At 41.5% G+C, this 72089-nt stretch overlaps 2 protein-coding genes across 3 annotated transcripts; one reads left to right on the plus strand and one right to left on the minus strand.

The window, feature by feature from the left end:
- Positions 1 to 875: 875 nt before the first annotated feature.
- On the plus strand, positions 876 to 16318 carry mmd (monocyte to macrophage differentiation-associated). Of its 2 annotated transcripts, none has more exons than XM_026164015.1 (7): positions 876 to 1384; positions 11777 to 11858; positions 11961 to 12121; positions 13197 to 13271; positions 13367 to 13468; positions 13802 to 13871; positions 14611 to 16318. In XM_026164015.1, the coding sequence occupies exons 1-7, from the start codon at positions 1347 to 1349 to the stop codon at positions 14812 to 14814; spliced, it is 732 nt and encodes a 243-aa protein (XP_026019800.1). In that variant the 5' UTR covers positions 876 to 1346; the 3' UTR covers positions 14815 to 16318. The 2 variants fall into 2 exon arrangements, with proteins under 2 accessions (XP_026019800.1, XP_026019799.1); XM_026164014.1 differs by lacking the exon at positions 876 to 1384 and adding an exon at positions 10220 to 10774.
- A 1402-nt stretch (positions 16319 to 17720) lies between these two features.
- Positions 17721 to 29979, minus strand: hlfa (HLF transcription factor, PAR bZIP family member a). Its single transcript, XM_026164016.1, has 4 exons — positions 29668 to 29979; positions 28356 to 28715; positions 22070 to 22272; positions 17721 to 21239 (listed from the first exon to the last, which is right to left on the minus strand). Exons 1-4 carry the CDS (start codon positions 29780 to 29782, stop codon positions 21024 to 21026), a joined length of 894 nt encoding a protein of 297 aa, XP_026019801.1. The 5' UTR covers positions 29783 to 29979; the 3' UTR covers positions 17721 to 21023.
- Between the last annotated feature and the right edge of the window lie 42110 nt (positions 29980 to 72089).

Raw genomic sequence — 72089 nt, forward strand, 5'->3', positions numbered from 1 at the left:
GAAGGTTTTGCACTAAAAATTGTAGCTTTCTTTATTTTTCATGTCATTATCTCAACACGAGTTGCTGTTTGATTTCTGCTCTCTTTGTAGAAAGGTTGTCTGGGTCAAAGTTGACCTGCAGCTTTACTTCTTCTAATGCTGATAACTGCTGCCCCCTGCTGTCCATCACACTCAAAATTTCCTGCACTGCAGCAACAGGTGCAAACACGACCTGAGACGTTCCACATTATTTATTGCTGTTTTTATTTCCTGTTTTTCCCACCTCCGTGTGCCGTGCACAAGCAGAGATGATTCCCTTCGTGGTAATCTCTGATTCTGTGACACCCGGAGGTCAACGGGTGCCGTAATCCGTCTGGATTTGAACGTTCTGCAAAATCAAAATCATTGAAAAGATATTTTAGGAAGAAAGTGTGTCGCACCCTCTGTGAGACTGAGTCTTCTGCTTGGTGTGTGAGCTCTATCTGAGTGACTTTTTAGTGGCTTCTATTCAGCCAGATGGCTTCCTCCGTCAATCCCCAGTTACAATCAAGATTAAGATTACACCACACACACACGCTAAAATACGTCACACACACAGTAATTAAATATTCCCATGATGATGTAACACAGAATCTGTTGCTGTGTTACAACTGAAGCTATTAAAGAGAGCTAGGGATGGCAGAAATTCCAGGTTGGAGGAGAGATGAGGATTAAAGTATTTTTACCTCAAAGCCACACATCCACAGCGCTTGTCTGACACAGAGAGGAGGAAGAAGACAGGAGCGAGGCAGAGAGGATGGACGGAGGGCAAGGAGGGAGGGCGGATTGAAGAGGATAGAGAGAGAGAGAGCCCTGCTGTCACCAGGCTTGCTTAGTGTTCTTGGTGTGTAGCGGCTGTTGACGCCTTCTGCCTCTCCGTCCACTGAGGTGCTGGTTTCAGGGCCTTCTGGGCCACCCAGCATGAGGCAGGCATCATGGGCTTTCTGGAAAACTACCAGGAGATTGACCCCGTCACTTTGAACCTTTGCATCCTTATCGCCAGCTACGTTATCTTGCTCCTCGTCTTCCTGATATCCTGTATAATGTATGACTGTCGGGGCAAAGATCCTACCAAGGAGTACGCCCCGGACCCACAACCCACTCAGTCTCCCATCAGACTGGTGGTGATGCAGAACTCCTCAGCACCTGTGGGACGGTGGGACACAGCCAACATGATCACCACCTACCACGAGCCATCGAACTCAGACTTCAGGGAGAAGAAGAGCACGATGGTCTGAGTGCAACTTACCTCTGTTTATACCCAACTCATTTTTGCACTTTTTCTGGGGTTATTTTTGTTCTTTTGTTTTGACTTTTTTCCTGGGACAATGCTACGATTTGACCTACATAGGACCAAACTCGGACGGTAAGGGAGAGTGACATGTGTTGATGTATTTAAGTACTGTGTGCATGCACGTGAAATCCCTCTTTATCTCAAGGATCTAAAGGCAAAGCCTGCAGTCACCTCTGGAAAGCAAATGTCACAACCAATAAAAGATGAAGAATAAGAGGGGCATGTCTGTTGCGCTGACTGAGAAGAGTGGGATGAAAGGTTCTGGATTAAGGTTAGAAAAATATAAAACGTGCTGTTATGCAGAATAAATATTCTTCAGTGTCTTTGGACTTTGCACCTCTTTGCCATATAAAACAGTCATCTTGGCTTTATTGAAACCAAGTGCTCAGATCTGGCTGCAGTTCAGGGGTCAGTGCTGAACAATTGTTTAAGGCAGGACTAACTGTCACCTCTTACATAACTCGAGGAAATGTGACGTGCATCGATGTAGTTGTTGAAAGTTTCTTATCAGGTTCCTGAGCGAGCATTATTAGATCCCCACGTTAAAAGTTAATTTGCCTAATATCTTAAACATTTCGATAAGAATAAGCAGCATAAAGCCGGGGTTAAGCTCGAAGGGTTTCCTTTTGTCTGCCACATCACCGAAGTGCAGATAAAGCATATCAAGGTGTGAGAAACAAGCGAGCACTCACATTAGCTGTGTTTGTCGAGCAAACAGTGCACAGTTAACATAAAGCTGCAGAGTGAGAGTGCACGAGAGGGTGTTATTAACGTCTCCATCTCTAAAGCTTTTCCAGGACTTGGCTATGATCTGCTTTTATGCTCCTTCCGGTTGTGATCAAACTGTTTACATTTTCACTTCAGGTCGTCTGTATTGTTAATCTCGTGTGCCTTTTATTATTCTAACTGCTTGTTGTTGTTTTAATTATAATATAAGTGATAACTGACAGGAATTCAGACCAGGTGTTACAATACAAACACCCACGCACAGTCAGGTCTGCGTTTCAGAAATCAGACCGACTCCTGATGGTTGTGTTGACCAATTTGATCACAGACACTGAGACTAAAACTAAAGATGTTTCCGGTAAATTATGTTTTACTTTAGTTTAATGAGATTCTATTGTATCAGTTGTAGCGTTTCCTAAAAAGAAATCAGCTAACAATAATGACCCCGGTGCTCCTGGCTCTGTAATCTGAGCATCTGAGACACTAGAACCTGTCAACCTGTAATGGTTTCTGTCTCGTACTCAGTGTCACAGGGCGGATATAAGTTTAAAATACCAAATATAATTAAATACCGCAAATGCCAACCCTGAGAGAGAAGGTATTTTAACAGCAGGTCACTGATTTGATCATTTTTAACAGTACAGTAATGTTTTTCCTTCAAAGGGTCAAAAAGGAATGTAAATATTAACATTCAAATGTGTTGCTTTAGTTATGTTGTGTGTGTGTGATGTTGTTTCATCTCTGCCCAGTGCTCCCATGCTGCCTGTTTTCTTTTAGTACTTTTAGTAGGGTTTTTTTCACACATCAGTAAATCAAAAGATATTCACTTTACTTTTATGTCCCTGCAGCTTTCACCTCCTGTTCTTTGTATTTAAAGCTCCGCATGTAAGAACAAAAGATCCAACAAAAAGAAAACAATCAAATTAACAATTGATAATATAATATACATTTAATAGATTTAAAAAGCAGAAAAGTCAGTTTTCAGTTTTATTTGTCATATGCAAGTTAGCACAGGGTCAACATTGCAATGAAATGTGTTTGACGAGCAGCAGTCACTCAGCAGCATGGTACAGTAGAAGAAAATATAATAAAATATAATAAAATAATAAAAAAAATAGAAAAATAGTAAGGAGCAAAATATTAGAGAGACGTGGTAAAAGAGAAAAGATGACTAAATATATATGTATCTATAAATATAAACATATGTACACTAGTGATTAAATAAGAAAATCTTGAAAAGAAATATGACAGGAGGGCAGATGAGATATTGCACAGGATTACAGTATTACGAACTAATTATCTAAGAATCTCCTAACAGATGTAAAAGAATTGCATTCATTTTTTAAATTAATTTTAAAGACCTATCATCATTCCCTTTATCATTATTTAAATGTGTGGAAATAAATAGTAGCAGTACAAAAAGCTGAATCGTAGCTTTAACTCATCTGCATGTATTCTTTGTGTGATTGTTCGTAACCCCGTCGGTTTATTTCTCCATTTCTAATTTTCCTTCAATGTTTCTTCACATTTCAGAGCAGAAAGATATTTTTTCTGTTTCATGTTTGAGTCCGCTGGTGAATTCCCAGGAACGTCTGTATATTATATTTCTCTTTGTCTTTCTCTTCATTTGGTAAACTATGTTGATTATTTTGTCTTTGTTTCAAACAGATTTTCAGAGACAACAGAAGAATTGTGATTATGTGTCTTTGCTTCGAGCACCCAGAGGCGACTCTTGTTGCTTTACATATAAAAACACATGTTGCTGAACTGAACTCAATTTGCTTCACAACATTTTCTCCAGCAGTTTGCAACTTTCCTGTTGCACATTTGGAGATATAAAATATTTTGTATTTAGTTTACATGATTGTTGTTAACTTTTCAGAAACAGTTTGGATTATACACAGTAATTGTAGCTATAAAACACTGAAATCATGGTACAGCAATGTGTTTTGCAGTTTATTCATCAATGATAGCTTCAGTTTCATTTTACAGAAACAAATATAAAAAGACATCTGGGATTTAACAAAAAGGAAACAACATTAAACTTGGAAAAAAACGAAGCTAGCCGTCCTGTTTGCTGATTATTCTGGACATTGTGATTACGGCTGTGCTGTGCTGCCAGCCCTCAACAGAAATAGCTGTGTCTGAATCTGGATCTAAAGTCTGGATGGCTCTCAGTGTAATCCTGGATCTTCTAAGAAATGCACCATAAACAGATCACATTCATAAAAGAGGTCAGGATGATTCTTTGTAAAGGGAAAGGCTCGCCAAACAGAAGACAAATATACAACGGCTCCAGAAATAGCCTCAGTTAGATTCTCTCTGGTTTGTGCAAAAATTAAATCAATAAATAATTTTGATTGTGCAAATTAAAATAGTGCAACTAGCATAAAAGATAAGGCACATAAACCTGATATAGCATGATAGAGTAACTGAGTTTTAATTAACACCAATTTAAACACACTAATTTTTTTTTTTACCTAATTAAAAAGGAAACCAATTCATAACCAAAGGTCAAAGGTCAATGGGCAAAAGAGGGCGTTAAGAGATCTTTGCTACTGTTAAAACTGCACTTTTAGTTTATAATTTACAGCCTTTTAATTATTATAAAATTACAACCTTTTAATATTTGTTTCACATAGTACGAATGCGTAGAATAGAATAGAATAGAATAGAATAGAATAGAATAGACCTTTATTATCCTGCGGATGAGAAAATTATATAAAATGTAAAAGGAAGACACAAAGTGGTCCTACATACATGAGCAACTGAAGTTTGTATATACAGGCAACAATGTACTGAAATATGTATAGAAAAATTGTACAGAGATATGTATAACATGTATGAGGATAATCTCATGTACTGTACATGTGCTACAGTACATGAGAGTAAAGGTGTTACTGTGGTCATGGGGTCCATGGATGGCTTAATCTCACAACATCGACAAGTCAAAGCCGAAAAACATCAAAACCGAACACCAATCACAGCACTCCTAAATAAATCTATAACATCTATAATAAACTATCCATCCATCCATCTTCATCCGCTTTGTCCGGGGCCGGGTCGCGGGGGCAGCAGCCTAAGCAAAGAGGCCCAGACCCCCCTCTCCCCAGCCACCTCCTCCAGCTTATCCGGGGGAATACCAAGGCGTTCCCAGGCCAGCCGAGAGATATAATCTCTCCAGCGTCTATAATAAACTACAGATTATTAAATAAAATATGGACAAAATGTGAATATGTGCACTAAGCACTAATTTCATTTAAGATAGGTCACTGCATTTAGTTTGGTGGTTAAATGTACTAACAGCAGACTTTAATTATATCATGCACACATCAAAATCACACTGTAATATTTGAGTTAATGTTTCAATCACTCTAATTCTTGTATTTTTGCAGATTTCAGCTACTCTCACAATAGTTTCTCCTCCAAAATGAAAAATGTGACATCGTGATCAATACTTTCCAGAATCTAATAGACATGAGACTTTAATAAAACTGTACATATAGTATTAAAACTTCTTGTGTATCGATGGAGTTTTTTTTACATTTTTTAAATGAGGCCAAATTATTTCTGTCTAATGAGGATGTGTTTCCCAGCTGACACAGTTAAAGTACAGTCAGTTCTCGTTCTAAGTATTGGTTGTGATATAATAGATGTTGGCCTTTGACACTGAGGTGTGTAAAAAGAGGACAGAACGGCAGCAATAGTAATCCTGCCTTTGTGCTTTCCATTACACAGAGCGGCAGGCTCAGCTCGATAGATGCGAGATTAATTAAGATGGGTACGGAAAACGCTGCAGCGGGAGAGCTCCTGACCTAAATACTCTGTTTAGTTTTGCATTTTCGTGCTGCGGTGACTGTGGCTCTGCCCGTCAGACCAGTTGTCCATCATTAACAGGCTCAGAGGTTCAGGCTGTGCCCTCTCTGCATGGCAATGGCATGCCAGCGTGCAGCGCAGGTGATTGGATGAATGAGAAGCTTTGTAAAATCACTGGGATTTAAAGGTGCTGATCCATTGTACTTTTATATTGTGCATCATGCTAAAGCCAAATTAAACATTTTTAAGTTTAAATAGTTATTTAGACTTAAAAACGTTTCATTCATTTGACATTTTCTTTCTTTCGATGGCAGTTAAACAGATTGTTCATGATTAATTAACACTTATTCATTTTATTATATTCGATTCAGTTTTTTCACTGTGGAAGACGAGAAAAGGAAAATAAGCTGTTCCTGTGTTTGTAGTTAATATTAAATTGCATCTATTAAATAGATGAGGAAAACTGTGACACCATGAGTGGAGTGAGTGAGTGATGACAAACAGGAGAGTGTAAAATAATCCTCTGCTCAATGTCAAAGTAAAGCCCTGTGATGGCAAGCTTTAATGTTTCTATTAAAGGTTTGCAACATAATGAGGCAAAGCAAAAACATACTGTCAGTAGTGCGACACTGATTGTCCTTTTTTTGAGAAAGCAAAAGGAAACAATTTGCAATCAAAAAGTGCATGAAATTTTAAATAAAATAAAGCAACTATTTGCCTTCATTTTTAGTAAAGTTATGTTTGGGGTTTGTGATGACACTTTAAATACATTCAGTACATTTATTTCATTACGGCGACATACGTGTACATGAAAGGGATATTCTAGTCTATTCTATTCTCAAACACAGTCGGTTCATTTAGCTAATATGCAACAACCAAATGATGTCTTAAATACTCATTTTCTTAATACCTCCCCTCCCCCTCATCACCCACTGGATATTACCCATGGACTTTGCATTCTACCCTGAAACAGTAAACCAATTACAAAGCTGTTTAACCCCCTGTCACATGTACACATAAAGCCTCTTTTATTCCAAGGGCACTTGTCTATACGTTTCCCCTACAAGACAAATCTACTAAGAGCCGAGAGCCGTGCTTTCTCTTTGCTTTTCTGCTAATCCTGCATCAGTATTTACATGTGGAGGACTGAGTCGTGTTTTCCACCTTGTGTTGTCTGCAGTAAATGTTTTTAAGGAAACTGAAAGTTCTCCAGGTGCACCATAAGCATACCTGAACCCTGACCCCGGGCTATCAGGAAGATTAGATAGCGTGCATTTCTAACTGTAGCTATTCATACAGTTGCAGAGAGATTACAAAGATTTGATTTGTTTTAGCTGTGGTTACACACAAGCCTGAAGTAAAACAGGAAGCTGGCCTCTGTATCAGATGAAAATACTCAGATTCTAGCATCACAGGGTCGGGATGTGCCATGGCTTGGTGAGAAAACAAGGAACAGGTGTGTGGGGACTAGAAATGATCGGCAAAGCAGGAAATGCTGAAGACCGCGTCACATTTTACTGTAAAAATCCCCATGTTTACACTTTGGAAGCATTTACGTCATCTGCAAAGACAGGTTGGACTTGTATTTCCAAAACCTAATCAGTGAGAACTTTAACAATGTTCTGTCAGTCTATATACTTATATAGTAGTACTATAAAGTAGTAAACGTTTTAGATACGAAGCCCCCAGTTTGTGGCTATCATAGAGCGTCCTACATTCAATCAGAAATATGGACTGAGATTAAAAAAATGATAAAAACTTTGTGATTTTAAACAATTATTCCAGATTAAAGATGACCAAAGACACTCAAACGTAAGTTAAATAACACAGAATCGGCTCAGCTTACTCTAAATTGCTGTTGCAATTCCTTTTCAAAATAAAGTAGTACATTTAGGAATTTCCATAGTTATATAAACATTTCTCAGTCTCCTTTTGATATTTCTGGATTAACGCAATTAGTTCATAAAATAATCAAACAATAAATGATTGCAGGAATGAAATATTACACTCAGCAGACTGAAACCTTAGATTTCTGACGCGCGTGTGTTTTTGGTTAAATTTTTACTGTAGCAAAATAAAATGCAAAGAGTCTGTTAGAGCAGCGCTGCAGCTGTAGTTTGTTAGTGTAATAATGTAATCGCTCTTTATCACAATCATTCTGACGGCTGGGTAAATCCTGCTCTAACAGGTGTGTCAGTGCTAACAGGACAGAAGTAACGCATCACAATCTAATTGCAGGTCCTTTGGAATAATTTCACATATATGGAGAAGTTTGTATAAAGGCTTTTAGGTCTCCAGCGTGAGCTTCATGACTCAGTGAAACATAAGCTGCTTCATTCTCTGACTGGGCTGTTGTTGGTCGAGCTGCACCGGAGGCGAAGTATTTCCACGAGACAATAAAATGACCATTTGGTTCCTTTGCTTTGATCCCTATAAAACTTTTCATCTTAATTCTGATTAAATCATTGAATAACTCTCAAATTCAGTTTGAGAAGAAGTCGATCAAACCAATTAAAAAAGATACAGTCTGATATATGATAAAAGATAACAAATAACTAGTGCTGGACTCTGCAGTTCTTCTGGGCTTTTGTGAGTGAGTTTCAGGCCATTGTTTAGCTTTCTAGTCCATACTTTTACTCTTCAAGTTAATAGTCTTTTTTTTTTTCAAATGCAACAGTCACTTATTTACAGAGCACCTGATGATTGTACTTGATCGTGTAGCAGCTGAGGAAGAATGTGACCAAAACAGAGCTAAAGGAGAGTAAACAGAAGGCTGGAAATGTGACTCAAGAGACTGATAATGATAGTTTCGAACTGTAAATGAACACAACACCTCAAATTAATTCGTTAATTATTGGTTTATTTTAGTCGAGATAGGAGGAAAATACAAATCTGCTTGATTTTCCTGAACTGTAGGGCTTTGGTGAAGCACTGGGTGTTGTTTTCCGTGACAATAGTATTGGAAGCAGTAAGATGAGGTTGCAGCTTTAAATCCAGTCACTGCCCTCATGGTGACAGGAGTAGGTGCAAATTGATACAGCTGCTCCTGCGATTCAAGAGTGCAGGTTACACAGCAGGGAAACTCCATCCAGCTGAGAAGGTGATCAGTGCAAGTGAGACACAGACAGACCTGGACTGTTTAGGGACAGGAAGCTACTCTAGGCTGCTGTGACAGGCTGCCACCTGCAGCTCTCAGGCCAGTGTCAACTAAGAGAGAAACCGAACAGAAGAAGACATTGTCCTTTGACACATGGCCTCTGGCACTCTCCCATTGTCTGTGCCAACGTCCTTTTTAAAACTCAACCAAGCACAATGAGCCGTTTGTCTTTGTCTGGATCAATCCTATTCTCTGCCCTCGCTGGTGTAGTAACTGCTGTGTGCTGATTTTTATTTACAGTGACAGGCTACACCCAAGAGGGGTGTACAATTTCCAATGTGCAATATAACCAGATTTTTGTGGTGTTTGCTAAAAATATTCAAATTCTTTGAGCTATAAAACATTCGTAGACAGAGAAGATGGTACGAATGCTCTGAGGCTAAAACTGCACGGCGTGAACTTCATTAATCCGAAGGATTTCACTTCAGTCTTACATAAACACTCTCACAGCTCTCTTATAGCTAAGGGGCACTGGTCAAGTTGTGGTGCTATTATGTAACAAGGCTGTCACAGTGTGATACTGTGTGTAGTTCACTCTCTGCTTGTGTGAGTCAGTCTGCTGCTGCATAAACTCGTGCTGCACCATAAGAAACTTTTAAGATAAAGCGGCCCATTTTTCATGTTTTAAGCCTACTGTAAAATCCGTCATATGATTAATATCTGCAAAAAGAAGCTGAAACTGAGTTAAAGCATTACATGCTAAGATTTCATGGTGACTGTATACTGTAGGGACAACAACAGTGATATGTACCACATCCCCATCTTAGAAGATCTTCCCACAGAGCTTGTTTTGCTTACTAGAACAGCAGCAGACTACTGAGTGTGCACAGCCTGGCATATTTTAGGAAACTTAGAAATCACTCTTGTTTTAATTTGCAGGAAGTCAGTTAAAAATTAAACAAATCAAATAATGGTTAGGAAACCATTGTTTCCATATTTACAAAGTTTAACGTCAAAGGTCAAACAGTTCCTAATAAACTGAAGTTTAATGATGATGGACAGCAGCCGGAAATCTTTGCAAACTATTAAAAAACTATTAAAAGTGCTGGTAAATTATTAATTAACTTTCAATTGAGCTTTATGCATCTTAGAAGGTGAAAAGACTAATTGTGTTTTATTACTATCCTTTCAACCGTCATTGCCATAAACTGTGCCATTGTCACTATTTTAACTGTCAACCAAAAATGACACATCCCTCTACAGGATCCCGCCCACCTGAGATCTGATTGGTCGTTTTCCGACGTCGTTGCTCTTCATTGGCTCATGCCGTGCCACTCAGCATCTCACCACTGCTGTGACTCTGTGCAGCTCAAAAAGAAATCATATTTTTTGTAGAGCGGATCAGCGGGTAGCAGCTCGTCTTTGGCCGGCGGGGTTGCTTATTTGCGGGGGTGTTTTTAGTTTGTCTTGGCTGCCACGGGGTGCTTATGGATCTTTATTGCGCAAAGAAGAGGCAGTGAGTCAGTATTTGCTGCAGAATGGTATTACGAAAAAGACTAAAATGGTGCCTTTGCAGCAGGGGTATTAATTTTGCCGGTGCCTTGTAGCCGTAGTGCAAGTTAGCTTATGAACAGCAGAACGTTAGCCGACTAGCTAATGCTAGGCCTTTCGTTTCCTTTGGCTTGTCAGGACAGTTTATTGTTTTATCCCTCCCTCTTTAAAGCTGGGCTTTTGCTCTTTACTTTGCTGGCTGTGGTCCATTTTTCGTTGCTTCCCGCAGTTAAAAAAGACACCGGAATGAAGCGTGTGAACAGCTTTCAGAGGTAAGCGGAAATCTGAAAAACGAAAAATGCTGTTTTGGTTGTGCCTGGATGAGATTGGAGAAAAAACAGGGAGGTTTCAACGCTACATACTTTTATAAAGCACTCAGTGTTTAGGTTCCTCTTTCTACTGGCCGTTAGCAAAGCGCTGTTTTAGACAAACGAAAGGAACTTTCACTTTAAATATCGAAACGTTTAAATTTTAACAAACTGGCGCTAAACTGTGATTTAAAATTAATAATTCAGTCTACGAGTGATAATAAATTATTTTTCGAACATTGATTTTAAAAAAGTGCTTCATTTTCTGGCCTCGACTTACATCTTACACTTAATCTTAATTAAATATCTTAATCTTTTGGTTCGGAGACAGTAAAATAAGCTAATGGCAGATGTTGTTGTTAATTCTAGACTATTTAATATGATCACACTGAGCCACTGTTTATAATGATTTGGTTTATTTTTTAAATAAAGTTTAAAACAAAATCATAATTTACTTGAAACTGTGTACAGACTTTTTTCAGTGCAGGAGAGTGTGATTTGAGCAGTATTTGCATTTTTCAGTGTTAAGAAAAATATATTTCAAAGCATTAAATGTGAGAATATTGTTGTTCATCTGTCTGCTGGTATTTCTTTTTTTGTACTTGGAAGGTAGGATAGCTCTAATGATAAGAATAAAGGCCAGGCACATATATAAGCACATATACAACATGTAACCTATGTTAATTGTTTTGCACGGGTTGTGTAATATGTGATGTTAGAATGAATAAATAAATGTACATAAATATTCAAAAAATCAGTGTACGCATATTGTCTAGATAAAGTTCTTCTTTTGGATGCTTTTGTTTTTAGGGACATCCACAGCTCAAACTTTGTCTCCACCTGAGCTGTCCCTCTGATGTAATTAAATTCCTCTCTTAAAGCGCAGATACTGAAGGGTGGGTTTGTTGGTGAGGTGCCGTGGGGTCTTTTAATGTTTTGTTCTGTTTGTTTTTGTGTGTGTTTCAGGTTCATGAACAGACGGGCCTCTGCAAACTGCCGCTACCAGCCTACCTGCTATGAGCATGCTGCAAACTTTTACACCCATGCAGTGAGTGGCTCCAAACTGTTTAGGCCTCCGTGTAATTTCACAGTTGCTCTTTAACTGTCTTAATAATTTATTTATTCTGTGATTTCTCCCTCATCCTTGCAGCTCCTCATCGTGCCAGCCTTCGTGGGGATGACGCTGCTGCACTGTCTGTCGGACAACCGCTGGGAGAGGATCACGGCCTGGGTGTACGGCATGGGCCTGTGTGCCCTCTTCCTCGTCTCCACCGTGTTTCATATCATCACCTGGAAGAAGAGTCACATGAGGTGAGGACTGAAGCATTAATAAGCACTCAGGCAGAAGATTCATGCCAGAAATACTGGTGGGTGTGTGTGTTTTTGTGTTAGTTTTGTTCCAGTGTTTCCAAAGTGGAGCGTTTAGTCTGCACAGGCTCTTTTATTTTTGGAAATTGCCCACATTCTCTGTGCCATTTCTCTGACTTCCTGTCCTCATCATCTGCTTCGTGCATCCATTAAAAAAAAAATAAATCTGGTGCTATTTTAAGTGATGCAAAGCAGACGGACCCTTATGGCCCACTTCTAATCTGTGCTTGAGGTCATCTCATGGAATTTCAAGTATTACCTTGAGTGACTGTTCTAATAAAAGCTTTCATACATACGATCAGTCTCCGGATATCGTGAGTTTTTTGGAAAAGACACATTTGGACAGTCCTTTGTTTTCTTGTTATTAAATAATTAAAATATGATGATGATATTTGGTGTGAGCTAAATGAATAAAATCAACATTCTTTGTTGCTTTGCTTTCACAAATACTTTGTTGCTTTTAGGTAGATATACGCTGCCATCTTTCTTCTCATCCATCGGCCATTTTTCTGCCATTCTATCATTTTTGATCACTGCGCAGGACATAATGCTACATATTCAGACGCCGCTGCGAATTACAACATTACTGTGTATCGAGTAATGCTTTCGTTAGCGTGTTCTTTCCATTTCATTATTTCTTTTGCTTTTTTTAAAATCATGTGAGTGGGTGTGGCGCTTCTCATACTTTGATACTGTGAAATGTTGAGCTGTTATGGTGACTCGTATGTCCCATCTTCTTTTGTTTACCTTTAGCGTGTTAGCAAATTCACTTTGTTTGCATTTGCGTCACGCTGCAGACAAATGACCTGCGACCTCATTGTTTTATTTTTTTTATTTTTTTTTGTGGTTCTTTGTCTGTCCTGCTCAGACAATAATTTCCATACACTTGCAAATTACTCACTGCTGGTATGGAAACACAATCTCACGTCCTGTTAGGCAGAAATGTTTCTGCCTAAGTGGGCATGAAAATGATGGTTGTTGAGGAAAACGGCATAAACCTGAGTGTCGTCTGTTTCAGGTCAGTGGAGCATTGCTTTCACATGTGTGACAGAGTGGTCATCTATTTCTTCATTGCTGCCTCCTACACACCTTGGTGAGTGTCAGACAGACAGCATGATATACTCCCCTGGACCTGAGTCATACACGGAGATCTAACTTGATCTAATTTGGATTTTCATCTTTATTCAGGTTGAACCTGCGTGAACTGGGCCCCCTCGCAGCACACATGCGCTGGTTTGTGTGGCTCATGGCTGCTGCTGGAACCATTTATGTCTTCAACTACCATGAAAAGTGAGCTCGCAAAGTGTTTTTCACTCTTCATTCGTTTTTTTACATTTTATTGAGAAAGCCAGGAAAGAAAAATCACAATAGCTAGAAATGTCTTTCTGTGTTAGTCTGAAGTAACCACAGTGCTTCGAAACTCTTCCCTGGATACAAAACACGTCTCAAAACTCTACACTCATGCCCGAAAATCCGTTTTCCTCATGATTTCACTTTGTCACATCCTCCAAACGCCGCCTGTGTCAGATCTGATCATCTCCCTGCCTTGCTTGTGTTTCACTTTTCCTTTGCATGGCACAGACCTCGTAAACACACACTTTCCCCCCTTTTTTGCCTCCACAGGTATAAACTCGTTGAGCTGGCCTTCTATTTGTCGATGGGATTTTTTCCCGCATCTGTGGTGACATCAATGGTAATATATATTTTTATTAATACAAGCACAATCACATTCAGCTTAATTCTTAAACCCTCACATCACTTCTTCATCTCAGCCGATAAACCGAACATCTGCAGGGTGGAGCTGTTAGCAGTGTGTCTTACTTCCTCTTTAGGGTGTTTGACAAGAGTTCACAGAAAACAAACGATGCATTTAAAGTTTTCTTTGTGATTTAATGATTCATATAAAACGATTCAGAGCTGAAAAATAATTTTTGAATCCTGCTGTGGCGCCTCGTCTTTGTTTTAATCTCTGCTTCTACTGGTCTCAGTGGAAATAGCAGCCACACATCTCAGTAATCCTTTTCTGTGCATGCTGCATGTTTTATTGTTAATATTTTGCAGGATTTTGTGGTGCTTTGGTGGTTTGTGTGCACTTTCTGATATTTCATTATGTCCATTGGCTCCTGTTATGTCCTGCACACTTTACTTGGGTTAGCTGCTCAGGTGTAGCAAATCATTCTTGCAAAGTTATTTTCGACTTTGTCTTCCGTCTGTGAAAACGGCGCCGTCCACGATGCGCTTACAAAAAACGGTTTACTCAATCTCATTTTGAGGGTTCAGCTGCTACAAACCAGCTGCCCGATTCTTCCTACCGACCTGCTCACTGGTCAGGTTGTAACGATTCAACCAATCAGTGCACAGTCAGCAATGTGTTTTAAACAGTAATGTTTAATGAATATGTTACATGTATCCATTTTTGTGTGTTTTTGCAGAGCAACACAGACGGTCTTCAGGAGCTGGCCTGTGGAGGACTCATCTACTGCCTCGGTGTCTTCTTCTTCAAGAGCGATGGCGTCATCCCATTCGCCCACGCCATCTGGCACATGTTCGTGGCGCTGGCGGCGGCAGTGCACTACTACGCCATCTGGAAGTACCTCTACAACGCTCCCAGCTCAGACACCCTCCTCGACTCGTGACCGCGACCCCAGACAAGGGCGCTTCCCGTCCCGTCACCCTCGTGCTCTCGCGCCGAGCGCGGGGCGACTCCCTCGACTGCCCGCTGAAGCTGCAACGACAGCCGTAAGGTTTACGAAAACAATGACCGTGAATTGTTTACTGTTTTCTAACAAGGAAAACAGATTTTTAAGCCAATGAAGAAAAGCTACTTTATAGCCGTTTTGTAAAAATAAAAACAAATCCTTTGACAGTCAGGAAGGGAATTTTGAACTTTTACACTTGCTGTTGACCTTGGCACATTCATAAATATTTGAAAGAGTATTTGAGAAATTTGATAGCCGTCTTTTGTATCACTTGAAGTCAGTCACATTCCACTTTGGGGGTTATTTGAGTGTCAAAACTCGGAGATTGATCAGTTTCAGTGTTTTGAACATGAGGGAGGATATCGAATGAGGTGCTAAATATCCACTCTGATCAGTAGCTCTTATATGATGTTATATCAGACGTTAGTGTTAATGTAGGAGCTGAATTTAACTTTTATTTAACAGAAGCCAAAGGTCTGTAATGTTGTCTAAACTGAAGCATTTCTTCAAATGGAAAACTGATTTAAACTTGATCAAACAAGAAGCAAAGTAGTGATCTAACCACACGTTCAATGCCAAACAAGCCGACATTGAAAACTCTTCTCAGTAGTTACACATGTACAGTGTGTAGAGCCGCTCAGTGCTTCAGTGTATTCTGCTGGTAATGTTTTGTGAACACATGGAGTTGTTTTTGTTTTTTTGCTTTCTGTAAAGTTACAGTGATGTTTTAAATCCATCTGATTCACATTTGCACTTTTTTGGTCTAATGCACAGCGCTTTGTTTCTGTGACCAGATGCAGTTTTCAGAGAACCACTGTTTCTTTTCTAAGTAGTTGGCGCCCCCTGCTGGTGGGCAGGCGTAATGAAAGCGACTCATGCTATTTCAGTTTGACTCGGGCAAGGTGGGATTTTTGGTAATGAGCCAAACCATGAGAGAGAAATCAGGTGAGGTGGATAAAGGAGACAGAATGATTTTTTTTTTCTCCACTTTTTCTGTAATGTGAACAGTGTTTGTATGCACGACCTTTGTACTGTGGTCCAGTATTACATTTGTTTCCACTGACTGCTCAGGTTTGAGCAGCGTTCCCCGTCTGCAGTCTTTGGAAGGGTCTGATCAGTGGGGAAATCCTCGTGTTCCTGTCTTTGTCTCATGCTGCTGGTTTTGTAAATTAGCTTCACGGCTCCTGATTTGTACAGTTATAATCCTGTTGCTTTCCTCTTAGTGATGTCTGGAGCTGAATGATTTCCTTAACCACTGTTTTGTAATGTTTGTACATTCTCTTCTTTGCTCTGTTAATGACATGCTCCTGGCCTTTGCAGGGGAAACAAAATTCTTCTCATATCTTCTGTTGGCTGTTAACGGTGCTGCATAACCACAAAAGCTTCTCCACCTTTCTGATGTGAGAATAAAAAAACGAGGAAACCCTACGTCTGCATCTCTTTCAGGTTTTCTCCTAAATTCACTTTGCACTGACTGTGTCTGTGTCTAATCCAGCTCTCATTAGACGCTCCATACAAAAGAAACTAGAATCTGCCTTTATTGAGTTTCTAAGAGGATTTAGACGAGCACATCTCAGGCTCTTCATTTAGGCTGCTGCTGGGTTTTTTTTAATATCCCTCTACAACAGATAAATATGTAATTCTGCTTTAACAAGAAAGCCCCAGAGTCTGCTTAATTATTCGTTATATTATATTCAGCGCTAATGTCACAACTTTTACTTCTTTGTGGTACAAATATATTTTTGGTAGTGAGTGTCAAGCCTGATTTATACACTTTTAAACGTATTAATTTAAACTTTTATGATCATAATTTAAAAAAGTGATTCAAGGCCCTGAAGCACGAATCCAAACAGGATTCAGTATTCGGTGTGATATTTACATTACTTTGCGTTTCTTTCAATAACGATAGGATAATTGTGTTTTTTAGACACAAAGCATCATTTCTCTTCACACAAAGCAGGAAATATCTCTGAGGTTACCATCCTGTGATCCCACTGGTCCATCTACTGGGTGATTTACATTCCCACCCTCACCTACAGCCACGAGCTGCAGCTGTTGACCCAAGGAATCAGATCGTGGCTCGAAGAGGATGAGTTGAGCCTCCGCCGACGAGTGTCTGCGATTATGGGAAGTGCTCAGACTGGAGTCTCTTTTTGGCCTTTTTCAGTTTTATTAGATAAGTGAAGAAACGACAGGAAAACGAGGACAGACAGGTAGCAAAGGGCTGCGGGTCGGACTCGGAACGGCCGTTCTCAGCACTATGACATGTGGGCGTCCTCTCAACGCACCCAGTTAAACCGGCACCCCATAGTGGAAACTTCTGAACACATTAAGGAAAAACTGATTCTTCAGATTAAGTAAATGAAGGTTGTATAAGCTCACACAGCATGTATTGAGTGCTTTTGAAGAGAAGATTGATGTGCAGTTCAGTTTACTTTAAAAACTACTCATCCATCCTTTTCTAGTTTTATTTTAATAAATATTTAACCGATTGAGTTAATTAGTTTCTCAGTTTTACTGGATTTTCAGGGTAGTTACTGGATCATCATGGCTTCCTGTTTTGTGTGCCAGTTTTTTTTTTTTTTAAAAAATAAGGATGCTGACACAAAAAAAAAAAAGCAAATTGACTGTCACACTGTTCGCAGCCAGCTCAAATGTGATTGGTCAACAATCACGTCCCTGTCTGATGCTTTTCATGTCAGGCACAAAAAAAGCTATAAAAGTCACAAATTAACATCAGAAAACACATTTTTAATAACGAGTCTGACCCAGAGTTCAGTGCCACACGGACTCTTACCAAACGTCTGCGATCTTTTGTAATCGGGCAGAAAAATACGACAAAGCAGAAAAGCACTGGGATTTTATTAGACACTACAATGTACAGAGGCTGAGGGCTGAACAGCACAAGTAAATGTTATGCATCCATTCCATGACAAGCAAGACCGAGTACTCTAAGCCGCACACTCTGAAACAGTCTTTTGGTGTTGCCATGAATACAATGGTTACAGTTCTGGTGTAATGTCCAAAATAAGACATGAGAGAGTTATTAGTATATATAATGTGTAGATATTTTGATGCACTAAGAAGCCATTCAGTGCAGATCTGAACTTATCCGAGTGGCGCTGCGATGAAAACTACATTGCTGAGAGACTGGGAAACAGTCGGTGTATTCAAGGCACTGGAATAGACTCAGGATTATGGATAACATTTCCGGGTGAGGTAGTGAAATCACTTGGCAGTGAGGTCATTTTGGGATACACGTGGGTTCATTATTGGCTTTCTCCTGTATTTATATATACACGCACGGCATACGATTTCATAGAAAGGTGCTCCGGAGATTCTGGAGGCATCGTTCCAGTCTTTACCGCAAACTCTGTTTACGCTCTCCCGTGTGCCTGTGCAGCTAGGATGGAGAAGGAAACGTCTAAAGCGCTGAAGCACTGAGATGATAGTTTACAGTTACAAAATAATCATTTTACATCGCGCACGCCTTTGGATCAGATAGATTACGTTCAACAGACTCTGGTGCTGAGGCTGGAATGTGTGAGTTTTGTTTTACTGGGCGGATATCAGCCTTTTTTGGGGTCGTTCCTTTTTTCTTCCAACTTCGTAAAGAACAAAATGGAAATTCACGACTAAAATTTCAACACGTCACCACAAACATAACAAGTCCAGGGATGCCAGTAAGAAAATAAAATCATTTACTCAAATCAAAGTTCTGTTTACCAATTATAGAGATTTACTTACTTTCAAAATGCAAATAGATAAATTAGACTTTAACCTACTAAAATGTGAGTTGTGCAGGAATGTAACATTATTCATGTGGAAAATGCCATACGTGCTGGATTACATGAATAATTCCGTATTTGGGAATATCATCTCCAATACTCCAGCACATAAAACCACAAACTGAGTTTATTACGTGTAGAAAAACAAGGATAAGGACCAAAAAAAGTGGTGGGTGGTAATTTTGTTACCAGATGATCCACTGCAGAAAAATTCCATTAATTTCATTTTAATGCTGGCACATCTGAACTTCCATACAATAAGCTGAAGCTTCAGCATTGGACTGAATGCTCGGAAATTTCTACACTACAACAACGTTGTAGATCTTCACTGTCAGCCTTTGTTTAAAGAAGAAGAAGAAAAAAAAAAAAGCTTCTCGGTGTCTATCACTCAGGTTCGGGACACGTTACAAGTGCATTGGCCAAAAGGAACCAATCGCACGGAGCAGCAAGAGTAACCAGCGACAGATTTCCCTTCCTTCATAGTAACTTCATCCCATCGAAGAAGAAAACCAACGAGCTGTGTGAAGCGTTTCATTATGTAGCAGGAAATTCAATTAAAAGCTTGCTCACGGGCAGCTTCGGATCCCCGGGGAGGCTGTGACGCTAACCGCGGTGAACGTGCGCGGGCCCAAATCTCTCTTCTGAACCGCATTTGCTTCTTTTGAGTTACATGAGATTTATATGGGAGCCTAAACGTGGCACCTGCACAAACCAGAGTGTCATAATAATAACGATGCCCGGGAGCTTTTTGGGTGCCGCTGGATGTCCACAAATCTCTGTAAATCTACCACATCCTACCTGTTACAGAATATCAAAATACCAGTATATGCATTTGTCTTTGAGTTATACATTTGTATTCTTTAATTATTTTCTGGATCTGTTGTGCCTTTAAAATACACAGTTCAGTAATGTATAGGAAAAATACTGTACAAAAAGAACAACTTATAGAATAGGTCTATATAAACATATCTCTTGTAACCAATATATCATCTCTGTTGTGAATCGTTTGGTCTGCAGTAAACAAATCGATTGGGTTAACCACAGTATTGGACAACACCATCCAACTCTTTTTGTCAACACCTTTTACATTCATACAGCCATCTTTAAAAGAAGGCAAACATAGAGCTATGAGGAGAGACTACAGACATCTGGATTGATTTCTAAAGTAAAAACACTCATATTAATCATGCTAAGTTGAACAGAAGCAAAAAAAAATCGACAACTTTGCAAAAACAAAACAAAAAAAAGGAAAAAAAAGGGAGAAAATAACCGCAAAGAGCTTTTCATTCTGTCAAAGAAATCATGCTTAAATCTGAAAAACAAGGAGGCTAAATAACATCAATGTCAAGAGTAGTATTAATACTAACAATTATATCAACAGAAATATATATGTATATATATATATTTTTTTTCTCAAAACAACAATCTTCCATCTGAGAAATAAAAGGTAGATAAATATGAGTTAGAGGAAATTGAGCGAGTGGAAACATTGCACTGGATCAGATTGTGAGACACGCATTAGTGCAGATGTCAACTAACGTTAGCTTAGTTAACGAGCTAGGATGCAATGTGGAGAGAAGGTGGAGCTAAGAGATGCTTGTGTCGGGTTAGCGGTGGACAGGAATTATTGCTCAGTGTCCGAGAGAGATGAAGGAAAGAAAAATGGGCATGACTGCAGAGGAAGAGACATGTTTTCTTTACGTAGGGGGGGGGGCGGAGTTACCCAACTAAAATACAACATGAACAAAAAAAAGAGATGATGTTGTTAACAGAAGAAGACAACTTTAACAGGGCTTAAAAAACAAAAACAAAACGCAAGTTTGAAGCAGGAAGCGGGCGCTTAAGCTCGTTACGGGGACACGAAGAAGAAAGGAAATGACAGTTTTCAGTCCTGATGTCACGTATAAAATCGGTATGAAAGTGAACAACAAACATGGCATCACTTCTCAAAAGGTGGAAGGTAGCGGGCGGGGGGATTCAGCTGGTGGGTTGGCTCATGACTCCTCACAGTACATTAAAGTGGGAAGTATGCAGGTGTAAATATATATATATCATTATCCATGTATATGTATATATATTTAGTCAAACAATGTGTACAGAAATTAAAAGAAGGTACAGACAAATTGAAGCTTATGATAGAAGTCAAAAATACCAGAATCATACAGGTGTGTGTTGGTGTGGGAGGAGAAGGGGCTCAAGGGCCAGGGGGTACTGGGGGGGGGGGATTCAGTGCCACCAAAAGAGACACATTGTCCTTCAAATTCGAGGGGAAGGGAGGTCTGGGGAGTAGAGTGGGTGTCAGGTGGAAGGAGGGGGCATGGTGGTGGTGCTGGATGGGCAGGGTGGGGATTTGAGGGCTCACAGGGGCCCGTGCCGGGTCTCGTATTTAGCCAGAACGTTCTTGCAGCGGCCCAGCTCCTTCCTCAAGTCCGCTACCTCCAGGCGGAGAGCGGCGTTCTCCTTCTCCAGGAAGGAGGCGCGGATGGCAATCTGGTTCTCCTTCAGCCGCCGGGCGTCCCTTGACCGCTTGGCTGCCACGTTGTTCTTTCTGCGCCGGGCCCAGTACTTATCATCCTGCGGAGAACAGTGGGGACAGGATGGGGAGGTCAAGAGTCTGAGCTAAAAAAAACAGTAAACACAGCTCTGAATGTGATGCCTGTTCCCGATCCATCCACTAGGGGGAGACAGTGATTTATTCTAACTGCTGAAAGCTTATGCTTTTCCTTATTTTCTGTCATTTGTACACAGTTAAAAGGGTGAATGCTCATATTTAACGTGCTCACAAATAATGATGCTCTAAACACTAAAGTTTTAGTACCTTTTCCTACTTTTGGCTCTGTATGATGTCATAAATAGGGGACATTCCTAATATAGTTGTCTCGAGCATACCTCTCTGTGAGCGAGAACAGAAACACGTTACTGTTCGAATTATAGTTGTTTTGTTTTGCTGCACATGCACGACTCATACATGCATCACTTACACCGTTAGTGCAGACTTACAGATTTCATGTGTATTCCTTTTCAGTGAAATAATTATTCATAAGTATGGTTGGGGAAACAAATGGGGGCTCATCCGGGATTTAGGTGTAAACCCTGCAAAATCGCTACGCTCAATAAATTTTAAATGATCCCCAGTCCCACATTTCAAATGCAAAACCCTTTTTTTAATTGATATATAAATATTATCTCCAACTTGAATGTAGCCATTATCTTTGTTTTTTTTTGCATGACTTGAATTTAAGAACACAGATTGTTTTGCTTATAGTTCAAAAGTCTTCCTCCCCCTCATTGTTTAACTTGCTTCAGACTCTCACATTCTTACATAACGGCATTTCAGCCAGAACATGAAATCTGATCTCACACGGCTATAAACACAAACACAAAGAGACGGAGCAGCGGGTCACCTTCAGGTCCTCGGGGATGAAGACCTTGCGGGCTTTTTTGATCATCGGCTGTGGCTTCAGCTCTTCGGCAGAGAACTTGCGTTTCCTCGGATCAAACATCTCCTGGCCCGGCACGCTGGACAGAGCCAGGTCTGCTGGGTCGGGGTCATAGGTCACGGGCACCTGAATGGACTCTGGGTCGATGGGGCTGGGGGTGTCCCGGGCTGAGGACAAAAGACACATTAGCTGTCAGTAAGTGCGCAGAAGCATGCAATTCTCTCAGCAAGAGCTACATGTTGAAAGCCTTTCGTGATTTGAAATCAGCAGGACCTAAACAATAAGCACCTCTAATTTTGGCAGAAGCAGCGCCCTTAAGGTTCTGAGTTGTACTTCTATTTAAAGAAAGCAGCGAGGCAACACGGGTGAGGCCCAAACAGCAGCTCTAAAGCTGGACCAAGGACAAAGGAGGACGCTCTTTCTCTCCTCTGAATGCACACATCTTAGAGCAGCAGGAGGAGACGTCAGGCTTTGACTTGAGGACAGGTGGCTACTTTTATAGAAGACAATCTTTGTGCCTCATCTGCCCAGCAGGTGGTGCAAGCACACAAGCTTTAAAAGGACAAAGACACACACACACACACACACACACACACACACACACACACACACACACACACACACACACACACACACACACACACACACACAGGCCTCACTTCTTACAAGACACGAAGACAAACAAGATCTACGCGCTTATTATAATGAACTGTTAATACTGCTGATTTCACTGATTGTCTAGAGATCTCAAGGAAGTCAACTCTCAAACCATCTTGAAAGCTATCAGCAGCCCCCTCCCCCCATCTCTACCTGCCTGTCGTGTGAGACTTCTCCAACCAATCTCAAGCTGAGGGCCAACGAGTCCAGTTCGCTGAACATTTACTGAGTGATTCATCACATTAGCACTAATTAGTTTTGTGATTAAAAACCCCATTTGTATTCCCCACTTAGAAAAAAAAAAAAAAACAGCGAATAAAGCGAGTCACAGCGGCCTACATTCCCACGAGCTGCCGATCCACTGGCAGCTCATACATCACGACCCAAATTGTTGGACTTGTGAGCGGCCATGGCCAATGAATGCTGCAGACCTTCATCCAGCGTGCACACAGTCGCACCGCTTTCTGCTTTTGGATGCCGTGGAGGTTTGAGAACACTTGCATTTAAAACAGAAACAGACTGAATCCTTGAGCTCACTCTGCATCTGTCTGCCCCTCAAGAGGCACCGTCCCAACCACAGGAAGTGACGGTTCCTTCATCACATGACAAGAAAACCTCGAGAGAGTGGCCACCCTGCTTCGGATTTCTCATAGAAAGTAAAAGGAAAACAACATTGAAGCAGGTTTGTTCGGAAAAAACGATGCAGGAGTATTAAAATGACCGATTATCAGCTCATAAATCTGAGGAAAAGGGAATTTCCTCTGGCATTTTTTCTGGGAATGGTTACAGTTGGATATCTTCAACCTCTTTATTAACTTTCTTGAAAATTCAGCATTAAACTTATTTGAAAAAACTGGAATTATATAATAAAAAAAGAACAGATTTAATACCAGCTTTTGATACGTCAACATATTTTTTGCTGTGGTCCCAAAATGTGGGCTGTAGCCCCCTGTTGGTCTATCATGGTATTGTGGGCTTTTTTTTATTTATTCTCAATGTTATAATTATGAGTATAGATGCTTAAAAAAAAAAACCTCAATCTGAGATAAAGGCTGCGGGTTAGACAACGAGCAATACTGATGACTTGTTTGGTGAATAAGGTGTTTTTAATAATATCTTTTAGCAAGTCAACTAAGGTCGGGTCGGTAAGTAGAGTCACCGTTTCCAGAGTAGAGATAAATCTGTCTGTAAGCTAAGATACAAATAGCTGAACTCTCTTCCACCACCATTCATAAACCGAGCCCTGCTGGAGAGCAAAGCCTCTTACCAACTAAAACTGGAGTTTGTCTGCCAACCTGCAAATACCCAACCTCACCCTAATCACCTTTACGAGCCACTGGGATCTCCTAATTACCAGAGTTACAACACAAGCCCGTTCATTGACCTGCAGTATCCTAAACTAATGGACCGCACATTCCAGGGGAGAGGAAGTAGTTGAATGTGGATGCACAAAATAGTTCCCTCCCTGACCAGGAAATCTAAAATTAACAAGGCATGAAAGGTAGTCTGTCTTATAAAAAGCTGTGGGAAAGCAGGATTGAGCTGAGAAATACCCGTGGAACTTGTTTTCCTTTGTGGACTTTATCTCTTTCGGTGCGCCGCTGGTTACAGGCTGTTGTCACGCTAAATGATCGTATCGAGCTTACTGTGAGTGTAATCATGTGGCTGCGTGGGTGATAACACGACGGTCGGCGATAAGCGGAGCTGGTGGTCATATCTGTGCGCGGGGATGGAAGTGCAGCAGAACTCTGACCTCGGAGTGACACGAGCCCAACAGCAGTCACTCGATACTGTGCAAAAGCGTTAAAGGCCACAAGTGCTGTTCCTCTATGTTGCCTTTAAATGATGCTTCTTTAAGCTGGCAGTCAAAACGTATTTGCATGACGTAAAAATCCTAGTGGCAAGGTAAAAAAAAATGCACCAACTCAAAACAAATTTGATTAAAGCGTCCTAAATCAGATATTAATTATACCTCTGGGCCATGGGGCTCCATTGGTGTCTAAAACTATTAAAATTACAGTGAAGCACCAAATTCCCTTAAGACCGTGCACCCACCCCACCCCGTTCATTATAATAAGTGCGTAGATTTTGTTTGTCTCCGTGTCTTGTAAGTCAACAGGACTTCATTCCTCGAGGGCACTCATGCAGGACGGGCTGGTCCTGCAGAGGAAAGCTACCATTTCCACAAGACCAGCGGAAACTGGCCACAACAACAAAGCGGAGAGATATTTTTCGCCACGGCTCATTTTCCCCCTCATCAAGCCACCTTTCATAACTTAGTGGAATGCGCCACAACACATCCTTTGACCCCTCCTAGATCTGACTTCCCCTTTGCCTCCTGCCAACGGTGTAGCAGAGTCCATCTTCTGAACCAACCGCTAGTTTGAGGAAAACCATCCCCCTCTCTTTTATTTGTTTGTTGCTTGTGATAACTTATCAGCTGCCTGTATCGCTAGACGACGGTGGCAGTGTGGCTGGTTAGACGAGACTAGACTCGCTGAGCTGGAACAATATTGCGCTCACGTGACCGAAGCACACCCGAGTCCATGTGATCTCTGCAGGGTACAGTCTGTGCCTTGGCTCTGAGTCCGAGGCTGTTTTAGAGCTGAGCCCGGCGAGGGAGGGGGAGGAAGACTGGACAGGAAGTGGACAGCATTGTAGGGAGGGAAGGAGAGGTGGGGAGCGTGAAAGTGAGAGTGAGTGAGAGACGGAGGGAGGAGGAGACAAGAGAAGCGGGCAGGTTTCATGCCGTGACAAGCTCCTGTTTGCAGCTCAGCGCTGCACACGGCGCCTGCATGTGTCCGTCACATGGCCCGGCATGCTGCAGGAAACCCCAGCCGCGTTCACGTGAGAGACAAATGTGAAGAGGCAGACAGAGACAGACCCAAGCAGAACACACACACCTACACACACACACATACGCATGTGTCTTTATGCACATGTGCACCCAGCCTCTAAGAAAAAACCCCATAAGGTACAGATGCACCTCCACTGAGTAAGGTTAGCTCCTCAAACTCTAGTCTGCACAACTTTCTATACAACCTAATGGATGATTTGTTAATTACCAGTTCAACTATAATCAATCAAAAATAAGCATTTAGCGTTTTCTGGTAATCAAATGTCAAAATGTGCTTGCACTGATACGTCACCCAATGTGAACCCTGTGTATGCCAGCATTTCCGCAAATAAAGCCGTCATGTTGCATGAACTTTAAGTTGGCTGACATTCAAAAACGCATTCAACTGCTCAAAGACTGTAAAATGGGTCAGCTATTGGTCACAGCAGAAATATGGACTGGAACCAGCCACTGGTCAAGCTGTTATTGGATAACTTGATATTGGGCCACAATTTCACAGCTGATGCATTCAAAGCGAAAACTTTACATCAAAGCACTCACAGCAACTTGCTTCTTTAAAAGTCATCATTAAACTGCTGCATAAACATTTTTCAAGAGGAAAAAACTTGACCCTCAAAAAAAATTATACAGTATATATATATATATATATATATATATAAAATGATGTTATTAAGTCTATTCATTTGATTTTATTATAAATGGGAACAGGAAATGGTCTATATATAAATATAAAAAATAAAAATCACACTTTTCTAAATGTTTGCCTCGCTATTGTTGTCGTGCAAACACTGTGAAACTCACAGCCGACACCACAGAAACTTTGGCCAATTACAGCGTCAGAGAGCGCGCCACTATTAGTCACTTGCGTCATGAAGAGATAGCAGTGTAAGCTATGTCAGCGCAAACGCTGAGAGGTGAAGGTCATAATATTTGGTTTTTATTACTGTTTTATGGATAGAAAGGCTTAAAAGGCAACAGGTGTTACAAATGTAACAGCTGGATATTTTATCGGGTTACCCAAAGATGCAGTTTTTTTGTTACTGATTCGACTTTTTGTGCCGCGAATGCGATCAAGTCTTTATTATGTCTTCTAGCTCTTCATCACACCATCTTTGAGCACTTAATCAGCATAAAGAACGACACAGATATCAATCAATGCCGATACTAATCATCGGCTTTCATATACATAACGAGGACGCAGTGGAACGTTTCAGTGTCTTTGTAAAAGCCACTTGGTCAATAAAATGTAGCTAATTAAACTTTCATTTGAACCTTCTTTCTTATCAACGCCTGGTAATATTTTGGTAGCTTTCCATGACCCAACTTGGTTCAAGAGCTAAGATTTGGTGCTGTGTAATGTATTTAGCATATTAGAGTAAAGCCAACACAATGCTGACAATACCTCATCAAGGTTTGTTCCTTCCTAATCTCCAAACTCAGAGGCACGACGCGCTGAGGGGGAGTTTTCTTTTCAGGTGCCAGTACAACAGCTGCGTAGCATTTATGTCGGGACTCTGTTTGCGGCTTTTAAGAAAAGAGTGATTTTATAGACGAGGAGTCGACCTTGACCCATCTGATGTCAGGCCAAATCACCAGTCATCCTCTATTATCATCCAAAGTCTTTGGTCAGATCAGTCTACGTTCATCCTGATTATCAGTTGTGTCATTGAAATATCACTCAAACTATTAGGCACTCACTTAATCAGGACGCCCCCACTTGAGCATCGAGTAACAAACATAAAGAACTTCTTGCTTCCCTTTAAATGCAGAGACCTCGCTCCGTTTACATTCGTACCGAAGGCCGGTCCTTTAAACTGACTTCAATCCTTCTGGTGTCTGGCGTAAAACCCAAACAGAATCTGGCAGCGCCTTAACAAACTCAGTCACACAGTTTAGCGCCTCCGCCTGAATGCAAACTGCCCACTTAATGTTAGCTCATTACAATAAAAGAAATCTTCCTGGATGAGGAGCTTTAGCTTATCAACACGTCACTGAAACGCTGGAGCTCTGCACCGAAACAAAACATGGTTCTAACACCTAAAATGCTTTGAGGATTTCATGCAACCAATAAAGAAATAATTAGACGGCACCTTAAAATTCATTCAAAAGTCACATCACCGAGCTGAAAAGAAGTATGTGTGCAAACTAAATGAAGCTCAGCAGTATGTAGTAGTCTCTGAGTCACATTTCTGAGTAATGTAAACAGCCGATGTCAGTGTTTGCCAAACCCAGCAGGGATTTATTCTGAATGAAGACGATGGAAACTAACTTTAAAAGGGTGAATCTGAAGGCAACAATACAACTTTAGAAACACAACACAGAAAACAACCATGACTAATGCCTGACACGGTTGGTGCGGGAAGATTTGTTCTGCTAATCGGAGCTTTGTGAATGAGATTGTACACCACCCTTGAACTTGAGCTTGCTTACAGGCGCTCCAAAGTTCAGTGCAGGGCTGTATAACAGGACTAAAGTGTGTCAGGGTGAATTTAAGGTGCGATGCAACGCTCCAATCAGGAGCTAAATGAGAAAACGCACAAGATATTGTTCTGTCTCAGCGTCCTGGCTGATAGTGAGTAAATGTGGCGAGAGTGTGCTTGCACCAGGTGAGCAAACAGGAGGACGGACCTCTCGAGGCCTCCGCCCCCCCACCCCGACACTGAAAGGGTACAACTAACTCACGTGGCCTCGAGTATTTCGAGGTGCATGATAGGCTCCACTGCATAGGCTGCCTACCTGCTGTGCTGGGGCTGTGGAGGCAGGTCTGAGGCGCCATGCCCGTGTGAACCGATGTGGTGGCACGGCTGCTGAGGTCAACCACGGAGGGCGTGGGCGGGGCAGGTGGCGGGGCCTGCTGCAGAGGGGCCTGCGGCGGCTGCGCCGTCTGCGGGGCCTGGTCGCTCTGGGCCGAGTTGGCGGGGATGCCGTTTTCCGACAGGAACTCCTCCAGGTCCATGTACTCCAGCTGAAAGTTGTCCCCATCGTAGGGCAGGGTCTTGTCCCAGAGGGTCGGGCCAAGGAAAGCCGACTGTGGATGGCTGGCTGCGCTGCTCTCATCGTCCAGCTTCTTCTCCTTCTCCTTGTCCTTCCCGAATCCTGCAAATGTTTGCACACAGTCATTTTATTGTCTTGCTTTATTGAGGGAAATCACGGGTCAGATCTTGGTTATAAATAGATAGGGTCTCATGTTAAAAAAAAAGGGTCAGTTTAACCAATTTTCCAAAAAGGGACCAAATTAAACGATTAACCGAATTTAAAATACTTTATTTATCTGTGCAAGCACCAGATGTTAAAAATAACAAAAAAATAATATGTTAACTTATTAAAACACGCCAATAAATTATTTCTGATGGGATTTCAGTGTGTCATCTTCCAATAATGTAAGCAACATTAAAAGTATTGGCTCCAAGTGTGCTGAAGCGGTGACAAAAGTCCAACATTTTACACCACAGACAAATAAAACCATAGAATGCACATAGAAAACCTGTAACTTGGATGGAATCACCTTTTAAAAATTAATAACCTGCTCTCCACTCATATTTAAATACATTTTCACTCAATGCATCCAAGAATCCAAACAGAGCGCAAACAGCAGCAGCTTCATAACGGAAACGACGCCCTCTATCGGCAGCCAGAGGTGGCGCTACTGTAAATCCCACAGAAGACGAGCGGGTTTAAAGGTTGCAGAAGGAGCCCGCAAGCTCAAAACGGCGCAGTCGGGAGCACATAGCGTGCAAATTAACACGCACTGCGCTAATTTACATGACAAGTACATGCTAAACAGCTCGAGCCAAAGTTCACGTCAACCTGTCAGTCAACTCACATTTAACAGATACGGACAGCGATCTGTGATAAATAACGTTACATCGACAAACGTCGTAAAAACGTTAACAGGAAAGTCACAGCTGATGGATTTAGCGAACCAGTGTCCTTCATCGCCTCCGATCTGTCAAATCTACGCACTGAATGACCACAACAGCCCGCACGTAAACACCACGGCCGAGAGTGCGCGCTCGCGGCTTCAAGTTTTGGCCCGGTTTAAACGTACCTTCATCGTGGTGGAAAGGCAGCTTCAGCGGATTCTCCAGCAGGGATTTCAGCACGCCGTGAGTCGGCGGCAGAAAAGTTGGGTTTATAGGAAGAGGTCTGGCCATTTTCTCCATATGTCTTGAAGGGCAATTTGAGAACAAAGCTCACAAAGACTTAAATTCCCCCCCCGAAAACAAAAGAAAAAGAGGCAACCGAACTCGCTGGCCGGTCCGTGAAGGTCCCGCGCAGGTGGAATAAACGACGCCGGTGCTCGGAGGGAGACGATAGGGTTCCGCGCAGCAGCAGGTCGGCGAGCGGCTGGCTGTCTGTCGTCGAGGGCGGCTGGCAAATAGCTGGAGGAGGAGGGCAGAGGGAGGAGTGTCGCTGTCAGAGCTCCTACACTCCTCCATCCATGTGCGGAGACGGATGCCGGTGACGTCAAAGCACCGGGAGGGCGGGGAGCGCGGCGGGAGTTGCTTCAGAGGTGCGTTCAGTGACAGTCGGAAACATTGGCTTTAATCAAAGTACGTGTCTAGCAAGTACACATACATTTAGATTTACTTTTAATTATTTTTCAGTTTTTTAGGGGAAATATTAATATATAGATTATTATAGTTTAAACTGGCATGTAAAAGTGTTATTTAACACTGCCTTTCAAAATATGATGAAATACATGTATAACGTATAACAGGATAGATCGTGTCCAGAAGAAGTCTGGCCCTGAGAGACCAAATGCACTGCAAAATAAGAAAATATCATAAAAAAATAAAAATGCTGCCAAGGCTCACAAAATACAGCAGAAGTAAAACCCAAAACTAACAGCTGTAGTAGAAAAATGCACCAAAAGCATCTTTTTCTTCCTCACAATCTTTTCAGCGCATTTCACTTCTGTCCATTGGATCTTTTGGTTTCTGTCACTTCCACAGCCGGTTTGTCACTTTATTGTCTCACCTAAATCATTGTGGTTTGTGCGCTTTTGCAGCATTTCTTTATTTGCTGGTGTTTTCTTAGGTTGGAGTCAATTTGAACTCTCAAAGCCACCAGAAGTTTATTACGTACATATTTATTTTACTAGGCCAAGCATCTTTGTCATAAAAGATTTTATGGAGATGAATAAAACCTTTTTATTATCTTATTTCACCCTGCCCTCTCACCGTAGTTGCAAAGAAATATACATACTACACTACAAAACCCCCAGATAGCCAAAGCACTATCCATAAAACTATGTAGAGGTCATTAAATATCTGTCTCCTTTGCCCCCCCCCCCCTCCCTGCCCCCCCTTAAAAAAAGAGAAGTTATTTCAGCACAACAAGGGCATTTTCCATGAATTGTTCCACAAGAGCTAGATCAGACTATCTGCAAAGCAAACAACTGCCCCAGGACTCCAGATTCTTGGAGATACCAGAAGTCACAATTTTAGCTGCTGGTTTTATTAAATGCCATTTTTGGAATGTGCATCACCAAAGAACAAACAAAATAAAATGAAAAATGCCTTAAAAATTGAGAAAATGTGACATCTCCCAGTATTATCTAACCTCGAGGAGGGTTCAGAGCCAGTTTTAAAGTCAGATCGAGAAATCTAGTCAATTATTAATGATTACATTTTAGAAATTGTTTGGGTTTTATTAGTTTTATTGTTTTAATCGATGTTAATTAATTGAATAAATTGATACATCTGTAACAGTAACTGTAACAGTTGGGAGAGGAAACGACTGGGAAATCTCTTTAATCCTAAATCAAAATTTAAAAAAGCTCCTAGTAAAACATCTGAAAACAAGTTTGTAACTTTGTAGGTAAAAACTTCAACAATTTCAAGTTTCTCCCACAAAAAATGCAAAGAATTTGGGACTTTCTTTTATGCACAGTGCATACAATTATTAAAAGATTCAGAGAATATGGAGAGACCTCTTCAAGGAATGAACTAGGCTGTAAGGACCAGGCTGCAGGTCACTGCATAGAAACACAAACTTAGGAACACTTGAAAGTTAAAACTGTACCATGCAGAGAAAAATAGAAATATTAGACAGATTCAGAAAGACTCTCCGGACGCTGTGTCCTCTAAAGAGAAGGACAATTGTCTGGCTTGTTATCGGCATGCAGTTCAAAAACGTTCAATGAGGTTTAAGCTAAGGCAGATAGAATAACTGTTCTACATATAAGTGAGGGTCCCATCAATGCTAAACGATCAGTTTCAAAGCAACATCCAGGATGTGCACAGTTAGCACGCTATGAACAACAAGGGTCAATTTTCATTTCTTGTCTTTGAACTTTTAAATGAATGTCACGCGGTTTTGCTAAAAAGTGGGTTGTACAACAGGTTGTGTAATGCTCGCCCACACATGCCCACCACGAAACTTCAAGCGTATGTCAGTTATAATCTGTAGCCTATTAGTGAAATGTTTAACGGTTCAGATGAAACCATATAATTTTCCAATATTTGCTACAACCTCAAGGAAATTGGAGGATTTATGCCAAAATGTAAAATCTGTTACATGTTGCAGCCCATCAGTTACGCTGGATTTGTACCTCAGCTATACAAAAAAACAACAAATGTTCTTTTTCAGGCCAACCAAAAGCATTTAAAACATTACGAGTGTGGGCGCTTTCCTCCTAAAAACACATTTAAATCATTTTTACTACATTACACAGAAAAATGTACACGAACAGCATTTGGGGGGGTTTTGTTTTGTTTGTTGGGTGGTTTATTTCACCGAGGTTTAAACTTCCTAAGCAACGTATGAGCAAAAAACTTTTATTTAAGAATATTTTGTGTCAGAGTTATTTAAACTCATTTGGATGCGAATATGTTCCCACCTCGGACCAGTAAATGAACCAGCTTGGTTTTGTGATAACGGCACAGATTCCTGATTGCTACAGTTGCTCCTCAGGGTTAGTGCATGCTCATATTCGAACATGAGCTCCTGCTTTTGTGTACTTTACACAGTCTTTCTCTCAGGCACGACAAAACGAGCTTCTTAGAGCAGCTGCGTTCAACTGTAAATCTGAGCAACAGGGAAACGGTCCACTGTAATTCCACAGCGGAGAATGACGTGAATGTAAACTTGACCTACTTTTATCCAATGGGTGTTGCCCGGCTGAAACTCTGTCTGTGCAGGTCGTGGCACATGGAAACTCATGCTTTCTAGTTTTGTAGTGGCTGAGTCATAGTATCAACTGCTGGCTCTGCCTATCTGTTTGTTTTTAATGATTGGACCCTGTCGTCGCCACAAAAATGCTCTAGAAAAACAGAAATAACAAGAATGACGAGCTGAGGAAAACTTATTTTATTAGCAGATAATAAAAATTTAAAGCAAGGAACTGAAATGCAGACAGAGACTGAAGCTAGAAGGGGTTAAATCCTGTCACAGAGCATCACACCATGCCTTTAAAGTCTTATTTAGTTTAGATTCAAAGCCCCGCTGATTGGAAATGTCCTCTTGTCCCTGAAATTCAAGCTGTTACAGTATTTTGAATTTGCCTTTCAAATTGTGTGATGCTCTCCAGGGGGTGTGTGAGGAAGTGTTAAACTGTTGGATCATTCAGAAACTGTGTTGTTGGCCAAGGACATTTGCCATTTATCATCTCATCTCTCTTTATTTGTTTTTCATGCCAAACATTTAATCACTCTCTTCATGTAAAATACAACAGAACAGCTAGCTGCAACGATGACTCAGTGCATTTAATTTACCCTCAGACTTCAGCCGACTGCAACCTTGAACCACGAGGAAAATGAACGGATGAGGAGAAGATGTGATCATTTTATCAGACACTGTTTGAAATGTCACGTAATGTTGGCAGTATGAGTAGATGGAGACACGTTAGTGCAAACAGAACACAAAATGAACCTTCGGATCCTCTGGAGGTCTCGTAATTCAGTAAATATGATCTCAGATGAACAACAACACACATTATATCATGTCGTTATTTATTTAACAAAAAATTAAGCCAAAATGCAGACGCTGTGTGTGAAACACCAAACACACCCATAAAGCTTCCATAGAAGGATAAGTAGATAAATTAGTTTATAATGAATTGATTAAAGTGTAAGCACCTCTGTCACACCTGTTGCTGCTTTCTCACCTGTGAAATAATGCCATTTATGCTGAGGACACGGGCATAAGTACAGTATATGCCATACCTATATATTTACACTGTATTTATTTATCTTTATTTATTTATTTTTACAACTGTTATCTTTTATTCATAGAATAAAACTTTACTTTTATTTATTTTTAGCATTTTTTAGTGGTTGAATGTTATGTTTGATTAATTTCTGACATCAAACAGCTCAAATTTGGGTATAAAACATGAATTCAGTTTTTCTTTTGCCTAATAAATAATGTATTGAACACAATGAGGGAGAGAGCTGGGCTAAAGCTTCGTAGAAGTAAACTGCTTCTGGACTTCCTCCCAAACAGCCCTCATTAAGGTGGAAGTCCAGTGAGTAGGAGTTTGTGTATTTAGATGTAAAGTAACAAAGTAACAAAACAGTAGTACTTTGTATGCAGACATATGGTGGATATGAGAAGAGTATGAACATACGTTTAAAAAAGTATTCTTCACTGTCATTGGTGTGGATGTGGAGTGCCGTGTATTGTCAGGTTGGGTTTTAAAGATGTGCAGGACTGGGTCTGTGTGACCGCCTCCTCTGTGTGACACACTTTTCAGTACTAGAAAGCATTATTAATGGTATTTCCTGTGGGATTTGTATGCATTTAGAATATAGATAGTCATGGAAATGTGCCTACCTTTTTTCACCGAGCACACTTAAGACGTGGCACAAATTCATCACGGTGAATGCCCCCGTGATATCCCATAATATTCCCCAGGACAACACTCAGAGGAAGTTTTTCCTTTGCGAGGCGAGACAGCAGAGTCTGACCGAACGGCTGAAGGTAAGCACAGACCACTTTGGCAACTTTTATCTTATGTCAACTGAATATAGCTAAGTCACGTACACAGATTTTTTTTTCTAGACAGCAAACATCATGGTAAATGGCCTGTATTTGTATAGCGCTTTTCATGATAAATATCTTGAAATCTGAATGTCCTATGTCGACTTTATCCTTCGTTAAACTGTGCAATCCTCTCTGCCTGTACACACAAGTCTTTGTAGTCCAGAGTCACAGTTGGAAATCACATTTTCAAAGGGCCGGAGTTCTTAGAATTTGTTTTTTATGCGTCCTTGACTAACTCTGCCGCAGTGATTCGGGGGCATGATGCTGCCTTCAGCTGACCGCTTTCATACAACACACGTTTTGTTCTTCTCATACGTCACAAATTTCCCTCCACAGAGTTTTCTCACAGTTTAAGAGGACTCATTTTTGCACGTACACCACAGACAAAGACAGAAACGCTCTAAAATGTACATAGTTTCTTGTATCTGATAAGGCCTGCGTGACCCAGTGATACGTGGAACCGGAACGTCCTCCTTTGGCCATAAGAGAATCAGGTCATTTTCTCCTGTTGAAGTGTAAAAAATTCAATTTTGTTTCAAGAGAACTGGGCAAAACGTAAATCCTGCTTAATGTGATCAGCGTACAACGAGTAAATATGCTCACCATCTCCCAAAAACTTTAAAATGTTTGGTAACATTTCTCAGAAGTACAAAAAACTGTATTGCTTGTCAGCTGAAGTGATATTGATTCTGATATGAGAAAGGTAGAAAACTGTTTAAATCAGTAAGTCCAAGACAGAAGAATGAGATAATGAGAAAATATGCACAAAGGTCGAGGCCACAAGTTTCCGAGGACCCTTAGAGACGTGGAAATGCTGCCACTGCAGGTGAACAGGTACGTCTTGGAGCGACTCCTCCGTAAAAACAAAGGGATAAAAGTTTGTCCCTGTCAGCTGAAAACTTGCCTGCAAATTATCTCATTTTTATTTTTAGTTATATTCAGCTTGAAAGTAATCCAATGACAGCTGGCCATTCATGTGTGACTGTTTTGCAAACAGGAACTGCTAATAAATGATTCAGCGTACTTTTAATGGTGCCTATCTGCTACAGAGGGGGGGTTAATATTGTAAAACACAGCATATCTGCCTGGATCCACATTATGATGTTACGACTGCTGTGGCAGGCAGCACACTGCAAGCTGATTGGCTAATGACTTGTGATTGTTAGCTTATAGGCATACCCCGGATATCCTCCTGTCTGACTCTAATAGTCACATTAATTTACTAAATGCAGCTTTAAGGCGCCTCCGTGTAGCGGCACAGGCAGCTGCAGCGGGTCGTTGTCTGCCTCTCCAGCTATCGGAGCCCTTTGGAGCATTTTAATAAAATAATCTGACAAGTATGACACGTGAAACTACAGATATACAGACAACCAAGCATCTAGCATTACCTCAGGACTTGGCATTCCACTTGCTCATCCAAATATGGCCACTGCTGGTTGAGGCTTCCAAATTTGAAGTCTAAGACTACTGCTCACTTTAAACAGTCTATGATGCCCACCCATGTAGCACCTGTGGATTTACCACCTCTACTTCTGCTGTCCTTCTTTGGGTCCTTATTTGTGACAATTTGCATTGCAATGAACCCCAAAAATCTTCACTTTTTGAACTGTTCCCATTAGGGGGTCTTACATCTGCCTTCATCTCATCCATAGATCCTCTCTGTGATCTTCCTCTTGTCCTATTTTTTATCTTTGTCTAGTGTGTACACTTAGGTGTGCCTGTAACATGGGTGGAGAACGGGCACCAAGGAGGACCACTCTCAAAAAAAGGTAAGCATAATGCCTCCATCCACACAATGAGAATAGGCAAACAGAAACCAGCAGGGTTGGAGAGCTGTGACACCAGACAGCTCGACCTGAGCTGTCCCTCTCATATACGCATTTCTAATCCTGTCCATCTGGGTCACTCCCAACGAAGCTCTGAGCCTCTTCAACTCCAATCTATGCCTCCACCTCCGAGCCATACATCATAGCAGGTCTCACTACTGTCCTGTAAACCTTCCCTTTCACTCTTGCTGCTATCCTTGTGTCACAAATCACCTCTGACACTCGTCTCCACCCACTCCACCTTGCTTGCACTCTCTCCTTTACCTCACTCAATTGTGTTGAATGACTGAGCCCAAGTATTTAAGCTCTCGACCTCTACACCTTGCACTTTCACCTTTCCATCTGCCTCCGTCTCATTCACGCACAGATTCTTTCTTGCTTCTACAGACTTGCAGTGCATACTTTGACTTCTCCAGGCTCTCATCCACCTGCCGGCTCCTCGTTACAGATCGCAATGTTGTCTGCAAACATCATAATTCATAGAGACTCCTGCCTGACCTTATCTGTCAGCCTGTCCATCACCATTGCACCCCAAAGCAAAACCCACATCGTTCCGATATTCTGGAACTCCTTAGGATCAGATACAGGATCAAACTGGACTCTATCCTGTTATTTTTGTCCAGTATAAATGATACAAAAAAGCATTTCCTGTTATTCTTTGCTAACCACCATGTAATGTGTTTATGTGTAATAAAACATAATAGCACATTAAACAGTTCATTTCATTATTAATGAAATCTGTTATCATAAGAAGAGTCATTACATACATGGCAAATTACTGGTTGGTATTTCACCCGTGGCTACGTGCACATAGCCAGGGGTGTTATCATGTTGAAACAGGAATGGGTCTTCCCCATACTGTTCTGTGGAACAAAGCTGAAAACTATCTGCATAACCTTTGTAGGCCTGAGCATCATGTTTCCTTCCACATAAAAATATGTGGCCAGGTATATCACAGACAATGAAACTGAAGGGCCTTTGTTTTTGATATGGAGTAAGTTCATTATTCCACGAGATTGACTTTAGTCCATCCTGACAATATGAATTGGAAAAAGTAACAAGTGAGTGTAAGAAATGTAATATTAAATGCTACTGGGCACGCCTTTTTTCTCTTTCTGAGAAACAGGACAACTCGAGGAGAAGCGTAAGCGAATACACTGGATGAAATATACTGAATAATCCAGCAGCGAGGAGGCTTTGTGCCTGCTGTTGCTGCTGCTGCTGAAATTATCCCGAATCTGCAACAAAACTACTCCTGTTACATAACGCTCAGCAAAGCAATTACACGGACTCAGGCGGTTATCCCTCGCTCATGGCAACAGCGTGCCGAGTTCAAATCTACACGGCTCGCCCTGCACACGCTGTTCAGACAGGACAGGAGGGAAGCTTCTAAGAGTTTGCAGAAAATCTGCCTTGAAAATACTTTTGGAAATTCCATATAATCACCTGATATGTTTGGAAAGCTGATAAAACCTTACAAGTTGTATATTGTGCAAGTTTCCGTCCTAATTTGAATCCAAAGAGGGAGCAGTGCAGCCTACCTGCATTAAATCCACAAGTGTTGCAGAAATGATCAAATATATATATTGGACTTGAATTCTGATAACATCACTGTTCTCCTATGAATTTGCTTTTGTTTCTTAAAAAATGATAACGTCAGACATCTTGCAAGCCCAATCACCCAGCAGTGTTTTCAAGACCTATCTAACGCTCTTATGCACAAATGGGATCAAATCTGGTTCAAAGCTCAGATCGAAAGCCAAAAACAACAACTGGAGCAGATTTGAGTGCTGTTAAAATGACATGCTCAATAACCACGTGGTGTCCACTTACTGTATGCTGAATAATCACGTAACTGTAGGAGTTATGAACAGCTTTAAAAACACAACAGCAGCATTCAGAACTTAACTCATCATCAAAGCTAATATGTTCTCTCACAACAAAATAGAGTTTACAATAAAGAGCAGATTTAGCAGCCTGCCTTTGCAAACATCTCTGAGAGAATGGGGAAAAATAGAGAGCTCACTGAACTCGAGTGCACGGTAACACGATGCTGACGCTGCAACAAGTCCATTCCTAACGTTTCTTCCTTAACAGATATTCCATAAAATGCATAAAATGCAAGCATTAATATTGCAAAGTTGATGCATTTAGGAATCATAGCACCTCAGCTAAGTGACAGAACACGTAAGCTCCAGAGCGGGATGGCCGAGTGCTGAGACATACAGTGAATATAAGTGACGGATGCTCTGCTGACTCAGTGACTGCAAACCTCCTCTAAGGTTGAAGCTCATCCATGAAGAGCAGGTGATTCCAGTATGTAGCAGCTGATGTGATTAAATCAAATGAATTTGATTTAATCACATCAAAATAAAATCAAAATAAAATCTTGCTCCATGTGGTGCGTTATAACATGACTGTAGGTAAGTTCATTTTGTTCTGTTTAATGTCTACTTGTATTAAAAGTATTCTGCAACCAAACAAATTATAAAATGCAAGAAAACCCCCAAAACTACCAACCTCCCCCCAACCAGATATCACAGAGTAGTGTACAAAGAGCTGTTACAGCTCGGTGCTGTATAAAAATGACATGCCAGGCTCACTGAAACAATGCCAGTGGAAAGTCAATTAGTGCTGGTGGATACACAAATGGAGCGAAGCCCGCGAGCTAGTTCAGGCAGGCAATCTGAACATCATACACCAAACACACCCTCCAAAACTGGTTATCTATTTAGGATAAAATTTCCCATCTTTCCTTCTGGCATGTTTCAACCCCTCCACCACTCATCCATCAGCAGGGTCTGGAGGATAGTCATTCATCCAGCACAAAAATATATTTATTTGCACCGAGTAGGAAACTAAACCAATTCATTTTATATTCTTCTGCTGAAACAAATGATTAATTTCCACCTGTGAGTGGTCTGACTCAGCCTAGCTTGTTAAGAGAAAGATAACAAAATTCGATATAAGACGTTGGATATTTTTGTGAAGGCAGACTCGTTGTCCACTCTCACTGTTATTTGGCTTGTTTTGACCAATAAACCTCTCACGTGTAGGATTCGTGCAGGGACAGTAAACCACCTCTTACAGCCCTGTAAGTGTAATCTTTCCTGCACATAATCTGTCATCAACAAGGCAGCGGAGAAGCTGTTTGCAGTGGTTCGTTTTACCCACCGTGGTGTTATATTAAGTTCATAAGAGCGATAAGGTTACAAAATAGCTACATTTTCACCTCAGCCTGAGGTGCTGAATATGCTGTTAAGGGGTCAGAATTGAATCAAAGGATTCAGTGCATGGATGGCTCTGCAGGAAGGCTTCTGCAGAGTGTTATTATTTTAGAAAAGTTATCAATCACACATATTTTTATTCCTTACTAAAAATGTGCTGAGGCTGGCATTAGTACACAGGAGTATAAATGCCAAGAAATGTGTTTAGATCTCACAAAAACTACATTCACTAATCCCGTGACATTAGACTCAGCACATGTGGGCCAACTCCTCAGGCTGCTTTTATACAGTGATGTACAAAAGTCTTAACTCCTCCTTACCTCCAGCTTATGTTTTTGTAGCGTTCACATGTCATTCTTTATGCCTGTAAACACAATAGCTCAGAAGAAATATTATGCAGTATAATATTATATACTCATCCATCTTTTACCTACTACTACATAATATTTGTCTAATCTGTAATTCTAACCTTGTCTTATGTGCATGTGTAAATGCAATGAAGAAAACAAAACGAATATACAGAAAAGACAAAACGGTTTCCTTAAACGTAACACTGCACAGAGAGTGAGCTCTCTTGCACTGTCACAGTGCTTCTTGTTTCTGCATTTTTTGTTTCCAAGGAGCCAGACTTTGTTTTCATTTTTAAAATATTCTTAAGCAACAGTTTTCCAGGCATAAAAAACATCTCAAGGGATGAACCAGTGTTGTGTCTACACATAACAATCAAGTTTTGCAAAGAACCCATTTTAAATTGCACTGTTACCACCAGCCTGTCACAAAAACACATAATTTGTTGTCTTTTCTTTAGCTGAATCTACCAGAAAAGCCAAAGCTAATGACTCTCAAAGAGCTTTTGACTAAAAACTTGAGATATATCAGTACAGTGTGTGCTGTAGCCTTAAAAAACAACTGGAAAAATGGAGGATAAAAGAAAGCGTCAAGCCTAAAAAGCTTTTTGCAGGAAGTTATATCCTTACAAAATATGTAAGTCCAACAATTTCTGACACAGGACCTCAAAGATGCATTTGACCCTTCAGTTGATTCATCTGCTCTTCACTGAAGCTTCATCAGAAATGGTCTCAGTGTAAGAGTGGCAATCAAGAAACTATGGAAGGGGATTAGGGCCACTAAAACAAAATCTGGCGATGAATGGAAGGCAGACCCGTCCTTAAATGCTAAAGCTGGATGAGATGATGAAGAACGGGTATTGGAGTCCATGAACACACCTGTAAGAAACCCCCAACACCACAGGTATGAGAGAACAGGAGTAAAAGCACACGGCATCAGGACACTATGACAGACAGAATTGAGGTGATCATTTGTACAAGCTCTGTTTCTGCCTTGTATACTATACACATGTCCTTTTATCCTTGCACGTAGCAAATAATCACTGCACTTGTATGTCATTTTCTAACCAAATAAAAATAAACGAGGGGTATCTCAAGACTTTTGCACAGTAGACTTATCCTTAAATGAGAAACATAATCTAACAAGAAATAATACCACCATATTTTTTATGGGGAGTGCAGTAAGAGTCTTTCACTTTGGCTCAGGTGAGCACTTGTACACTAACTGGAACATTTTTTCTGTAATGGTTCAGAATCAAACTGACTCTGTGTTGCACATAACCTGAAGTGAATGTGACACTCTTGGCCCAGTTGTTATTACTCCTTAGGTTCTTCCTTGGGGCAACGAATGTCCACGAACATGGAAACATAATGATCCGTAGATGCTTCACCAGCTGGAGCACTAAGAAATGTTTTTGCTTAAGGAAAGGCTGACTAACTTTTTACAAAGCTGCTCTTTAGCAGCTTGCCCACAATGATTAAAAACCATTCCCCACAGCAAGCCTGTCAGGGCATTCAAGTATTTGCTGAGTGATTTGCAATACGTCATTCACAAAACATGAATCCGTCTCCTTTAAAGCACCAAACTCACTTCAGCCATGTTCTGTTTTGACATGCGTCTGTTATTTTCGCCCCGAAACCCACACCAAGTATTAAAATTAACCACATTCCCATATTGAAGACACCCGATGCGAGCTTCCCTGTTCTGGAAAACCCCCAAACAAAATGCGTCTGTTTAGTTGCATTTGAGCAGGAACAGCTCTTCCTTTGAATCGAGGACGGAATAACGAGGAAAACTTTAACAAGATCTAATTTCAGTGGAAAGCGCTCAACAAAACTCCAATTCAGAAAATGGCTGAATCATGTGACGAGAGCTAAGTGTCGTGTTTTTCCTGGCAACCTAAATCCAAAGAGGGGAAAAAAATCTTTATGACTCACGATCTCCTCCATGGGTTTAATAATTAATTGTATGGAACATAATTAATTAAGACAACAGCTTAGCTTAATTTAGCTCGTTTCAAGGACCACTAACTAATGCACGTCCAGCACACATCAAGTTAATTATGCCAGACACATTCTGGAGGGTTGTTTGGTTCTCTGCTTCTGCTGCAACAAAGTCAAGAGCCATATCTCTGCATTTCCTGCCGTCTCTCCCTCCACCTGCTCATCATCTCCTCTTGCCGGCAGGTGAGAGATGCCGAGGTGCAGGGTTGTTCATCTCCACATCCCACACACTGCATTAAACGCTCACATCTCCCCCCCGCCGCTCGCTGCCCACACACATCGAGAGGGCCGCAGGTGAAACAAGTGGCTGACAGTTACAGTGTATTTCTGGAGCCCGTAATGTGCAGGGAGTCCATTTATAGAGGTAGGAGGGAAAAGCGATGCATGGATAGATGCCCTGCTGGGATCCTTGGGTTTTTTAGGTGTAGCTGTTTAACATGTGGGGAGATAAATAAATCATTAGACTGAAAAACACAAGTTGTTGAAGGAATATTTTGTCATTTGGAAATGACAGAAATAACCAATTAAGTGATTTTTTTTTTTTTTTTTTAAATTGTGAGACGGCAGAGTGACAGAGAATTTGGCAGCTTTGGTGAGAGCAAGTGTCAAAAAGTGTGTGAAATTCAATTTCCCTGCTGTGGAAACAGAACTTTGGCTAATTTGGCAATTTTGATAATGAATGCTGAGATCTGAAACTTCATTTCAGCTGTTACGCTTCACTTGTTTGGCTCTCTGTTTGCCTCTTTATTAATCCCAAAGTAAATGTTGGGAGTCTCAAAACGAGGCCACGAATTTAGGTCTGTGGGAAAAATAAAAAAGATGCCAATAAGTGACTTTTATAAAAGAATTCAAGTGTAGAGATACAGGAAATAGGCAAGAATTGGGACACCACAGTGTGAAAGACTCACAACCTGACAAAACACTCAGTGAGGTGATAAGGAAGGTGTGGCAAATGACCTGGAACCCGCGGGAAAACCTGAGGGTCAACGGAAAAAGAAATTACGTTGGAACCAGGAATATGAAACACATTTTTATTCCCATGGTGTCAAATTCTGCTGTTTGGCAAAAGTCGCTGGCATCCAGCAGAGATACACAGAAAGTGTCCTTTGGTGCAATGATTTGCTTTTGTGTCTTTATTTTGCAGACAGATTAGGTTTACAAGGAAACTATAAGACTACGGGCAGAACTATAACACACAACTTTTGTATTCCAAATTAAATTAATACATATTATAATCATTTAATTAACATTTAAAAATGTAAATCAAAATGTTTTGTTTTCTGTTGAGCTGCTGAATAGACGTAAGACACAGGTGGACAATGTTCACTGTTAGAGAGAGAGTTCAAGACGAGAAAGAAAAAATATATTCATGTTTGGGTCTACACCACAGTTTGAGAACCATTGCACTAAAGTAAGGGGATCCCCCCCCCAAAAAAAAAGAATAAAAATAAATAAATAAATAAAAACAGCTGATGTTGGGAAGGCCAGAGGATGCATGCTGGGGCCATGGTGTGACATCAAAGTAACTCCCTGGTTGTTGCAGCAGACTAAGAGCCTCAGACTTTGAGACGTTAATTCTCAGGGTGCGTGAGATTAACAGAGAGAGGTGCAGTGGACTTGTACCCATCTGTTGCGGTGAACAAGGAGCTGAACATGAAAGCAAAGCTTTCGATTTGCCGGTCCATCTATTCTCCTAGCCTAACTTATGGCTATCAGCAGAGATTGCAGATACTAGCTGCATAAAGTCGGTTCCTCGGTAAGGGTGTCTGGGCTCAGCCTTAGAAATAGGGCGAAGAGCTTCGTCATTCAGGAGGGGCTCAGCGTAGAGCTGCTACTCCTCCGTGCTGAACGGAGCCAGTCGAGGTGGTTAGGGTATCTGATCCTGGGCACCTCCTTGGTGAGGCGTTCCTGGTATGCCCGACTGGGACGAGGCTCCAGGGTAGTCCCAGGACACTCTGGAGAGATTAGATGCCTCAATGTGCCACCAGATGCTGATGGAAGAGGTGGCTGGAGAGAGGAAGGTCTGGGCATCTCTGCTTAGCCTACTTCCACTGGAACCCCGACCCAGATAAAATGCAAAATTTGGATGGAGGGATGGTCAAATTTCCTAATAAATACCCACATGTAATTTCTAGCACTTGAAAATTGTGTTGCTTAAAATAATCTTTATATACAAATCATTTTAATTTTCTCTAAAGTATAAGCTTAGGCTAGCAAACCTGCAGACGTTTGAATTTAATTTTATTTATGTAGCGCCAGAACAGCAGTCGCCTCAAGGAGCTTTATATTGTAAGGTAAAGACCCTAAAATAATACAAATAAAATCCCAACAATCAATCAGACAATCAGACGACCCCTGTCTGAGGAAACATTTGATGACAGTGGGAAGGAAAAACTCCCTTTCAACAGGAAGAAACCTCTGGTAGAACCAGGATCAGGGAGGGATCGCTAATAAATGCTAAAGATGAGAAGCATCTGTTGGCCCACAAAAAGTGATGCAGAAAATAAATCTTTTAAATTTGACTCTCGTGGCTCATTTTGTAATCCTCACTTACTGTCTAAATCTCCGTGAGTAAGAGCAATAAACGATAGTTGTAACACACCTGTTTTCCCCTCCCCTCCTTTTTTGACTCATCATGATCTTATTCTGTTGATGCATCCTGTCCTCACCACCTTGTCCCTTTCACGTGGCACGCTGTGTTTCCTCCCGTGTGGAAGCCTGGATGGGGAAGCGTTACTCGGTAGGTGACAGCACACTGACAACCCAATCCTCCCCGTGGGATACATTTTGCCAAAACAACAGTGCCTGCAAGGATTAAACAGAAGGATCGCATTGATCCCTCTCTGTTCAGTATGACGGACACGAGGCAGCTGGTTTGATTTCATGCTGTTTGGAGTTTAACGTGACACAGAAGACAGACTCAGACTGAAGGTAGTAGCAGGTTTAAAAAAATCAATGTTTGCAGCCTGCTCACACATGCAGAGGGAGACATTAAAGACATAAAGAAACACACACACACAGTCACACACTCCCCTGCACGGAGTCACACGCTGTCAGTGTGGACAGACACGTTTCCAACCGCATGTCCTCTTGTTTCTGTCTCCTGTCTTTGTTCTCTTCTGTTCTTTAGCGTCTCCGTCATCTCCATCTTTTCCTTTCCATTCTTTCTACATTACTCTCTGGCTGCTGCGGTCTCGCCTTCTAAACAGAAAACCTCTTGTGTTGATATTGTGGGCCTGTGTGCCAGTGTGCTTCCACGTTCATGCCTCTTGCCGGAGAGTGAGTCAGAAAGCAGTAAATGGGTAACGAGTGTCCGCACGGCACAACACACCATTTTAATCTAGCCCTCTCATTTTTCCATGACACGGAGCGTAAACAATCCGGACCCAGCGGAGCGCCTCATTAAGCGGCTGCTGTCTGCTCCTATTCTGATAATCAGCTGAGTGAAGTTATTGCCGTTGAAGCGAAGCATCCCTCATAAAGAGAAGGACCCCAATCAGAGAATAAGTGATTATCCCATACAATTAACTTCATTTGACTGTCATGGGCTTCTCCAGATCTGCAGTCACATTAATGTCCGTGTAATGGCAACAAGAAAATACCAGCGTGACATGGATGATAGCAGCAGCTATTATCTGAGCTGCAGATTTGCAGTGTATGACACTTTGGCCTTTTGAGTTTAGATGAGGAAGAGCACTCGATTGCTCGATTAAAGTTTAGGAATCAACTTAACACGTGACGTGGTGGTCCCCATTTCTCAGGCGTCTTCATAAGACCTCACACTGCAGCGTTCGAGTTGTTCCCCAAGCTTCCTCAAATAGATGGGAGGCAGATCCTTCAGCTATCAGACTCCTCTCCTGAGGAACCAACTCCCAGTTTGGATTCAGGAGACAGACAATGTCTCTACTGGCTTCAAACTATATAATTTCTGATAAAGCTAATAGTTAAGTCTGGTTAACTATAGGCTCATAATGCTGGGGGACTTTCCATGATGCACTAAGCATTTATATAGGGTGGTCCAGTCCCTGCAAGTCTTCTTGCAACAGTGCTGCTTAGAGTTTTGTGAGCCTTAGTTAACCCTCAGCTTTTACTTTCGTCTGTGTTTATGCATTACATGTGTTAATTGGTTGCCCAGGGGTCTTTTTTTTGTTTGCAATAAAACCTTTACTAAGTTTCTCCTGTGAGGGCTCATGTATGAGGGCTCCCCTCCTGTCCCCTAGCAGAAGGCGTCGTAACATCCACTCTTTTTTTAGTTTGATACTCATTGATACTCACCCTCATAGACGCTCTGCCGTAACTACCATACTCTGCACGTGTCAACCGTTCAGCATACACCTACAGTACACTAGCAGTGAAGTGAAACAGTGAGAATAATCCTGTAAATGTTGGAAAAACACAGAATAAACATCCAGAATGCAAAGTTTAATCTGTAAAGCAGAGGCTGCACACGGGTCGGCAGGCAGCGAGGCAAACGCAGGGACGGAAACCGAAGCCCGATACAGAAGGACGGCACAGACACAAACTTTGGATGTGCTGTAATTTGGATTCCATAAGAAGTGTTTAAAATCTATAATTACTGATCATTCTGCATTTTTAAAAATAGAAACCTATTAAAATATATCGCTGCATTAGTATAGGTAAACCCAGCAGTATATACATAATTACAATAATCTCCAGCTGTTGCAATAAATTAACACATTTATAAACTGCTAATTATGATTTAATTGTATAGCACATATGATTGTCCATAATAACTACTCTGATTAGGTGCTTTAAGGATATTTTGAAACTTTTGTTCTGTTGAACTTCTTATGAGCAGGATCATGACTTTTACTTATGTAAAAAGTGGAATTCTTGTTTCGTCACTCTGCAAAACAGATATTCATTGTTATTTTTAGGCCTGTGCCGAGTGCCGCTTTCCATGTAATACATCCGTATGAGGCTTACAAATGTATCTATTTTTGATCAAATCATTTGACTTCCTTTGGCCTTGTGGGTCTCAATTTTTGGTTTTAACTTAGAACTTCAATTTGGATTCACAACCAGTCTATTGTGCAACTAGATTTCAAAGAATTACTTGTGGCTTTCTAAACAAGCGTTTTTCCCCCACTTCTTGCTATCGGTGCACCAACACAGCCTAAACTCACCCTTTAATCCTAATTACCTTTTACACTTTAAGACCGCTTTAGGCAATCGCTGAGGAATGAAGAAACAATAGATCCGGTTGTGTGTTTGCCGACACAGAGCCTTGAATTCAACCCTATCCAACAATTTTAGCATGAACTGCAATGCAGTCCAGGCCAAACACCTCAGGACTTATCAGCAACGGACGTCACAAATGTTCTTGTGGTCGAACTGGAGTAAATCCGGCAAATTTATTTTTAATGCAGTGTTATGTCTGGTTATATTCAGGCATCTATTTATACTTGTATTATTTCTGAGGCCCGGCGGTGAACAAATAACTGCAGAAGGAACAGAAAAGCAAATTTAATCAGTTTTGGTTGTTTAACTGAAAGAGGCCTGTGCAGAAATGTGAATATGTAACTGGTTTGACTTGTCAGGAGGAACAAATGTGGCTCGGCTAACGCTTCAGAGTTGGCGGCAGAGAACATAATCGTGTTTTCATTCCAAATTACGACTGCTGGTTTCAGTCTAAGACCCGTACAAATCAGTGCATGATCTACTGTTAATTTTTGTGCGTCTTCCATTTCCTCCCCGTGTCTCTCTCATTGTGCCACTCACCAGGGATTTGCACTTCTGTGTCGAACAATAAAATGACTGGGATATGGCAGCTTCAACCGGTGCATTTCACTCTGCAGCTTCCTGATACTCTGACCTCAATTACACCCACTAGGGAATGCACCATTTTTCAGGAAAGAATAGTTCCAGGTTCGAGTATTGTGCGGTTAAAGGTACACTCCCAGTTTTTTATGTCTTCTGCATATTAAAATCTATTCAGTTCTCATTTCACAGTAGACGACTAAATCGCCATCGTGCAGTTGAGGAAATAATTCATATCACCCGGGACTTGTGCCAGTGTTGGTCACACCTTCAACTGTCACGCGCTCCGTTTCGTCTGCACACTACTTCCTGCGTTGGCAGTGAAAGCTGCAAATATTGATTTTTTTCTTGCATAGGGCGATAATCCGTCAGAACGTGGCTTCGTTTGCCTTTTATGGTTCTGATTGGACCGATTAACTCGGGTTACGTAATCATGATCCGAGCTAACGTTTACACCGTAGCTACAACTCTTACCTGCTCTTACTTAGAGGAGGCTTATTAAATGTTAACTTAAATGTTGGAAATAAACAGTGAACGGATTGCTTGCACTCAGACATCCTTCCACTGGCAGAACTTCAGTTTAAGGCCTCCTTGGGCTGGACGGTGAAAGAAGTTTCCGTCCTGCTTTAATATGGAAACGAGCCAAGTGTCTTAACTGTGTCTTCTCATAATTGGATATGTTTACTCGTGTCTACGAGGATCTGAGTTCGTCTGGGGTGAACGGGTTAAGAAGAGAATTTTATCAGAGGAAGTGTGGTGAACGATGCGCCCTCTCATTTAGCTGACTGGATGAACATGCTTCGCATCTTTTAGGTCTGTTGTTTCTGGTGTACCAGTGTCGGTATGGCACAGCAGCTGCTGTATCCCCTTCCTGCCTTCTGGAGATCAGAGCGGTGCCAGGCCAGCATCTGCAGAGCATTGGCTTTGGAGCAGAGGAGCAGAGGAGGGAGGGAAGGAGTTGTGTGAGTGTACGAGCATGTGTGTTTGTCCTCTGGCTGTCTGGTATTGTCACGGAAGCCCTTTGGACACTTTCCAGCCTGCCTTCGGGCTAGATGATTCATCCAGTCGCTACAGTTATGGCGCTAACAACTAACACGCATTGAGTTGGAGGAAGAGTGCGATAGAAAGTCACGAAGAACAGAAACACAGAATCTTATGCGTTGAACTCTTTGAATTTACACCGTTTGTAATTTAAGTTTTAATATACAAAAACATTTACAAGCACGTCTGTACCAGTAACGCGCCAGTCTTACCAGACAACGATTGCTTTCTACCCGTTTTCCAGCCCTTTTACCATTTTCAGATGAATGTTTGGTAAATGACTTATGAATCATGCAAGCATAAAAAAGCAGCTCAAGGCATGAACAAGCGTTGTGTGTGCAAAGAACTGGTTTTAAATGGCATCTTTTGGAACTTTGTTACCATGAAAACAACATAATTTGTTCCCATTTGTTTTGCTGAATTTATGAAAAATACCAGCGATAAGACAGTTTGACAGCCATAAAATACGATTTTTGCACCAACAAAGTGATTCCCAAAGAGCTGTTAGAAACAAACATGGCATATCTTGACATGGTGTGCTTGTTGCCTTTGAATGGTTGCTTCAAAAACACGGACCAGGTCTGTGACTACCTGCAGTCAGCTTCTGTACTCAAACTGACTTTGGTGCGCTGAGATGGTCAAAAACATGGAGTCAACTGAGTGTGGTCAAGTTGGCAGTTACATGCAATCTGATAAATAGACAAAATCTTTTGCTGTCTACATATACAGAGAGGTTGACTCCCACCAGACCACCTGACCAATCACCTTGTGATAGAAGCGGGCCCCCAGAGATGCCGTGTGTTGCACACTCATCCTCTGGGTGACCAGCTAGTCAGGAGGTGAAAAACTCAATGCAGTCACTGGCCTATCACCAATTTTTTTTTCCTAGTTGCAAGGAGAGTGCGATCCTGTTTATACTGTAGTGTGAACGGGCCATAACACTGCAAAGATTGCAGGACAGTGCTGTCACTATTAATTTCTCGTGACCTTTGTGAGGACAAAAAGGCGTTTCTGATGACTCTGACTTGTGAACAGACGAAAGGTTCAGCGTACCAGCTGAAGGTAACAGATAAATCAAGGTCAGTTTAGTTAAAAAGCAGAGAAGACGGTGAAAGGTGGCTTTCACAATCTGCTTTTAATTTACGTAGCTCTATAATAGACCAGCAGCAAAGCGTCCCATTGTAGAAACCTCCACAGCATTTCTTTTGTCTCTATCCCGTCTTCCTTCTCTCACCCCAACCAGTCGCAGCAGATGGCTCCGCCCCTCCCTGAGCCTGATTCTGCCGAAGGTTTCTTCCTGTTAAAAGGAAGTTTTTCCTTCCCACTGTCGCCAAAGTGCTTGCTCATACGGGGTCATTTGATTGTTGGGTTTTTCTCTGTATGTATTCTACCTTACAATAAAAAGTACCTTGAGGTGACTGTTGTTGTGATTTGGTGCTATATAAATTGAATTGAACTGAATTTAGAAGCATGAATTTACAGCATGTTGGCTTAATGTCATCACAAAATATTTGTTGTTTCTTTGAGTTTTTTCACCTCACTTCAGGCCAGCGTTCAGCTTCAGAAGCGTCCCTGCAACAGGTGAATAGCAACAAATCCTAACGTCATGCCACAGTCCAGCAAAGCTAAGCTGAATTCAAGGTACTGGGACGAGGACATCCAGACTGAGATCTGGGCTTAGATGACGATTGGTATTTTTAGAAATACAAATCTCCAATACTTTAATACACTTTAACAGTAAAAAGCCGTTTATGGAGATTACAGAAGGAACTCTGACAAAAAACAGCGTAGTGGCAACAATTCTCTGCACAGCACAGCAACAAAGTCTTATTGTGACAACGTTACAGTACATGCGTTATAGGATTTCCATATGGTATGCCATGTAGGTGAAAGGTCCATGTACAGAGGTGGATGTGTGCACGATCCTGTCTGTAACACTACACAGGTCACCGGTGAAATGGACGATGTTCAGAGTTTAAAGGAGTTGACTACAATAACTCGTAATCCACTCTGTTTGTAATCCTGCTGAGGTGCTTTGGAGCAGGAGCCTGCTGTGTGGTATCAGCAGAGCAAAATAGTTGACCGCTAGCTTTGACCAGCTGATGGGGGGATTACTAAGTAAATCCCCCGGTGTCCTGGAAATCTTAACGAGCCGCCTGAATGTGTCAGAGGGCACTTTGGATCATTGCGGTTCCACAGAAATAGGAGCAAATAGAAACTCAAATATGCTGTCAGATATAATTTGGTTATGTTTAGTTTCCCTACAGAGTGACTGCGGGTCTTTATGTTTAGATCCAAAGCTACAAATAGGCAGCAAATGATAAAGGCTTAGTTCTTGTTCCTACAACCCGTACTTATGTCACCTCATTAAGAAGAAAACCACGGAAGAAACATGTGACTCAGACAGAAAAAGCAACTCCTTCAATGACCTAATGTAAATGTTTAGAAGGAAGTTCAAACAGCACCTTTTTTCTATCCCAGCCTGTATCCTCCAAACATCAGAATCAGCCTCCAGACTGAGTCTGTGATGAGGTGTCGCTACAATAACCATGTGAAATCTTGGAGAAGTGAGGAATAAGCAGTTTCTGTTTCCAGGCAACATCATCTCTATCGACTGTGGCGAGTTCAAAGGATCGGAGGAGAGTTTACGCTGTCGCTCTTACATCTGCTGGTTAACACGACCTAGTTTCACATATACACTTGCACGCTATACTTGAACCAGTGACCTTTTAATTAGATGATGGCTTACTTACTCTGGCTATTTGTTTTTACTTGCATCTTCTGCTCGCTGGGATGAATTAGCAGCAGCAGCAGTTTCAGCCTGCAGCTGTGAACACTCACTTTAACCTCTGTGCTCCTCCACCTCCACCTGCACTTTAATAACACTGCTATTTTGGTCATTTTCAGATGTCTGACCAATACAATATTCAGAGCACAGTGTGGGAGGATGATCCTCAATAGCAAATGGAGGAGTGTAAGTCTGAAATAAAACATGTCTCACCACAAGCTGCTAATGTATTTTATCATTCTCTTTCAATGGAGCTTTTATGGTTTCCGATGATTTGTGAAAAGCTAAAAGCTGAGCAGCATTTCGAATCCTGTTGAAACATTTTGTTTTTCTGCTCCAGTGTTATTGTATTTTTAGATGAAGTTTATTTCACTGAACATTTCTAAATATGATCAAGCGCTTCCATTTCCTCTTTAAAAAGCAGAATTTGCTAAAGATGCAAGAAAAGAAAGATTGGTACCATTAGAAATATGCACATGCAAAACTAGGATAAAGTACACATTGTGCATACTATAAATCAGCAAACAAAACACTAAATTAGGTAATTATTCATAGTTTTTAATCATGTGACTGGTGCAGAGAGTTTGAGGGCAAAAGTCCGGGTCATTGAAGGCAGCATTACTGTAATATTTCGCTCATAGTTAGATTAACTTCTTTTGACATGAATCTAATCATAAGATATTTCTAGTGAGTTTAATGATCCTCAGTTGACAGCCTGTGTTGATACGACAGGGTCTGCAGGACGCTCTGGCTCACAGTTGTGAACAAACTGAGGAGTTGGTCGTTGCATGTGAGTGAACAGCATTCCAAACCTGATAAAAGAATTAATCAACAGATAAAACCAACCTCCAGGTCGGTTTTCCTATAAAGTCGTGTTGCAGTCTGCTGTCACTTCCAAGTTCGCGTGAGGTCGAGAGATACAAGAACTAATGTGCTTCCATAAAATTCAATTTGCGTCGGTTTGTAGTTTGAAAAATATCATAGCCAGCAACCTTCACGGGATCTGTGACCCCAAGGCAGCAGGCTGTTTGTTTGGATAACGAGGAACAGTTTCTCATGAAAACTCAATGTCCCTCTTAATTTGTTATTTGAAAAACAATTAAAACTATTCACAATCTAACCTCTGTAAAAAAAAAATAAAAATTGCAGGCATTTGAATGTAGTCCATCTTCTGCTGACTCTCAAGCAGGCTTTGGTTGCAGGTAAACAGTCCACGTGGAGAGCAACCTGTGCTGAAAACCCTTGTACAGTCTTTATCGGACAACAATTTATCTTTCATTAGACTTTTTTGGAAATGCATCTGTGTTCATTAACAATATGTCTTGACGAGTGCTGCGCGGCAGGCAGGAAGAAGCACCCAAGTGCAGGATTCAAGATGGAAGCTTAACTTCAGGCACAGCTTTATTCGCCGGGAAAAACAACTCGCAAAACAAACCAAAACCTCAAACGTGAAACCTAAGCTAAATTGACACTAGGAAACACAGGCTCGGAACATGCCGCGAGAAAACACAGCACAAAGAGAGTCAACAGAGGAGATGGCAGGGGACTAAAATACACGGTGGTGTAATCAGGAAACGGGATACAGAAGGGAAACACAGCTGCGACTAATTGGACAGGACGAGACAAGGGAAGCAAAACTGAATACTCTGACATAAGACACAGACTTTCAAAGTAAAACAGGAAAAACACGGGAGATGTGGGACCTGGACAGGCACTGAGAAAACATGAGAAGAGAGACTGAATGCAGAAAAGGGAATTTCAAAATAAAACAAGGAGCACACGGCAGGTAGAGAGACACAGAGGAAGCATGGGAACAAAAACCTAAGAACTAGAAATTCTCCAGAAACATATCCAACAATTACACTGAAACATAAGATAATATTAATGAAGTCACCAGACTCAGGACCATGACATGATAACTGCTGGACCGAAACCAAAAGTTTGGCCAGACACTCGCTGGTTACAAATTAGCTGTTTCCCCCAGAGACAAGTCAGCTGAAGGTTCCCCAAACGGGTTAAACTGTAGCCAGTGTGCACTAAATTAACAAACTGCAATATTTTATGCAATTTGTAATGAAACTTCGGTCTTTATATTTTTAAAAAGGAGGCTTTCTAAGTAAAAATGAATATGAAATCTGCTGTAGCTTTGTGAATAAGCGATGATTCATTGCAGCCTGTACAAACTGATCTTTTATCTCCTCGACTCTCAAAGCAGGGAGGGGGTTAGTAAGTTTGTGAGCATGCATAAAAGCGGCGCTTTGGGGTTGTACGGGTAATGCTGTCCTGATTTGCATCTATTTAATGGCCAAGCTCAGGCCACACAGCAGATGGCTTGTGCAGGTTATGCACCAGTCTTACTTTGACCCTTTGTCTCAGCAGTCTCCATCTATGAATAAATGACAAGGTGTATCTGGAACAACAGAACAGGTAGACGCTGAACATTACTGACTCACCCGCAGGCTTAATCGCTGCTTAACAAGTCTTTACTGCATATATGATAACTGATTTAAAGAAGAAACACTAAACAGTGAGATGGGAACTTTATCTGCTCATTCGTTCTGATGCCATCAGCAGCAAACTGATAAAATGTTTATGAGTAACGCAGAAAATGTTTCTTCTCATAACCTCCCGTTTCCTCACATTTTCAGTTCTTTGGAGAAATACAGGAAGATTGCATTTTTTAAACTCACTGTGGATTTTTTTAAAATCTTGTTTTCTTCTACAAGATGAATTGAATCTTGCTGTAGGACACATTGGGCTCCTGTGCATCCCTGTGCTGGCAAGCAAGTGCTCCTGTACATGACAGAAAAGGGAAGGAGCCACCACTTGTGTTGTGGTGTGTGGGCACACTTATGACAAAGTAAGGAACTGTTACTTTGTTATGATACTAGTATCTTAAAAGGAGCTGACATAGTTTGAATTATGAAGCTTTCTGCTACCAGCATTGTTCAGTTTGTCGGTCAAAATGTGTGGATGCTGTTGTTTTTCTCCACCCATGTTTGGGCTGATCAGGGCTAAAGAATAACATTTCACCAGCTACCTCGGTCAATTTTCATCTGAGACAAGGGGGTTCAAATGTGGTAATTTTCATCACTTTGTGGAAGGAGGAAAGTGTAAACATCATCCAGAACTGCCACAGACCTTGCTTATGTGTGAAAGGAAACAAAAACAAAGCGTCCTCACAAAAGAAAGCGTTTCAATCGAGCAGTCTTTACGCTAAAGGAGAATATTTATCACCTCCGCACAGAGCTTATTTTAAATAGACAATGTCTTCAATCTCTGGCTCTGCAAGACATTGCTGATTTTCTGTTGTTCTCTGTGGAGGATGAGGCAGATAACAATACCATTTACAAACCCACCACTGAGCCAGACAACAGAGACCCAATGAAGCAACCAGGCAGCTGTGTGGGCTGCATCTTCCCACTGAAACCATGTTGGCCTGGTGCGCTCAATTTTGCTGCTGAATGGAAAGGTTTTAAGCTCTAACATTATCATACCAACATTATCGTAAGTATAATGAATATCACCAATTTTTTCTCTTCTCGGTGACAAATATTTTTTAAATGGTAACAAAGCTGTAACATTTAGATAAAGAAATGATGCAAATTTTCCATTTTTTGCTGACATCAAAGCCCTTTAACACTCAGAAAATCACAAGTGTTTGGTGTTCAAGAAGATATGACACTTCTATACCTAAAGCTGATCTCCTCTGGTCCAAATCAGTTGATGCGTTTTAAAAATCATTTTTCTCTCAATTCAGTTTCTATTAATGGACAAAAATCCAGCTCAACCAAAAACAAAACAAAAAACGCTCACGTTCCTACTAAACTCATTTGGACCCAAAAAGTGCACAAAGCCTTTTCAATCTACACATCCTACAAATCAACCTTAATTACTAAACAATGTTTTTAGATGCATGCATTTCAGTTTGGATATGAGGGTGTGAAGCTGTGAAGCTAACACTAGCTGTAACAAACTAGCTAGCTCTGGTTAGCTAGCTAGTTCCCTGGTTAGCGAGCTGGTTTGGTACGTCTGTGATTATTTGCAATATAAAATTATACAGATTTGAAACAAATGTACTTAACTTAAGAACTAAACAGGTCACCCCTTAGAGCACAATTAAAATGGCTTCCATCAGCAGCTATGGCACTAAAAATAAGTTCAAATTGAGCATCAGAATGGGGTAGAAAGTGAATTTCAACAAGACGCGCGCAGAGCATTTCAGAAACTGTTGATCTACTGGGATTTTCCCACGTGACCATCTTCAGGGTTTAAAGAGAAGAAGAGAAACTATCCAGTGAGCGGCTGTTCTTGGCAGGACATGCCTCATTGATGCCAGTGGTCACAGGACAATGGATAATTGGTGACCCGAAATAGGCACTCTGGCAGAGTTACTTTTTGTGTGTCTTTTTAAGTAGTTTTAAACTTGTGATCCACAAAAAGTAACAGTGAAAGAAGACTATTTTTAACCATAACGTTTTTAACAAACTACATTAACAATCAAGATGGACATAGCAAGCCTCACCAGAACGGCTTTAGTCGAAATTGGATATACAAGATGGAGTTAAGGCTCTGCAAGGACATCTGATTTCTAAGTTTGCAATGATTAGAATGATGTATTTTAGTGCATTGATTTATTTTAGACAAAGAAAAATATACATTTATTGCTGCTCCCGCCTTGCGTTACAATCAGCGCGGGAGCAGTGGCTTTGCTAATGCACGATTCATTTGCAGTTTGGACGCATAGGGGTGAACTCTGATAGCAGCTGGGGGGGACAGCTGTGTGAGGACTATCTGCTGCCTGTGAGTGCTTTGGAACGAGCGAGGTGCCCACGGCAGCACCTGCTGCTTGTTGAGAGTAAGAGCAATACTTGCTTTCATGTCAAAAAGTCATCATAAGTCTCCAATAAGTCGCCAGATTTGTTGCTAGTCGCTTTTTAGAAAAAAAAAGGCGCTAAGGGGGTCTGAAAACTCGCTAAATATAGTGACAAACTCACTAAGATGGCTACACTGGCCGATAGGAAGGAAACAGTGTATCAAATAATCAATCATTTCACCCAAGATATGCAGAAGAGCATCTCTGAACCTTGAAGAGGATTAGATACAGCCGCAGAAGACCACACCAGGTACCACTTCAACTAAGCACAGCAGACTGAGGCAACAGTTGGCATGGCCTCACCAAAATTAGGCAACATAAGATTGAAACATTGGTTTATCTGGTAAGTCTCAGTTTCTTCTGTGGATGCTAGGATCCAGATTTTTCACACACAACATGAAAGCATGGGTTCAACCTGCTTGTATTGGTTCAGGTGGCTGCTGGTGGTGTAAAGGTGTGGCAATATTTTCTTGGCACACTTTTGGGCCCCTTAGGACCAACTGACCATCGTTTAAACATCACAACCTCCCTCAGGATTGTTGCCAACTGCATCCACTGTGTACCTAACCACACCAAGCCACAAAGTTAAAATAATCTCAAACGGTTTTCCTGAACATGACAATGAGTTCACTGTCCTCAAATGGCTTCAGCTGTCACCGGATTTCAAACCAGTACAGCAACTTTGGAATGTGATGGAAGAGAAAGATTGCGTTATTGATGCGCAGCAACTGTGTGATGTTTTCATGTCAACATAGACTAAAATCTTGAATGTTTGAGGCACCTTGGTGAAGCTATAGCAAGAATAGCTAAGGCAGTTCTGAAGGACTGAGTATAAATTCATTCTTTAGTGTTTTGCTGTGCAGTCAGAGTTTGAATAGGTGACAAACACATTCAGACAGTTCTGGAATGTGAGTAGGATTAACTGCATAGTATAACTTACGATAAACAAAGAGCAAAGTTATTTGTTCCTCTTCCTTGTTTTACCATTGTCCACTTTTTCGGACGTGTTACTTCGGCCACAGAGGCAGCTCATTTGAAAATATTTCATCTAATTTTTGTGAGTGAAAAATTTGACCAGCAGTCTCATGTACTGACATCAATGAGAATCTGAAACCTGAAGTATGGGATCAAAGCTGAAAGCCAGAATTTACACTTAAATTCTCCTCATTTTCTACTTTAATAGCGTTAAATAAAAGGGATGCGAAGTGGGATGGCGGAGTCTAACAACTCTAACAAATCACGGCATTGTCTGGTTTTCTTACATAACACACCTGTCATCTCACCCACACATACAGACCAGTTTGGTTAGACATTTTTCCTCATAATCATTCATAAAACACAAACAAAGAATTCCCGTATTTAAGAAACCACTTAAGGAAAGTACCAGATAAATGTTCTTGCAGGAAGTCACACTCATACTCATACTTTTAGGTTTAATGGATTAAGATTAATTACAAAGATGAATGCAGGAGCCACAAACTCGAAGCGTTTCTATCAGGCTAAGAAGGAAGTGTGACAGATTTCCAAAAAACATCAGTAATCTCCAGCTGTTAATAAGGAAAAGAAAAAAGGATCAGAAATGCAGCAAGAATATAACAGATCATTTATTCCTGCTCATATGCTGTCTTTTTTCTGGTCAGCGGTTCAATTTGACACCTACGGCTCAGTGCTGGGACGTATTTGGGCTTTTCATCAATGGCATCAACACTGTGGCAGCGTACATCATGAATGCAAGGAGAGCCAGCATGAGTGGCAGTTATTTATTCAGCCTGAGGAAAATGGGAACAAGCCGCATCAAGAAATAAAGAAAGTAAGAGAATTTATTAGAATTATGCGGACAGCTGGCTTTTTTTTATGCTTTGACTCAAGGAAACAAACTCAAAGACATAAAATCATGGCATTACGTCCCAGAGAAGCTCTGCTGATACCCTTCGTGGAGTCGGTATATCCTGGTATATCCTATATCCCTGCATACTGTGAGCCTGGTTTAGGCCGTCCCACAGTAGCTCCACATCATGCAGATGAAAATAACAGCTTTTAATTATAGAGCTCTAGAGCATTGTTATTCTTACAATGGCCAACATCACTGGATGAGATCATAATCAGGACCATAGGCTGAATGTAATGTAGAACAATAAAGTACTTGTACTTCTACATTACATTCAGCCTATGGTCCTGATTATGATCTCATCCAGTGATGTTGGCCATTGTAAGAATAACAATGCTCTAGATATCATTTGAATATGAATAAATATATAAAACCTATTTTAAAAACTTTATTAATTATTTACTAACCGATTTTTTTTAATGAGCAGATGTTAAAACTATATCAATCCATTCACTTCCTCTTATATGTTTCACAGAAACAGTGGTGCTGGAGCCTTTCCCAGCTGTCAGGGGGAATATCAGAATATTTAATCAGAAATAAATAGGAGCTACGCAGTGCAGAAGAAAACTGTAAAGGAAACACTGAGCGTGGTTTTGAGGAGACTCGTGTACAGCCGTGTGCACTAATATTCACATGAAAAGCAGCAGTGCATAAGAAGGGGGTAGAGGGGGACAGACCCCTGCACTCCTAGTGCCAGTTTTAAAGCCATCTAAATGGGAAGGGTTACATTAGGAAGGACATCCAGTGTAAATTCTTTACCAAGTCAAACATTAGAATCAAGAATCGAGAATTCAATATCTGATCGATCGGAGCTCAGGTATTAACAACAAACGCCTCCGGTGCTGATGGTCAACACGGTGCTGCTGTTGGCTGAAGGGGAGAGGGGGAAGGTGTGTTAGGAGGCAGTGAGAGAGAAGGAAACGTAGAGGTCAGGAGGTGACAGTCGGAAGTTTAAATGTAGGGATGATCCGTTAAAGAAGAGCGATAGCTTATAGAAGGAAGGTGGGAGATGAGTGTAGAAGGGAAGCAAGGCCAGCAGCACTGAAGGTGGGCTCAAACTGTTATACCATGGCGTAAACAGGAAGAGAAACTGTAAGTACTATTGTGGTATTCCAAGATGGACGTGAGACCTGCTATGATGTGTGCTGTGAAGATGGTGACACTAAGAAAAGGGCAGGACACAGGGCTGGAGGTGTTAAGAAGAAGTTGGGAGGGACCAGGATGGACAGAATTAAAAATGAGTACATCAGAGGGAGAGTTTAGTCCGGAGTTAAAGTTGCTTTTTAACTGCTGCAATGGTTTAGACCTGTGCAGAGGGCAGATAGTGGGTATGTTGGACAGCGGACGTTGAATATAGAATCGACAGGCAGAAGGTAAAGACCACAGAGAAAACTCATGGATGTTGTGAGGGAGGACATGCAGAGGGTGGGTGTGACAGAGGAAGATGCTAGGGGTAGGGTGAGGTAGAGAGAGATAATCTGTGGCTACCATTAAAAAAGACGACGAAGAAGAAGGGGCCGGTCCAAGAGAGCATTTTTATGATCCTGGAGAAAACTGTGGATATGATGTAAGGTTCATACTTTTACCCAGTGATGCTTTATAAATCCTAAAAGATGATGCTAAATTCTTTAGTTTTCAGTGTTGTGAATGTACTGTTTTAATGAGTTGGGTCCTTTATGAATTCATTTAAATGGCCCACATTGTATTTAAATGCCAATACTATTTTAATCTTGTTAGAAATGATGGAAAACCAAACATGTTTCCCAAATCCACCAGCCATTCTTGTCCTGAGCCAAGAGCTACTAACTGAATGGTTATTACTACAGTCAGGGGCTTAATGAACCAGCAGGCGGTAGCTCTGTGCTGCTCCAAGGGAAGACGGACATCAAATAAAAATGTTTTGCATAACAAGCAGATAAGAAATCACATAAACCTTTTCCTCTTTTGCTCTTTTGTACCTGGGTCATTTTTGCATACCCCCAAGCCTGAGATCAGCAGTGATTCAGCACTCGATAACACGATTTCTTAATATTAGATTAGATTAGATTAGATTAGATTAGATAGAACTTTATTAATCCCTCGGGTGGGTTCCTCTGGGAAATTCGATTTCCAAAAAAGCACAGCACCGACAGAAGTTACAGAGTTACAGAATATTATATATATATATATATATAATACACACACACACATATATATATAAATACAGAGACAATATAAATAAAAATATTACCACAGAGCTTTACAGTGCCGCTCGTCATTTTTTTTAATGTGTGCTTTTGCTTTCTCCGTGTCACTGCTGGAGCCAGTCCTAAATAACATGCCACAAAAGTATATCAATCACAGAGCATCCAAAGTCCTCCTGGTTATGTAACAGTCCTGCATTCCAGGTAGGATCCCAGCCGAGACTAAAGCCTCTGCGGACGGGGCTTATTTTGTGCCAGAAAACGGACAATATTTCATACCGAGTGGGCACAGATATGCCTCATGTACCTGCACACGCTCAGACCAAACTCCTGCCAGGTTTTATGAATGTACTGCAAGCTGCGCCAGGCGTGTTGCGAGGAGGCAATGAACTCGACGCGAGTTCATCCTGTCCACATGAGTGTGCATTTCTGCAGAGGTCTCACTTCGTTTCACATGCTCTTTAACGTTAAAACATTTCGTGACCCCTGCCGCTGTGACCTCCCCGCTCTTCAGCTTAAAGCTTCAGCTACTATTTATTCATCGTCCTCCTCACGACTGCTCATTAAGGATCCATCTGTTTCCTCAGTGGCATGAAATTTACAACCTGATGTGGGTGGAGAGGTCTCGTACTGAGCTTGCAGTTTTAGCATGAGAAAACAAACCTGATGGGAAAGTTTCACTTTGCTTCCCACTGCAAAACATATTCATCAGTTGGGGTATGTTGTTATTGCTTGCTGGGTCCTTCTATCTCTCTCGCTTGCCCTGCACACCACTGGCTGGCTGCATGTCACCCAGATCACAGTCAAGAGCCCTCACCGCACAATCATTCCAGTTGCTGAATAATACAAAGCAAACAGTGACCTACTTTCAATGTAGGGAACAAGCTAGAGGAAAGACTTGGAGTGGAATCCTGCAAGGAAGTGGACTGTGGGAGGGGTGGAGTGACATCGGGAGGTGGGTGGAGCAGTGATGGACATGTTTAAGCATTGGTTTGAGTCAGCATTTAGGAGAAAAGAGGCGTGCCTTTGTGGTTAAGATGCCAGCAGCAAGCATGGCCTGCCATGTGAGCTCCGAGTTCGGTCCAGGAAGCCTGCCGATCCCAATCCGCTGCTTGTATCCCCCTGTAAATGTGATTAAACAGGCAGGCACAAGAATACTGCAGCAAGCCCCTATCCTGGAGGCCTCCCTGCACAAGGAATGCAGTTCACAGAAACAGGGCCTCACACATGTGTCACACCATCAATCTGGGCAGAGTACACTCCTTGACCGAGTACCCGCCCTTCTGCATTCCAGCTATTTTTCTACCTTTTGTTTATGTTGTGTTTATTGCAGGTACGCTGTAATGTTGCACTTGTTGCTAAGGGCGTTTTCTTCTTCCCCGTCATTGTCATCAAGACAGAAAACCGCACGCAGGACGGAGAAAACAAACAGCAACCATACTGCAAATTAAGACAAATGTCCCCAAAAGTTTTCCCCCCAAAACAAAAACTTGTAAGTATTGTATTGGCGTCATTTATTAGTACAGTGACATTAAACATGCCTCACATGTTAATTCAGTGGTTAACTAGAGCCATAAATTATGTTTTGTATTAAAGATAATTAATGCGATTTCCAATAAATATGCACTTTTAATCAGTTTGTTCCCCAAAGACATAAATGCCGAGTTTGAATGAGAAGAAGTTCATCACTGACTGAAAGATGTTTCTGTGCTTCATTCTGCAAAAAGCTTCCCACAGTATAAATTAGTAAATAAGGTAGAAACAGGAATTTCACTCTGGGGCATTTTGATGTTTGGCTGCTCCGTGTGCACGAGGTGACAAATAAAGTTGCATTGTGTCATAAACATTAAAAATGTTTTCTTCTCTTTCTGCTGCTTTACACATACAGGTAACAAACCACTTCTGCAGTGTAAGGCTGACAAAGAAAGTAATGAAGTTCAGGTTTGTCAGACCTTTACCTTTCCCCTGGCACATGGAGCCAAAACATGCAACAAGTTGCCCAACGTGGACGCCAGACAAACACAGATGTGGGTTAGTGTTTTTAAAATAAACAGTTTCTTCATTTGTACATTTTGGACCCCAGATTCTTACTAGAATCTTTGGTTGGACAATCTTTAAATTTGTAAAATAAACTGACCAAATTTTCCTTTAATTATTAGGATTTTATATAAAACAAGTCACCCTTGTTGGAACAAATCAACTAGCTTTGAGATGGCTATCAAGCTAAGTTCCTAAACAGATTGCGGTTAAGAAAGCTGGTAACTTAGCCCTCAGCCACACTGACATACAGACTGGTTGATGACCCCCAGCAGCCTCCAGTTGCCAGGGAAAAATGTGTATTCCCTGTCTGGGTGGTGAGTGTCTTTTGCTTTGAAAAATCGATTGCAACGTAGATACCAAAAACCTTGTGACTGCCCATGGTTTGCATGAAAGATGCCAACTTCTCTGCCAAAACTCACTATTTACCCCCTGAGCTGTCTTGCAAAAGGCTGGTGCAAACTGGAAACAGAATGTTGTACCTTACCGCTGCAGCCAACAGAATTAAAAAGGCCACCAGCAGCCTGTTTTTGCCTGAGGTTTCTTCCTGTTATAAAAGGTTTGTCCTCCCACTGTCAGCCAAGTGCTTGCTCAGCAGGGGGTCGTCTGAATGCTGGGCTTTTCTCTGTATTACAATAAAAAGTGCCCTTGAAGTAACTTGTTGTGATTTAATGTTATACGGAGAAAATGGAATTGAATTAATTTGAATTGTTCACATATTCACTGTCTCTTATAAGCAGTATATTAAATGCCTGACCAGAGAGGAGAGGACATTAGACCACTGTTACAGCACGATCAGCGGGGCCTATCGCGCGGTGCCCCGCGCTTCACTCGGACTTTCTGACCACGTCATGATCCACATAATCCCCGCGTACAGACAGAGGCTGAAGCTCTCCAAACCTGTCGTGAGGACTAAAAAACTGTGGAGCAACGAGGCTGTGGAGGAGCTTCGCACGTGTTTGGAGACCACAGACTGGGACACATTGAAGGCTGCTTCTAACAGCTTGGACGAGTTTACGGACACTGTCACCTCCTATATCCACTTCTGTGAGGACAGCATTGTGCCATCACGCACCAGGGTGAGTTATAACAATGACAAACCCTGGTTTACTCCTAAACTCAAAAAGCTGGGACTGGAAAAGAGAAAGGCGTTCAGAAGCGGAGACAGGGACTGCTACAGAGAGGCCAAGTACAGGTTCACTAAGGAAGTGGACATTGCTAAACATCAGCACTCTGAGAAGATGCAGCAGCAGATCTCAGAGAATGACTCGGCCTCTGTGTGGAAAGGTTTTAGGAATATCACCAACTACAAGCCTAAAACCCCCCACTCCACTGATGACTTGCTCTTGGCCAACACCCTTAACGACTTTTACTGCCGTTTTGACGAGCCATCAGGCAGCCTTCACACCTCCAACGGCCCCAACAATAGAGACACTTTGGACACTAATTCCCCCACCTCTCCCCCCCCCATAGAGCCATCACCACCTTCAAACCGTTCACCTACAACACCCCCCTCCTCACCCCACACAAAAGAGGATTTCACACCACCTCCTCCCACCACAACTCTTCATATTCATGAAGCAGATGTGAGGAAGCAGTTTAAGAACCTGAATGCTCGGAAAGCTCCCGGCCCAGACGGTGTGTCTCCTGCCACCCTCAGACACTGTGCAAACGAGCTGGCCCCAGTGTTTTCTGGCATCTTCAACTCCTCACTGCAGGCATGTCATGCGCCTGCCTGCTTCAAGTCCTCCACCATAATCCCTGTCCCCAAGAAACCTAGGATCACTGGACTAAATGACTACAGACCCGTGGCTCTGACATCTGTGGTCATGAAGTCTTTTGAGCGCCTAGTTCTCTCCCATCTCAGGACCCTCACGGCCCCCCTCCTGGACCCCCTGCAGTTTGCATACAGAGCCAACAGGTCTGTAGACGACGCCATCAACATGGCCCTACACTTCATCCTGCAGCATCTGGACTCCCCAGGAACCTACGCCAGGATCCTGTTTGTGGACTTCAGCTCTGCCTTCAACACCATCCTTCCAGACCATCTCCGAGACAAGCTTTCCCAGATGAATGTGCCTGATCCCATCTGCCGGTGGATCACTGACTTCCTGACGGACAGGAAGCAGCATGTGAGGCTGGGAAAGAATGTCTCGGACTCCCGGACCATCAGCACCGGCTCCCCTCAGGGCTGTGTTCTTTCTCCCCTGCTCTTCTCCCTGTACACCAACTGCTGCACCTCCACCCACCAGTCTGTCAAGCTAAACAAGTTTGCAGATGACACCACCGTTATTGGACTCATCTCGGACGGGGACGAGTCTGCCTACAGGAGGGAGGTTGAACGTCTGGTGTCCTGGTGCAGCCACAACAACCTGGTGCTGAATGCCCAGAAGACAGTGGAGATTATTGTGGACTTCAGGAAGGACACAGCCCCACTCCCCCATCATCCTGACTGACACCCCCATCACCTCTGTGGACTCATTCCGCTTCCTGGGTACCACCATCACCCAGGACCTGAAGTGGGAGCCCACCATCACCTCCGTCATTAAGAAAGCCCAGCAGAGGATGTACTTCCTGAGGCAGCTGAAGAAATTCAACCTGCCAACACGGACGATGATGCAGTTCTACACCGCAATCATCGAGTCCATCCTCACCTCCTCCATCACCGTGTGGTACGCTGGAGCCACTATCAGGGACAAACAGAGACTGCAGCGTGTTGTGCGCTCTGCTGAGAAGGTGATTGGCTGCAGACTCCCATCTTTGCAGGACCTGTACACCTCCAGGACACTGCGGCGTGCAGCCCGGATCTCAGCTGACCCTTCTCACCCTGGACACAGTCTGTTTGACCTGCTCCCCTCAGGCAGGAGGCTCCGGTCCATTCGCACCAGAACCTTTCGCCATAAGAACAGTTTCTTCCCCTCTGCTGTTGGACACATGAACAATAACCATATGACTGTTCCCACCACTAACACATGACCCTACGCTGTGTCACTGCATCATTCCATGTTTGGCACTGATCACCACCTGCACTCATGTATATATCTTTCAACGTAGCACTCTTAATTCTTATTCTCATGTATATATCTCATGTATATCTCATGCACATATCTTTCCACGTAGCACTCTTAATTCTTATCCCTACTTTTATTTTTTTCCATGTCTATTTAAGTGCTATTTATGACAGCATGTTTGCACTGAAGCACCGCAGCAATTTCCTAATGTTGTAAACCTACTCAACATTTGGCAATAAACCCCTTTCTGATTCTGATTCTGATTCTGATTCTTGGAGAATAGTTTGAGAGTTGGCGTCTAGCATGCAAACTACTGGTGATGAACTTTTTCAGCGATGCTTAAGAGCCGAGTCCAAAATGAGGGGTGCTGTCATGGTCACTTAGCTGTGTTGTACCATTAGCTTTGATTTGACCTCCTCTGCTGGAGCATAAACAGCTAAAGAAACTAAAGATTTACAGACAGGCACAACACAGGAGCTTAGACTTTGTGAACTTGCTATATTCTTAGTAACGGAGTTAAGCTAGTGCTGCAAATATTGTAACTATGCCCTCGTTGATAAAACAACTTGCACAGATATGTGTGGATTAGTGTAAATAACACTATTATATTACTATGATGTCCTCATGAAAATGTGCCAATTATGTCTTGACAGTGTGAGCCCAGTGCTGCAGGAGCTGTTCTCAAATTATCCTCTAGTGGCCAAGGCTCAAAATAGGTCACACATTAACCCATATACAGGATGTGAAATGTTTCAGACAAAGGTGTTGCACAACTCTTTTATGTGACAGTCGGTGTTTCCTCTGCTGCTCCTCTTGCAGTGACACAGAATCAGTCACGTAGCACAGCTCGGAGACGCTGTAATATGTATGTCTGAGAGGGAAATGTAGGACACTTCATCAGCAATTTGCATCTAACAGCGATATATATGCATGTGAGCGTACGCAAGGTTGGCTAAAAATAGATCAGTAAACAGTTGGCTGAGGTTCCGTGTGACCGGCGTCCCAGGGTTACCAGCTTGTCACTGCCCGCTGTCAAAAGCCTGGGTTGGCTTGACCTTCAATTTGCTTTTTGATTTCAAACTAAGGTAGATGTCATGATGACTAACGGTAAATGGCCTGTATTTGTATAGTGCTTTACTAGCCCCTACGGACCCCAAAGCGCTTTACACATCCAGTCATCCACCCATTCACACACACATTCACACACTGGCAATGGCAAGCTACATTGTAGCCACAGTCACCCTGGGGTGCACTGACAGACTAATGGATTAAGCACAGTGACTGTGGAAGTATGAGTCCATGATGTTAAGTACTGACTAAATCAGACCATTTATCAAATAAATGGCATTTGCCTTTGGGTGTTGCATGTAAGACTACATACTACAGATTAAGGCTATTAGGCCTATACATCTGTCAGAGAGTGGAGAGCTATGTACCTCCTTAGTGTTTCCAACGTATCCTTTTAACCTCATTATTTTTAATGAAATAAAAACAACAGACCAGCAAACCCTGCCTGTATTTATATGCTTTCTTAAAACAGAACTTATTAACAGGTGATTCACATCAAGGAACTAAGCACAAAGGCAAGCATCCCCTTTCCATGTCCATGAGGGAGGTAGCTTATTCTGTGTAGCTGCTGCTACGGACAAAAGCTCAAACATTAGACCAAACAAATATGAAACGGCATCAAAAGCCTAAACACTTTCCAATTTCTTCAGCATGACGTCATTGAATTGATGTCAGTAAGTCTCTGATGCCAAAAATGAATGAATTAGTATCCAGAGGCTGTTGAAGTGATCTCCTCCATTCAAAGTAACTCTATACATATATAGTATCAATTTTTCAGCCTAAATGTGACCAACTCTTTGCAGTTCTCTTTGATCTGCGTTTGACCCTGACCGACACCATTGACTGGGTGAGTGTGGCTGTCTCGGCTCAGGCCAAGGTTCATCTCATATTGGCCCAATGTCGAGTGTGTTCTGGTATTTGGGCCCACACAACATTTGCCAGCGCCAGAGGTGTGGCGAGCCCAGATGAGGCCAGAATGCGTTCGAGATCTGACCAGAAATTGTATAACCAGTTTGGTCAGAGACCATACCAGTGAACCGTAGGGAAACACAATGAAAACAATGACACAATTTAATGGAATCATTTACAGTCTGGTGGAAATAATCCTTTCTGTAAAGTAAAAACATCTGGAAGAATACAAATATTCACTGAAAAGCTATGAACACTTCACATGCTCATTGCTCATATAATCCTTATTTGTATCAGCAGGGCACACCCTAAAACATATCTTCCTTTTCCCTCACTTTTTCACTCAAACGTCCATCACAGCCCGAGTGCGTTGTTAAAAAAATGACACAAAATTCCAAATTTACCAAATCCAAACTTGTAACATATATACACACTGAATCTGTTGTGTTTTTCCAAAATATTCATTCTAAAAAAAACAGTGAAAAAGTGAAGTCGACATCAGAATCATCACACTTTTACTTTATCACCACTAGTGCACCGAAAACCTTTACTTTCCTCCACCAAACATGAGAGATGGTGTCCACCCATCATCTGGTACAAAATACTTACGAGTAATTTGTCTGCATTTTGTAGTAATAATTGCAAAATACAGACTAGAGACTGATGCACTTATCATTTTGTTTAGTTGTGGGCTGTATCTTTCACGTCTCGTTCGATTGTGGTTGGAGCACTGGTTGCACTGGTTACCAACTGGACACCAACTCTCTGCCATCTATAATCCAGTTTTGAGATCCCCTTCCAGACGCCTTAACGCCCACTCACATCCAGGGCTATTTGGCCTCAGGAAATCACATGATAGAGTGGGCTAGGCTTCACAATGGGTTCACCCGAAACCCTGGCTGATTGTGACCTACACCCATTTTCACAACTTAGCTCGTGTGATTAGGTGGAGGATCAAAAAGGGGTCCTCTTGGGGAGACTCCCATAGTGCTTAAATCTGGGACTCTCCACCAGCTGCTTGTAGAACTGAGAAGCTTCTTGGATGAGAGGTGAAACGTCTTAAAGGAAACTAAAAGAAGTCCAGACGCTTTTCTTTCTAAGTTCTTTAGACTACGATGACCTGGATGACTGAGAACCTTCACAAACATACTGGTTAACTTTACAGGTTTTACGGGAACTGTTTTCTCTTTTGGCCATTTTAAAAAACAAATTTGAAGTCACAGAAGCTCTCTGCTAGACAAATTGATTGCTTCTTTAATAAAGAGGTTGCAGCTGCGCTAACATCATTTGAAAATTATTATTATTTAGCCTGTAGGATGAAAAAAGCAAAGAAACTCCCCCTTTTCACAATTAAATGGATACTAATTTGATAGTGCCTTTCATCCAGATTAATAATGGTAACACGAAGACTGAATCAAGACTGAGAGCTGAAAATAAATGTTGGTTTCATTCAAGTGACAAAGACCATGATGAAAACCTCCAGTTAGTTCAGGTCTCAACAAAGGGGGCCTGAGACTCTGAAGGAAACATTCAGTGCTTTTTAATCAGTCTTATTCAATCATTACAAAATAGAGTGAAGTGTATTGATCGGAGCCTCTCCGGAGAGTCCACTAATCATTACGAGCAGTCGCTGTGACCTCACGGGTTTATTGCTGTTAAATGACGGCTTGTAGGTGGTTATGTAAGTCACCTTCAACTACTCTGCATGTGAACATGAGCAGGTCAGCCATGTAAGTCCTGAAAATACAGGGTGGGCCATTTATATGGATACATTTTATTACAATGTATCCATATAAATGGCCCACCCTGTAGAATAAAAATCTCTAATCATCTCAGAATCGTAACTGTTGCTTTGCTGTCACAGTACCTGTTCTGTTATAGGCAGAACATAAAACTCTAAAAATTCAATTACACATTTCAATACGATTGTTTCTGTCTATCTGGATTTTGGTCCCACGGATCCTTAAGTATCCAAAGCAAGAGATATACAGTGTTGTTTATTTTGCAGAAAGGAGTTACAAATACTTTGTGTTGTCATTCCAGTGCATGCATTTACATGAAACATATTTAAAATGCAGCATAAATAGGAAAATTGGAAATATAAGAAATGAACAGTTAGTTTCCGAGCGTACAGATTTGCGTGCAGCGGATCATGCAAACTTTGAACTGCGTGTGCAGATACAGTTACCACTGAACTATCTCTCCACGCTTTTTACCTCCTGCCTGTAGACAGACTCATCATTATTGGTGACACATCCCAGAGAAGACAAATTAAAACTATTGGAGATAAAGTATCTGAATTTCAGGAGCGGGACCACGCCTCCAAACACTCTCCTTCTGTATAGGTTCTCATCTATATATGTTCCCCCAGTTCTACAAGCTGTTCGTTCTTGTTTATGTGCCCCACCCTCCCTCTCCTTTTCAATTCTTTAACCTCTTTGCTTTTATTTAGTACACGGGGATCTGCCAGCCCCCGTGTTTGGCCTTCCCCAAACTGCAAATCAATTCCTGTCCAAGCCATTCACCTTTATCTACTAAAACTCTGTCAAACCTAAAATGAGGACGTGGGTACAGCGAGTGAATACAAAAGAAAAAGAAAATGTTAAATAAAAGAACATGAAATTGAAGAAACAGCAAAATGTAATTTTTTTCAGGCGATGGGGTTCTTTTGGCTTCAACCTACAGCTCACACAGGCGCAGTTCAGAATTAGCTTGTCAGTGTCCGAGGCCATGGTTCTTGGTTAAAAGGGATGCCCAGCTGCTGCCCTGAGGTGGACGAGTTTAAGTATCTCTGGGTTTCGTTGATGACTCAGAGGAGAGTGGACTGAGAGACTGACAGATGGGCTGATGTGGTGTCAGCAGTGATGCAGACGCAGCACCGGTCTGCTGTGGTGGAGAGAGCTAAATGTGAAAGTGTTGATCTACGTTCCGACCCTGACCTACAGCGGCTGTGAGAAGTGACAGATCATGTGACCTTCACTCATCTGTTTTCATTCTCCATGTTCATACACCACCCTACATTTAATCATTAGTCATTTAATCAGCTTTGGCTCTGAATTAATTAGATAATTAATTAAATAACTGAAGTAATCTTAGATACTTTTTTGCACCAACAAAAAACCTTTGAAACCTCTTTATTTAGTGGTTGTGTTTAAAAGAGCTAACCAAATCACAGAGCACACGCTGGATTCAGCTGCTTTTCAAGTTCCCTGTGAAGAGCTTAAATTATTAGATGATGAGGACACTGTAACCTTCCTCACATTCATTTAAAAAAAGCAGACAAAATCATGTGTGGTGTTAAATTGTAAGTGCTTCAAGTTCTTGAAGATAACTGAATGAAAAACCATCACAATTTGCACAACTTTTGCTTTGGGGGATGCTCATATGGATCCTGCTGCTGGTTACTGGTTACTTTAATGTAGAATTAATACCTCCATTAAACCTAATGATAATATCTGTGTATGTTTTGGATGAAAATGCACATGATGTTGAATTTTCTGATATATCTGCATATATTTAGATTGAAATTGGATATTTGTTTTTGTAGAAGAATAACTTAGGTACCCTATCTTAAACCAAACATGGCTTCATTCTCCTCACACCCAGGTTAAATAGGAAAACTCTTCATAACCAAGGCTAAGATTTGATCTTGTCTTAAAGTTTTTAAATTCCAGCTACAGTGACTTGCCTGCACATCTGCAGAGTTCACAGCCAGCCACAGGTGTGCAGGTGCATTTTCCTCATGACAACACATTATTCATAACATTCATAACAGGTTACAAAAGCTGCCACCATCAGAAAGTCCTGGAGACATGATGCAACGAGCAAGCATGAAGTAAGTATTATAAAATGGAAACGTAGAGGGAGATGTGATCATTCAGCAACAGGAAGTCTTACGTGCAGGATGAGATTGTTTACTAAGAACTTGGAGTTTATTCATCTCAGTGAAAAAAGCTAAATGACTCAAAGAAAAATCTCTGATTGAAAAACATTCTGTCTGTCTGTGTTGGCTGTGTGGAAGCCCACAACTCTATGCTGGCAGGAGCTGAAAAAGAGCCTGCTGCAGTGTGAAAAGCGGCCTCGTTGTTTCCTTGGGAACTAAAAGGAGGCTTTCCATCTTTGAGTTGAGTGCTGTGAGAGAGTGACACCGACCAATTAGGAGGTTAGAGAGCCGGCGGCGCAGTGCCTCTCACGTGGCCTTGGTAAATTATCTTCAAGAGCCTTCAGAGTCGCACTAGTGAAGATTGTAATTAAAAAGCAGGAAGAAAACAGCTCGGAAAATTATTAAAGCTCTGGACTTTATGCATTAAAATGTTTCAATCCGCTACAGTTCCTCCTAAAATGTTCTCCTTCTTAATTGGCACTAGTGGCATAGGAATATTTTGTTTGATGCAGCACTCAAAATCTATTACTCTAAGTGGACCTTTTAGCTTGTATTTAGTTAAAAGAGGCACACAAATAGATTTTGGTGCATACTAATATGATTTGAGTTTCTT

This window comes from Astatotilapia calliptera, chromosome 4 (genome assembly GCF_900246225.1).
Source record: "Astatotilapia calliptera chromosome 4, fAstCal1.2, whole genome shotgun sequence".
Lineage (NCBI taxonomy): Eukaryota > Metazoa > Chordata > Actinopteri > Cichliformes > Cichlidae > Astatotilapia > Astatotilapia calliptera.

Excerpts from the sequence above, each read along its gene's own strand:
- mmd (XM_026164014.1), top strand. The coding sequence starts at position 10,608 with ATGCTAGGCCTTTCGTTTCCTTTGGCTTGTCAGGACAGTTTATTGTTT. Across the intron at positions 10,775-11,776 it reads CGTGTGAACAGCTTTCAGAG|GTTCATGAACAGACGGGCCT; the intron begins GTAAGCGGAAAT and ends TGTGTGTTTCAG. Across the intron at positions 13,469-13,801 it reads GTCTTCAACTACCATGAAAA|GTATAAACTCGTTGAGCTGG; the intron begins GTGAGCTCGCAA and ends TTGCCTCCACAG.
- hlfa (XM_026164016.1), bottom strand. The coding sequence starts at position 29,782 with ATGGAGAAAATGGCCAGACCTCTTCCTATAAACCCAACTTTTCTGCCG. Across the intron at positions 22,273-28,355 it reads CCACAGCCCCAGCACAGCAG|CCCGGGACACCCCCAGCCCC; the intron begins GTAGGCAGCCTA and ends TTTTGTCCTCAG. Across the intron at positions 21,240-22,069 it reads TCATCCCCGAGGACCTGAAG|GATGATAAGTACTGGGCCCG; the intron begins GTGACCCGCTGC and ends TGTTCTCCGCAG.